This window comes from Triticum aestivum, chromosome 5A (genome assembly GCF_018294505.1).
Source record: "Triticum aestivum cultivar Chinese Spring chromosome 5A, IWGSC CS RefSeq v2.1, whole genome shotgun sequence".
Taxonomy (NCBI): Eukaryota; Viridiplantae; Streptophyta; class Magnoliopsida; order Poales; family Poaceae; genus Triticum; species Triticum aestivum.
The window spans coordinates 598932823-599004911 of record NC_057806.1 but is presented as its reverse complement, the minus strand read 5'-3'; positions in this window follow the sequence as shown (position 1 = coordinate 599004911).

The window sequence follows — 72089 nt, the reverse complement described above, 5'->3', positions numbered from 1 at the left end:
AAATTTTATTTCTAATTTCTCAACAAGCATAACAATGGCATATGCATAACAATTTGTATCAAGAAGAATAGATTTTTTTACTAATAGGCATAGATCTCGTGCAATCAAAGAATTCACGAATAACACTTTTTCCAATAATATTACCTCCCCCCACATGGAAAGTTTTTCTTTTGTAATTAGGAGGAGTTTTAGTTTCATGATCCAAAGACCAAGATCCAAGTTTTTCCTCAAGATTCTCAATGATAACCTCCCCAGATTCAGACATGGTGGCAACAAACCAATCTAGCGAACGAAAAGCAAGCGAAAAGACGAACGGAAGAAGGGCGAAGAAAAGGGCAAATCTTTTCGAAAATCATTTTAGAAGTGGGGGAGAGGAAAACGAGAGGCAAATGGCGAAGAATGTAATGCAAGGGAAGAGAGTTTATGATGGGTACTTGGTGTGTTTGACTTGGCGTAGATCTCCCCGGCAACGGCGCCAGAAATTCTTCCTACTACTTCTTGAGCTTGCGTTGGTTTTTCCCTTGAAGAGGAAAGGGTGATGCAACAAAGTAGAGATAGGTATTTCCCTCGATTAGAGAACCAAGGTATCAATCCAGTAGGAGAAGAACGCACAAATAACCTAATACCTGCCCAAACAATTAAACACTTGCACCCAACGCAATAAAGGGGTTGTCAATCCCTTCACGGTCACTTGCAAAGATGAGATCTGATAGAGATAGATAAATAAAACCAAACAAAAGATCAATTTTTTTTGTTGTTATATAGATCTGAAAGTAAAGACTGCAAAATAGTAGATCGGAAACTAATATGATGGAAAATAGAAGATCAGAAACTAGTATGATGGAAAATTGACTCGGGGCCATAGGTTTCACTCGAGGCTTCTCTCTTGAAGGCAAATAATATGGTGGGTGAACAAATTACTGTCTAGCAATTGATAGAAAAGCGCAAAGTTATGACGATATCCAAGGCAATGATTATGCAATATAGGCATCACGTCCGTGTCAAGTAGACTGACTCTTGCCTGCATCTACTACTATTACTCCACACATTGACCAACTCATGCCTGCATCTAGAGTATTAATTTCATGAAGAACATAGTAACGCATTAAGTAAGAAGACATGATGTAGATGAATAAACTCAAGCAATATGATGTAAACCCCATATTTTTATGCTCGATGGCAACAATACAATACGTTCCTTGCTACCCCTACTTTGTCACTGGGTGAGGACACCGCAAGATTGAACCCAAAGCTAAGCACTTCTCCCATTGCAAGAAAAACCAATCTAGTTGGCCAAACTAAACCGATAGTTCGAAGAGAATTACATAGATATCAAATCATTCATATAAGAATTCAGAGAAGATTCAAATATTATTCACAGATAATCTGATCATAAATCCACAATTCATCGGATCTCGACAAACACACCGCAAAAGAAGATTACATCGGATAGATCTCCAAGAACATCGAGGAGAACATGGTATTGAGAATCAAAGAGAGAGAACAAGCCATCTAGCTACTACCTATGGACCCGTAGGTCTGAGGTAAACTACCCAGGCTTCATCGGAAGGGCAATAGAGTTGATGTAGATGACCTCCGTGATCGAATCCCCCACCGGCAGGATGCCGGAAAAGGCCCCAAGATGGGATCTCATGGTAACAGAAGGTTGCGGCCGTGGAAAAGTGTTCTCGTGGATGCCTCTAGAGGTTTGAGAATATATGTGAATATATAGGAGGAGGAACTAGGTCAGGGGAGTCACGGGGGGACCACAAGATAGGGGGCACGCCCTACCCCCCTGGGTGCGCCCTCCACCCGTGTGGCCGCTTCGTGGCTCTTCTGACTTGATCTCCAAATCTCCTGGGTGTCTTCTGGTCCAAGAAAAATCATCGCGAAGATTTTAATCCGTTTGGAATCCTTTTGGCATTCCTTTTCTGCAAAGCTACAAAACAAGGGAAAAAAAGAAACTAGCATTGGGCTCTAGGTTAATAAATTAGTCCCAAAAATAATATAAAATAGCATATTAATGCATATAAAACATCCAAACAGAATATAATACCATGGAACAATGAAAAATTATAGATACGTTGGAGAGGTATCAATGACATGGCATTTTGTCAATGGCATCAACTTTAGCTTCATCCACCGCAATGCCTTGTTCCGAAATTTTATACCCCAAGACAATGCCTTCATTCACCATAAAGTGGCACTTCTCCCAATTCAATACAAGATTAGTTTGTTCACATCTCTGCAAAACCTGATCAAGGTTGCTTAAGCAATCATCAAAAGAAGTTCTGTAAATGGAAAAATCATACATGAAAACCTCAACAATCTTTTCACAAAAATCAGAGAATATAATAGTCATACATCTTTGAAAGGTAGCAGGTGCATTACATAAACAAAAAGGCATACTTCTATAAGCATAAGTTCCAAAAGGGCAAGTAAAAGTGGTTTTCTCTTGATCAGGTTGTGGTATAGGTATTTGAGAGAAACCAGAATATCCATCAAGAAAACAAAAGTGTGTGTGCTTAGACAATCTTTCTACCATTTGATCAATGAAAGGCAGAGGGTAATGATATTTTCTAGTAGCTTTATTTAATTTTCTAAAATCAATTACCATTATATAGCCAGTCACTATTCTTTGTGGAATAAGTTAATTTTAATCATTGGGTACAACAGTAATAACTCCTTTCTTAGGGACACAATGAACAAGACTTACCCATCTACTGTCAGCTATGGGATAGATTATACCTGCTTCCAGAAGCTTTAGTATTTCAGTTCTTATAACTTCTTTCATCTTAGGATTCAATCATCATTGGTGATCAATAATGGGTTTAGCATCAGGTTCCATATTAATCTTGTGCTGACAGAGAGTGGTACTAGTGCCCTTAAGACCATCAATAGTATATCCAATAGCAGCATGGTGCTTCTTCAGAATTTTTAATAATCTCTCTTCTTCATGTTCTGAAAGGTTAGCACTAATAATAACATGATATATCTTTTTCTCACCAAGATAAGCATACTTCAAAGTGCTGGGCAATTGTTTCAATTCAAACACAGGATCACCTTTAGGTGGAGGAGGACCTTCTAGAGTTTTAACAGGCAAATTGTGTTTGTGGATAGGTTGTTGTTCAAAGAATATTTTATCTATTTCATTTCTTTCACGCAAGTGCATATCATTTTCATGGTCTAGCAAATATTGCTCTAAAGGATCGGTAGGAGGTACGGCAATAGAAGCGAGACCAATTATTTCATCTTTACTAGGTGGTTCTTTATCATGAGGTTGTCTACGAAACTTAGAGAAATTAAACTCATGAGACATGTCGGTGTCAAAACCGGCGGATCTCGGGTAGGGGGTCCCGAACTGTGCGTCTAGGCCGGATGGTAACAGGAGGCAAGGGACACGAAGTTTTACCCAGGTTCGGGCCCTCTTGATGGAGGTAAAACCCTACGTCCGGCTTGATTAATATTGATGATATGGGTAGTACAAGAGTAGATCTACCACGAGATCGGAGAGGCTAAACCCTAGAAGCTAGCCTATGGTATGATTGTTGTTCTGTATGTTGTCCTACGGACTAAAACCCTCCGGTTTATATAGACACCGGAGAGGGTTAGGGTTACACAAAGTCGGTTACAATGGTAGGAGATCTACATATCCGTATCGCCAAGCTTGCCTTCCACACCAAGGAAAGTCCCTTCCGGACACGGGACGAAGTCTTCAATCTTGTATCTTCATAGTCCAGGAGTCCGGCTGAAGGTATAGTCCGGCCATCCGGACACCCCCTAATCTAGGACTCCCTCAGTAGTCCCCGAACCAGGCTTCAATGATGATGAGTCCGGCGCGCAGATTGTCTTCGGCATTGCAAGGCGGGCTCTCCTCCAAATTCCATGTACCTGTTGAATAAAGTCCGACTTCTTGTAAATGTTGCGCTCCTTGGCTTCTACGCCCAATAATGGCCGTCTCCCACGTGTCAAATGAATATGAAAAGTCTGAGTGTTTTTACATCCACACCCCTAGCCGGGTAAATGAGCCGCCCATTTAAGGGGACGAGGATTTAGATCCAAACCACACCTTCCCCCCCTAGCGAGTGTTCATCAGAGCGCATCCGACAAAGGTCCATACCACCATGGCCAGCCGTCGCAACTCTTCCTTTCGCCCTTCCAGCCCTTAGCCTGGATATTGGGAGAGATGCTCCATCCCGCATAGCGAGCTAGTGACGCTCCAGACCAAGGGATTTCTCCCCCAGGCCTATATGGTCCCGGTTCGAGCCGGTCTTGCCATCTATAATGGCGGAGAGCAAGCGGAGAGTGCCCCTAATCCCTCCAAAGGAGAGCGGGTATGCCCCGTCCCTTATTTAATAAGAGGGCTCGGATTTCCAATCCATCCGTTTCTCCGAGGGCTCCTGGAGTTCTATGGCCTCCAACTACACAATCTTATGCCTGCCTCCGTATTGCATATCACGGGCTTCGTAGCCCTCTGCGAGCTGTTTTTGGGTCTTGAGGCTCATTTCGGGCTGTGGAAAGAGCTATTCTGCCTTGTGCCCCGTTCTCAGAAGGGGTCAATATATCAAGTGGGCGGAGCCGAAGTGTGGCGCATCGCCAGGACCGAATATCTATCCGGAACCCCAAAGAAGGCGTCCGAGGACTAGCCTTCGGAATGGTTTTACATAGAGGGTGTCCCGCTGCCGGATCCTGTCCGGATCGGCCTCCCTGATTTCGACAGTGCTCCACTAAAGAAGCGCCTAAGTTGGCGTCCACGGAGCCCTCAGAGGGAAAGTGACAAGGACGTCCTTTACCTGATGGGCCAGATAAGATTGTTAGCTCATTCCGGAATGACCATGATCGGGGTCATGGCCGCATGCATCATGCGAGGGGTGCAGCCGCTACAGTATAGAGGCCACCCCATGTGGGATTTCAACGGGGAGGACGATGCCACTCGCTACGGCCGTAAGGGACCGGATTCGGCTGCGGCCCTAACAAAGACCTTGTCCGCTTTGTACAAGGGAGAAGAGGAGGAATTTCTCCACGTCAACCCACAGGGTGGATTTTCTATGTACAATCCCCCAAGCTGGGTAAGTGGTCACATTTACTTGCCCATCCATTTTATATTCCCATTGTTAAATATTTAGTCTAACGACTTCAACGCAGGAACTGCGCCAGGCTGTTAAAGAAATAAACAGCCCTCCTCCACAACCCGAGGACCCAGGACGGTCCCTCGACCCGGCCTCTCAAGAGGATCCGAACTTATCTGTGGAGCTGATTGATGGAGTGTTCCATCAACTGAGCAAGGACAACGCCTTGGTGGCCATTATGGCCGATTACCCAGGGCTAATCCCGGCCTCCCAGGTAACCGAGATCGAAGTCCCAGTACCCCGAATAGGGGTCCGCCCTCTCGTGTTTTCAGTTTCCTGATTACAACCGAGCTTTGCAGGGGAGGTTTTTGAGACGGGAGGCCGAACCTGCGGCGACAAGCCAACGAGGGGTCGCAGAGCCCCGTGGGCAGAAAAGAGGTGCAGTCCGGACTGAGGCGTCCGTGCAAAGGTATGGCGCGCCCCCTTATCCTAGGTGTTATACCTTCAAGGCATATTAACACTCATGCTCTCTTCAGGACAAAGAGACCTCGCCGGACTATATCTGGAGAGGCTGCCAATCGCGCCTCCACCAGCCAGGCTCCAAAGCCTGGTCCGGAGGCGGAGGCGAACACAAGGCGCGCACCAGACGCTCCTCCGATGGAGGATGTGGATAGGTTGTCTGGCACCAACTCTGAGGTGGAGAGTGCCATGAACCACAGGCGTCGCCGGACAATTCTTCGTGACGCTTGTTTCTCCCGAGAGGCATTAGATGTCTTCAATTCGGGAGATGCATACCTCCGTGCTGCTCAAAATGGTCTAGCCAGAGCCACGGAGCAATATGTAAAAGACATACAGGTAAGAAAATTTTGGTAATTATATATATATACTAGTAGCCCCCGAGACTTGAAACAGTTAGAATAACTGATTTAAGGATCATTTGTTATACAGGTTCTTACAGAAAAGAATTCCCTACTGTCCCAGGAGCTGGAAGAGTGCAAAGCCCAACTTAAGGCCGCACTAGCCGCGGCAGGGGAGCCCAAGGAGACCCCCTCTGGTAATATACACTTCGAAAGATAAGTATTTTGCGAAGCATGGCATGGGTGCGAATCTGACAAATGAAATTGCAGATGGCGCCAGATTGAGTCCGGAAAGGCAACAACTCCTACGCCAGCTGAAGGCTGGTGAGAAGGTGCGGACAAAGGTGAGGCGGGAGAAGAACGATCTCCAAGATGCCAACACCAAGCTTGGCGTCGACCTGAAAGATGTTCGTGCCCAGCTGTCAGACTCCGTTAAGGAGAATCAACGGCTTTTGCGCGGCATATTTAGTAAGTGCTTGAACGAACCTTTGAAAAAAAGGTTCGGCAGGGAAGTCAACTAATAGAGTAATGTCTGTAGGTGTGCTAACAGGTCGTCCTGCAGAGGAGATGCCCGGTTCTACGGGTGACCTTCTTCCCGAGCTCTCGCAACTGCTCAAGCGAGTTCGGTAGGCGATGCAAGGCGTCGCCCAGGCCTTGTGGCCATCCATCTCCATGCCCGAAGGTCTTGGAGAGCTTGCGGAGAAGCTAAAGGGAGCACGGCGGCGCTTCTGATTGTGGAAGATATCGGCCTGCCGTCAAGGCGGTAGGGAGGCCTGGGCCATGGTGAAGACGCGGTACACAAAGGCTGACCCCAACCACATGGCCAAGGTCGGTCCTGTGGGGCCCGATGGGAAGGAGATCCCTGTAAGCTTAGTATACGGCCAAGTAGAATTGGCCGCAAAGTATTCCCAGCAGGACTGTAAATTAGACAGCCTGTTAGATGGTATTGAAGAGGAATACAATCAGTCAGAATGACTATGTATTTTAATTGACATTTATAATGCCTTCTAGCCGGATTGTAGATCGTTTGTCATGGCCGACCTTTTCGCTTCAGCCTCGGGACATGACGGTCCGTAGTGTGTCCGAATTCCCATGCGGTTATGTAAGAACCGGGGAGTGCATGGAGACCAGGCGTCGGGGTCATTAGTGCGTGAACAGACAAGTGCCCGACTAGTTATGTTATATTACATGGTTAGTAAGAAACATCTTCCAGGAGAATAGTTTTGTTAGGGGTTCCTTTCCCTGGGAGGCATGCCCTAAAGCGCATGCCCATTCTGCGAAAAAGACGCGGGAAAAAGCATCTGGGGGCGCATAAATAAATAAGTGAAAAGATCATCTTTTAGGTCACCGACCGAATATTCCCTTAAGAACGCTAGCTTTCGGCTTCACCCAGTCTGAGGTACACATCCGGCTGATCCGGTAGTAACAATCGCAGAGGTGCTCCCTTTACCGCCTAGCCGAATAATCGGGAACATAGGGGTAAGCACAGGAGCCAGGCAACCCAGCTTGGCCAAAACTTAAGTCATATCGATGCATATAATGGTGAAATAAAAGGTACATGCGAAAGTGTAACACATGTGTTGGGCATGAAGCCCGTATAAAAGCCCGTATAAATAAGCTTCTGTGAAAAGAAGCCCCCAGGTTTAATGAGTGCGAATAGCACGTCATTTGATGAGCCTTTAAAGGCTATAAGATAAAGGAAGGGGAGAAAGAGAGAAATGTAAAACAAACAGTATATAAAAAATGGACAGAGGAAGGAGACGAACATAGAGTCCAGCGCTAGGCATAGAATCTTCAGAGACGGCCTGCGTTCCATGGGTTCGGCTCGAGTCGGTTATCCGATGCATCTCGCAGGCGGTACGCTCCACCAGTCAGGACTTGGTCAATTATGAAGGGACCTTCCCACTTGGGCTTGAGTTTGTCCTTTTTCTTGTCCGGCAGGCGTAGAACTAATTCGCCAACGTTGTAATTTTTGGCCCATACTTCTCTGCTTTGGTATCTTCGAGCCTGCTGTTGATAGAATGCGGAACGGGATTTTGCCACGTCACGCTCCTCCTCCAATGCATCCAAACTGTCCTACCGATCGAGCTCGGCTTCTCTTTCTTTGTACATGCACACTCGAGGTGAGTCATGAATTATGTTGCAAGGCAAAACTGCCTCTGCGCCATACACCATAAAGAATGGTGTGTATCCGGTGGTGCGATTCGGCGTGGTCCGCAGCCCCCAGAGTACGGAGTCGAGCTCCTCTACCTAGTGCGTGTTAGATTCCTTGAGGGATCACACTAATCTGGGTTTGATGCCGCTCATGATAAGACCATTTTCACGTTCGACCTGGCCTTTAGTTTGTGGGTGATAGACGGGAGCATAATCGAGCTTGATGCCCATGTTTTTGCACTAGAGTTTTACCTCGTTGGCCGTAAAGTTCGTGCCGTTATCAGTGATGATGCTGTGGGGGACGCAGTAATGGTGTACAACCCCGGATATAAAGTCTATCACCGGTCCTGATTCGGCCGTCTTAACAGGCTTGGCTTCTATCCATTTGGTGAACTTATCCACCATGACCAGTAAGTATTTTTGCTTGTGGGTTCCGCCTTTAAGGGGTCCAACCATGTCAAGCCCCCAGAACGCGAAGGGCCAAGTGATGGGGATAGTTTGGATGGCGGTGGGTGGCATATGGCTTTGGTTTGCAAAGAGCTGGCAACTGACGCATCGTTGGACTAAGTCCTAGGCGTCTGCCCGGGCCGTCGGCCAATAAAAGCCTGTACGGAAGGCCTTGCTTACAAGGGACCGAGCTGCAGCGTGATGACCGCCGAGTCTGGCATGAATTTCAGCCAGGAGGTTCCGCCCTTCCTCTTCGGAGATGCACCTTTGAAGGACTCCGGTAGTGCTTTTCTTATAAAGCTCTGCCTCGTGGACTTTGTAGGCTTTGGATCGCCGCACTATGCAGCGTGCCTCATTTTGGTCCTCGGGGAGTTCCTGCCTAGTAAGGTAGGTGAGGAATGGTTTCGTCCACAGGGCGATGACGGCCTTTATAACGTGGGCTGAGGGTGTTATTTCATTGGCAGAACCTCCGATTGTGTTAGGATGTTCGGTGTCGGGCAGTGCAGTTGGGTCCGGGCTATTATTTCTCGGCTCCCCTTCCCATACTACGGATGGCTTGAACAACCTTTCCAAGAAGATGTTGGGGGGGACTACATCGGGTTTTGCCCGATGCGTGCCAGGACATCTGCCGCCTGATTATTTTCCCAGGCTATATGGTGAAATTCAAGCCCTTCGAACCGAGCTGACATTTTTAGGACGGCGTTGCGGTAAGCTGCCATTTTTGGATCCTTGGCATCGAAGTCTCCATTTATTTGGGATATTGCGAGGTTCAAGTCCCCGCGCACCTCTAGGCATTGAATGCCCATGCATACTGCCATCCGGAGACCATGTAAAAGGGCCTCATATTCGGCTGCATTGTTGGAGTCTGTGTACATAATCTGGAGTACGTATTGAACTGTGTCTCCTGTGGGGGACGTCAAAACGATGCCAGCCTCTAGTCCGGCCAACATCTTGGAGCCGTCAAAATGCATGACCCAATTTGAATATGTGCCGTACTCTTTAGGGAGTTCGGCCTCCGTCCATTCTGCGATGAAGTCGGCCAAAACTTGCGACTTGATGGCTCGCCGTGGCTTATAAGTTATGTTGAACGGGAGGAGCTCAATGGCCCATTTTGCAATCCGGCCCGTTGCGTCACGGTTGTTTATAATATCGTTAAGTGGTACTTCCGAGGCTACTGTTATTGAACACTCTTGAAAGTAGTGTCGTAGCTTTCAAGATGCCATGAATACCGCGTAAGCAATCTTTTGATAATGCGGGTACCGTGATTTGCATGGAGTGAGGATAGTTGACACATAATACACCAGCTTTTTAAGGGGGAATTTGTGTCCGTCCGTTTCTCGTTCGACGACGAGCACTGCGGTTACAACCTGATGTGTTGCTGCAATGTACAATAGCATTGGTTCGCCAATGTTTGGCGCAGCCAGGACTGGGTTTGTTGCCAATATGGCTTTTATTTCGTCGAGTCTGGTCGTGGCTGCATCCGTCCATTCGAAGTGTTCGGTGCACCAAAGGAGGCGGTAAAGGGGTAGGGCCTTTTCTCCCAAGCGGGAGATAAAGCGGCTTAGAGCCGCCACGCATCCAGTTAACTTTTGTATTTGTTTGAGGTCCTTTGGGATATCCAATTGTGACAGAGCTCGGATCTTGGCTGGATTTGCTTCAATTCCTCTATCGGATACAATGAAGCCCAAGAGCTTTCTGGCTGGGACGCCAAAAACGCATTTTTCCGGGTTGAGCTTGATGTCGTATGTTCGGAGGTTATCAAATGTGAGCCTCAAGTCGTCTACTAGAGATTCGACATGTCTTGTTTTGACGAGCACATCATCTACATATGCCTCCACTGTTTTGCCGATCTGGTTTGCCAGACATGAATGAATCATGCGCTGATATGTTGCGCCGGCGTTTTTGAGCCCGAAGGGCATTGTGTTGAAGCAGAATGGGCCGTATGGTTTGATAAATGCCGTTGAGGCTTGGTCTGATTCTGCCATCTTGATTTGATGGTAGCCGGAATATGCATCGAGGAAACACAACGAATCATGTCCTGCGGTAGCGTCAATAATTTGATCGGTGCGGGGGAGGGGGAAGGGATCCTTTGGGCAAGCCTTGTTAAGGTCTTTAAAATCAACGCACAGGCGCCATGATTTGTCCTTCTTTGGTACCATCACCAGGTTTGCTAGCCAGTCCGGATGTTTTATATCTCTGATGAATCCGACCTCCAATAGCTTTGCTAGCTCCTCTCCTATGGCCTGTCTCTTAGGTTCGGAAAAACGCCGAAGAGCTTGTTTGACAGGTTTGAATCCTTTTAGGATATTTAAGCTGTGCTCGGCCAGCCTGCGTGGGATTCCTGGCATGTCTGAAGGGTGCCAGGCAAAAATGTCCCAGTTCTCTCGTAGGAACTCTCGCAGTGCGGCGTCTACATCAGGGTTTAATTGTGCCCCGATGGAAGCTGTTTTATTGGGGTTTGTTGGATGGACCTATAATTTGACTATTTCGTCCGCCGGTTTAAAGGAGGTGGACTTGGATCTTTTGTCGAGTGCCACATCATCCCTATTCACCGTGGAGCCCAGCGCAGTCAGTTCCTCAGCCGCTAGGGCTTCGGATAGTGCCTCAAGGGCCAGTGCGGCTATCTTGTTTTCGGCGCGGAGTGCTATGTCCGGATCACTAGCGAGAGTGATGATCCCGTTAGGCCCGGGTATCTTGAGCTTCATGTACCCGTAATGGGGTATTTCTTGGAAGATTGTGAATGCTTCCCGCCCTAGCAGAGCGTGATAACCGCTACTGAACGGAGCCACATGGAACGTGACCTCTTCAGACCTGTAATTATCCGGCGTGCCGAACACCACATCTAGTGTGTTTTTTCCTGTACAACGCGCTTCCCGACTGAGGATTATTCCTCTAAAGGTTGTGCTGCTTCGCTCAATGTGGTTCCAGTCTATTTCCATTTTTTGAAGGGTTTCCTCATAAATGAGGTTCAATCCGTTGCCGCCATCCATGAGTACCTTGGTAAGACGAAAGCCATCCACTATTGGACTGAGGACCAATGCGGCTGGTGCTCGGGTTGTTCGGAATTTAGGTTCATCACTGGCGTTAAAGGTAATAGCCGTGTCACTCCATGGGTTTATTGTTGCTACTTGGTAGACTTCGGCAAGGCTGCGGAGTGTCCTTTTTCACATATTATTTGATGCGAAAGTCTCAAAGACTGTTAATACCGTATTGGTGTCTCTGGGGTGGCTTTCTGTGGCCTCCGGAATTAGGAGATCTTCGCCAATTTTGGCCACCTGCCGGAGTATCCAACATGCTCTAAGGCTGTGAGTTGGTGTGGTGTCCTCTGTACTGTGAATTTTACAGGGTCCATTAAGCCATCCTTCCAGTACGGTTCCATGCCCTGTAGAGGGTTTTTGCTTTTTGGTGTTTGACCCGTGTGTTTGGCGATGATGCACCCTTTTATTTCGTACTGGGTTTGTATTCAGGGCCGGATCATCCCAAAATTTTATTTCGGTTTTCCAGGTGCTTTCCATCGCACAGTACTTTCGTACAATGGACGCTAAGTCAGCGAAGCGTGTAATATCACGGCGACTTATGGCGTTGAGGATTCCCTTGTCTGTGCAATTATTGCAGAAGATTGAGATTGCGTCTTCCTCGCGGCAGTCCCTTATCCTGTTCCTAACCAGGAGGAATCTGGCCCAGTAATGATGTACTGTTTCATCGGGCTCTTGCCTGATTTGGGATAGATCGCTTATGTTCGGGTGGGTGGGTGGAATTAAATCCGAAGCCTCGCCCAATCTGAGGCTCAGAGACCGAGGAATTTGCGAACTCGAAAATATGGATTCCTGGATGTTGTCCAATGAATCCAGCCTGTCGCCTGACTCTAAGTTCAGGTCTTGAGTGATATCCTCCCCTCCGCAGGTATCCGGCTTGGAGGGATCGGGAATCCGGACGTAGCTAGTACTTAAGATAGATGAAGGGTCGCCGCACTGTCCCTCTACCACGGCAATGTGATGGGTGACTTGGGGAGAGTTAATCTCTCTCAGATCGGGTTTAGGCCCAATCTGGTCGTAATCCGTAGCGACTCCTAGGGCGGCGATGCGATCCAAGAGCTCGTTTATGGAGAAGAGCTCCATTGGATCTAACTGCTCGGCGAGTTCCGAGCTGACATGAAGATTGTTTTCGATGGCTCGAGAGGTCATCGTCGGCGCAGAAGCCGAACAGGCGGTCATAAGAAAACCACCTAGCCGGAGGGTTTGGCCGATAGCCAAAGCTCCCGTAGCAACGATGCCATCTTTAAAGACGGGGTGAGGCGTCCTTCCTGATGGCGACGACACGGAGGAACTCTCAATGAAAGCACCAATGTCGGTGTCAAAACCGGCAGATCTCGGGTAGGGGGTCCCGAACTGTGCGTCTAGGCCGGATGGTAACAGGAGGCAAGGGACACGAAGTTTTACCCAGGTTCGGGCCCTCTTGATGGAGGTAAAACCCTATGTCCTGCTTGATTAATATTGATGATATGGGTAGTACAAGAGTAGATCTACCACGAGATCGGAGAGGCTAAACCCTAGAAGCTAGCCTATGGTATGATTGTTGTTCTGTATGTTGTCCTATGGACTAAAACCCTCCGGTTTATATAGACACCGGAGAGGGTTAGGGTTACACAAAGTCGGTTACAATGGTAGGAGATCTACATATCCGTATCGCCAAGCTTGCCTTCCACGCCAAGGAAAGTCCCTTCCGGACACGGGATGAAGTCTTCAATCTTGTATCTTCATAGTCCAGGAGTCCGGCTGAAGGTATAGTCCGGCCATCCGGACACCCCCTAATCCAGGACTCCCTCAAGACACATCACCAAAGTTGACACTTATTGTTTCTTTATGGCAATCTATCTTAGCATTGACAGTGCTGAAGAAAGGTCTACCAAAAATTGTGGGACAAAAGTCATTTGTGGGGAACCAAGAACTATAAAATTAGTAGGATATTTTATTTTCCCACACAAGACTTCAACATCTCTAACAATCCCAGTGGTGTGATGGTATCTCTATTAGCAAGTTTATTAGTGACATCTATGTCTTCTATTTCTGCGGGTGCTATATCGTTCATAATTTCTTGGTATAAAGTAAAAGGGATAGCACTCACACTAGCACCTAAATCAGATGGGACACGATAGCAATGATCTCCTGTTTTAACTGAGACAAAAGGCTTGCCAACAACAGGTCTTTGTTTTATCTTTTTCATCGAGTTTGGCAATTCTATCAGCTTCATCATAGAAGTAAATAACAGGCCCATCAATATTATCGACCAAGATATATTTAACCATAGTAATAGTAGGTTCTACTTTAAATTGCTCAGACGGTTTAGGTGCTTTAGTATTACTTTTGCGAACCACTCTTGATACCATAGCATGTTCCTTTATCCTAACAGGGAAAGGTGGTTTTTCAATATAAGCAGTAGGCACAACTGGATCAACATTGTAAATGATAGTTTCATCTTTAGTTATAACTGGTTCTTTAATTTGTTCTTTAATAGGTGGATGGTATTTAAACCAGTTCTCCTTGGGGAGACCAACATGAGTAGAAAATGATTCGTAGAAAGAGGCTACTATCTCACAGTCAAGCCCATATTTAGTGCTAAACTTGTGAAAAGCATTGATATTAATAAAAGATTTAACACAATCATACTCAAGCTTAATACCTGACTCTTTACCTTCGCCGAGTTCCTAATCTTCAGAGTTGTGTTTAACTCTTTCTAAAAGATCTGACCTAAATTCAATAGTCTTCTTCATAAAAGAACCAGAACAAGAAGTATCGAGCATGGATTGATTATTATGAGAAAGCCGAGCAAAAAAAATCTGAATGATAATTTATCTTGAGAGCTCATGATTGGGGCATGAATATAACACTGAATTAAGCCTCCCCCAAGCTAGAGTGATACTTTCTCCTTCACGAGACCAACAATTATATATATAATTCCGATCACGGTGAACTAGATGCATATAATTCCAATTTCCATCGATTCCAGTTCCAAGATCCAATATCATCGCATAACCTATACCATGTCAATGCTTTTACCCCCAAAGATAAAGTGAAAACCTTCTTCTTGACTTCATCTCCGGACAAACCTGCAAGCTTAAACAATCCAAAATTTTCATCCGCATGTATTAAATGCATATTGGGATGCGTTGTTTCATATCCTGCATAAGGATTAGCTAGCAGTTGTTGTATCATACCCAAAGGAATTTCATAACTAATATTTTCAGTAGGTCTAGTAGGTGGAGGGGCAAATATTTGTGCTTCTATTCGAGGTGAATATACCCCGAACAAACCCCTCAAAGATGGTTTTGCATAGTAACAAGTAACAATAAATTTCAGCACGTAATATAAATTTATCCTCATCGATTTCCAGTTACCAAGAGCGGTTCACTCCCCGGTAGTTAGCAGCAGTTGTGCATGCCTTAAAATTTTGGAGGCATTATCTCATCGGCAAGAGGTGCCAAATCTTCACCGACCACAAGAGTCTCATGTACATATTCACCTAACCAAACTTGAACCTCCAACAAAGGAGTGGCTTGAATTGGTCAAAGACTATGACCTCGATATCAATTACCATCCTGGGAAAGCTAATGTGGTTGCCGATGCTCTCAGCTGCAAACCACCCACATTAAACACATTAATGGAATCCTTGCCTCCCGAGCTACAAGAAGAGATGGCTCAGCTCAACTTGATTATTGTTGAGGCCATCTACACCGCTACTCTAGAAGTTACCCCTACTTTGGAAGAAGAGGTCCGCAAGTCCCAAGTAGAGGATTCATTACTACAAAGCCATGTCGCTCGAGTACAAGCCGACAAGACTCAAGACTTCCATGTGGATGATCAAGGTACTCTGAGATTTCAAGGGCAAATTTATATATGGAATCTGGAGATCTGAGGCAAAAGATATTAAAGGAAACCCATGAGTTACCATACTCGATCCATCCTAGTGATACAAAAATGTATGAATACCTAAGGTAGATATATTGGTGGGACGGAATGAAGAAGAACATTGCATATTTTATTCCCTGTTGCAGCATCTGCAATAAGGTAAAGGCGGAGCACCAGAAACCCTCGGATAACTTCAACCCTTACCTGTTCCACAATGGAAATGGGATGCTGTCTACATGGATTTCATCATGGGACTACCCTAAATGTCTCAAGGAAACAATGTTGTATGGGTCGTAGTGGACATGCTGACCAAAGTAGCCCACTTCATTCATATAAGAACCATATATCGGGAAGATCAACGAGCACAACTATATGTATCACGGATCGTCAGTTTGCATGGAGTGCCTAAAACCATCACCTCCGACTGAGGAGCACTATTTACCTCAGCATTCTGGTCACGTCTTCACCAAGCTTTGGGATCTGCTTTGAAATATAGCATCGCTTATCATCCCTAGACAGACGGGTAGACCGACCGAGTAAAACAGATTCTCGAAGACATGCTTCGGGCATGTGCAATCGCTCAAGGACCTAAATGGGAAGACAGTTTGCCCTATGCGGAGTTTTGTACAACAACGGCTATCAGGCCAGCCTCAAGATGTCACTGTTTGAGGCTCTGTATGGAGGCAAGTGTTGTACCCCTTTAAACTAGTCTCAGACTGGAGATAGCTGCATCTTCGGCACTGATTTGATGATGGAAGCTGAAAAACAAGTAAAGGGAATCCGGGACAGACTTCAAGTATCCAAGTCTCGACAAAAGAGCTATTACGATTCAAAACACTGGAAGATCAGTTTTGAACCAGGGGAGTATGCCAATCTTCGAGTCACACCCATGAAAGGAGTCAAAAGATTTCAAACTTGAGGAAAGCTTGCATAAAGGTACATTGGCCCATTCCCCGTCCTGTCCAAAGTTGGTGCAGTGGCATACCAACTGGAACTTCCACCCGAGTTATCCAAAGTGCACGATGTCTTTCAGTTGTCACAATTACGAAAATGTATCCCACCGCCAGAGAAACGAACTAATATGACAGAAATAGAGCCTGCTCGGGATTTGACTTATGAAGAGAAACCTTTTCGAATATTGGATGAGATGGAAAGAGTCACTCGCAGCAAGTCAGTTAAGTTTTACAAAGTACGGTGGGAACATCATACTGAGGATGAAGCTACTTGGGAAAGATAGGATTTCTTAAGGACTGCAAACCCTGAATTCTTTCCCGAGCAACCGAATCTCGAGGACGAGTTTCATCCTAAGGGGGGGGGGGAGTTTTGTGACACCCTAGATTTAGAAAACTTTCTCTTTCTAATGTTTATTTAATATCTAGTTTGAGTTTGAATTTTCAATCAACTCTTTTGGACTTGCCACTTGAGAATTATTTTTTGATTTTCTTCCAAGTGGATCCTAGTACTCTCAAATCATCTCCACACTCCATACCTCTCAAGATCATGTCATGGAATAATTTTCTTAAGTGACATAATATTCATTTCCCTCCCTGAAAATGGATATTTTCTCTTTCTGTTATGAAGCAACCCTCATTTTTATTGCTCCCAAAATCGTAAATAAATCCCTAATATTCTTTGGGTCATGTATCACCTTCCTAGGCAAAAACATCCCATGGTCATGTGGACAATTTTGGCTCAAGAAAATATTTTCATTTCTGGACAGCAAGGTTACTTTGTGTAGGAAGTGTATTTTTGCTTGGTCCATTTGAGCTGGAATTTTTATAGCATGACTAACTTCCAACCTGAATATTATCCCCCAAGTTTAAGACCTTATCTCTTTATAGATTTTTCACAACCTTCTTCAACAGTTTTTGCCCAGAAACTTGTCCCTAAGCTCTAGTCATGTCTGGTCGACCTAGAAACAAACCAAGGGCATCCAGAGGCTCAGTGTTGAACGGACTTGAGCCTAGACACGATCTGGCAGCCCTGGCGCACCGAGTCAAATAGCCATGATTCGAAGCACTTCTTTTTCCATTACACTATTTAGGAAACCTAAGGACTCGGTCGTATGGATATGGAAAATACAGGATTTCCGATCCTAGCAGGAAAAGGAGGGAAATAGATACTAAATTTAAGGGCCATTTGCATTTGTGTCCTTAACTCGAACCACTTAATCGGATATACCCCTAATTCGAAAGCCTGCTCAAATTTGCCCCTCTGCCGTTAGGTGCCCTTATAGAAATGCCCTTCTGCGCCATTACCGTCCAGTCAAACAGCTTTGACCGTCCTGAGAAAAAATAGCAAAAAAATCTAAAATTTTCTGAGATCGAAGATACTCATGTGCCCAAGGTGTGTGCAAATTTTCGTGCTATTTGGACATTCCGGGAGCTCATGGCGAGGAAAAACAGTTAATCTGCACGCTTGTGAACAATAAATTTGAAATAAAATAGCAAGAAAATTTAAATAAATATGAAATTTTTTGGCATCAAAGTGGCTTGGGTGCACAAGGTGCTTGCAAGTTTTTGTGATCAAATGACATGCGAGGAGCTCTAGCTAGAAAAAGCAAAATAGTCATTTTTCCCCAAGTTTTTTCCCGAGCCAATTTTTTTCCACAAGCCCCTCCAATGTCCAAACACAACAAAAATCTGCACGCATCTTGCAGACTCGCTCCTCTTTGATGCCAAAATATTTTATATTTTTTTGAATTTTCTTGCTATTTTTTTTGAATTTACTGTTCACATGCTTACATATTTATTGTTTTTCCTCTAACACGAGCTCCTGGAACGTACAAACAGCATGGAACTTTTCACACACCTTGCAAACCTGAGTATCTTTGATCCCACAAATTTTCAGATTTTTTAGAATTTTTTGCTATTTTTTCAGGACGGTCAAAGCCCTTTGACCGGCTTTGACCTGCTTTGACCGTACGGTAACGGCACAAAAGGGTATTTCTGTAAGTGCACCTAACGGCGGAGGGGCAAATTTGAGCAGGCTTTGAAATTAGGGGTAAATCTGAGAGTGGGCGCAAATTAGGGGCGTAGACGTAAATGTCCCATAAAAAGTGAGTAAGCAGAATTCCATACTCTATGTCATAGATCCCTATTGCACCAGTGCAGGCGGTGACCGTGCGGATACAAGGTGTTCGACTGGTAGTCAGCGCGCTCAGCGCGTCACGACCCCTCTGACCTCGCATGTGCGCTCGCCCCGTGCCACCCTCGCTTGTCCTAGCGCTTCTGCAGCCTCGGCCTCTTTCTCCTAGCTATCCTCTACCACTCCCCGACGAAGGCAGCCTGTGTGGCGGACGCGGACACAGCGGAGCAGAGAACATAGTGCCCTCCCGTGACCGAGCCATCCCTATCCGCGCCGTGTTGCTTGCCTCTTCTCCTCCAATGTGCTTGGATGATTCTCAATGATCTATCCCGTCGAGGTAGAGCCCTCTCGTCACCTCTCACTGCTCCATAATCATCTGGGGCTATATACAAAGATTTTTTTATCTTGGGAAACAAGTATATGGGAGGAAATCGGAGTCGGGAAGGTGCCCATCGGACCCACTACCCACCAGGGCGCGCTAGGTGGGGCAGGCGCGCCCTAGTGCTTTGTGGGCACTTGGGTTGCCTTCCTGGTTGTTTCTTATTATTTTTTATTTTTCTAATATTCCAAAACTGATAGAAAATATTTTCTGTGGAATTTGTGGAGTCCGTTTACTTACTGTATCACGTACTCTTCATTTTTAGGGTTCTGGAGTGTTCTGGAAGGTCTCTTTTATGTATTCCTTAGGTGTCATGGGTTGGATAATGTTAGTTTCAACATTAATAGGCGTACCTCAAATATAGTATTTAATTCTTTGTCCATTGACCACCTTCGGATTGGTACCTTTGGCATTATTAATCTTGATAGTCCAGAGCGATAAACTTCTTCGATGATGTATGGTCCTTCCCACTTGGAGATAAGTTTTCCTGCAAAAAAAATAAAACGAGATTTGTACAATAGAACATATTCATCAACTTTGAATTCCCGGTTTTGGATTCTTTTGTAATGCCATCTTTTGACTTTTTCTTTAAATAGTTTGGCATTTTCATAAGCTTGGGTTCTCCATTCATCTAGTGAGCTAATATCAAATAACCTATTTTCATCGGCAAGTTTGAATTCATAACTAAGTTATTTAATTTCCCAATATGCTTTATGTTCTAACTCAAGATGAAAATGACAAACTTTTCCATAAACCATTTTATATGGAGACATACCCATAGGATTTTCATAAGCTGTTCTATAGGCCCAAAGTGCATCATCAAGTTTCTTAGACCAATTCTTTCGTGACCTATTGACAGTTTTTCGTAATATTAGTTTTATTTCTCTATTGCTAAGTTCAATTTAGCAAGCAATTTACGGAAAGCACCATGAATAAAATATGAACCACCATCAATCATTAAATATCTAGGGACTCCAAGCCTTGTGAAGATAACTTCTTTAAGCATTTTAATGGAGGTGTTATGATCAGCACTACTAGTTGGAATAGCTTCTACCCACTTAGTGACATAATCAACAACAACCAAATATTTGTATACCCATTAGAGGAAGGAAAAGGTCCCATATAATCAAAGTCCCAAACATCAAATTGTACAATAACAAGTAAATAATTCATAGGCATTTCCTGACGCTTACCAATATAACCAATTCTTTGACATTCATCACAAGTTAAGACAAACTTACAGGCATATTTGAAAAGAGTAGGCCAATAAAAATCAAATTGTAATACCTTGTGCATAGTTCTATCTCCCGCATGATGTCCTCCATAAGCTTCGGAGTGACATTTCATAGGTTCTATTTCTGTTCATGCTCAGGTATACAATGTCTAAGAATACCATCTACTCCTTCTTTATAAAGATGTGGGTCATCCCAGAAGTAATGACTTAAATCATGCAATATATTTTTATTTTGTTGGTATGTGAAACTAGGTGATATAAATTTAGCAATGAAATAATTATCATAGTCAGCATACCAAGGAGTATTATGAGAAACATTTATGATAGCTTGGTGTTCATCGGGGAAGCTATCATCAATAGGTAGTGGGTCATCAAGAATATTTTCTAACCTAGATAGTTATCAGCTACGGGGTTCTCAGCTCCTTTCCTATCAGTAATATGCAAATCAAATTCTCGTAGCAAGATAAACCACCTAATAAGTCTAGCTCTAGCATCTTTCTTTTCCATAAGATATTTTATAACAGCATGATCGATGTGAACAATTACTTTGGAATCAACAATGTAAGATCTGAATTTATCATAAGCAAACACAACTGCTAAAAACTCTTTCTCAGTAGTAGCATAATTTCTTTGGGCACTGTCTAGAGTTTTTCCAGCATAATAGATAACATTCAATTTGTTATCAACTCTTTGTCCTAGAACTTCACCAACGGCATAATCACTAGCATCACACATAATTTCAAAAGGCTAGTTCCAATTAGGTGGTTGAACAATAGGTGCATAAGTTAAGGCTTTCTTAAGTGTTTCAAAGGCTTCTACACAATCATCATCAAAAACAGATTGAACATCATTTTGTAAAAGATTAGTAAGAGGTCTTGAAATCTTAGAGAAATCTTTAATAAACCTCCTATAGAACCCAGCATGACCAAGGAAACTACGAATACCTTTAATGTCTTTAGGACATGGAATTTTCTCAATGCATCAACTTTAGCTTTATTCACCTCAATACCTCGCTCCAAAATTTTATGCCCCAAGACAATGCCTTCATTCACCATAAAGTGGCACTTCGCCCAATTCAAGACAAGATTAGTTTGTTTGTTGGAATTCCACCCTCAGGATCAATTACATCAAATACGGGGAACACACGTGCACAAAAAAATGATAACCAAGGGCCCTTGCCGTGCCCTCTTTTCTCTTTATTTTCTTGTTTCTCAACTCACGGTTACAAATCTCACGCACACACCATGTATATATAGGTGCAGGACCTAGCTTAGACCACCGACGCAGACTCCTTTTGCCTAACCTATACAGACTAGTACTACTACCATACTAGGACACGACCAAGCTAACACCAATTCCAATCGGTCTCAACTTCCCTATAATCTACTAACACACGTAGACTACTAGTACAAAGACATCATACACTTTCCTAACTAATCATCGGCAAGCCTGATTACGCTTCCAATTCCTTCAAAACTCAACTAGTAAAGCTCACGCACGTTTAATTGTTTGGATTATCCAACATTCACCCCCTAATCCAAATATCTCTTTATCTAACTCTTTATTTGACGAGACACGCAGACGATCACCTCTTTATCTTGTCCCGCTGATTGCCTCCGGTGATGCGACTTACCAGATCACAACTTTGCTCTTCTTGCAATGATGATCACCACTGCAACATCATCTTTTCTGTTCATGCCGACTTGTAGATTGGACCAACGATTACCTAGACTACCAGCCACGCTGCCACATCTTAGCGTGCTACATGCAGACTGAACACATAGCCTCATGTAGGAACTCAACTTAACTGGTGTGCGTCCATCTTCACATTGATCTTCGTCTTCTCATTGGTTGCTCGCACACGGGGGGACACAACTCTTCACCCGCCACATCTTTACATCTTTCCTTTATCGTTGGTGACACAACTTACCAAACGACGCTTCACGTCCGACGGCATCACAACTCGCCATATATGCACAACTCAACTTCATCGTATATGAACTCGCCGGAACTCCTTGATCACGAATGGAAACACAAGGCACGAATTCCTTTTTCCGCCCGCTCTCGCTCGCAATTCTCCTCCGCCAGTGAGGCATCTCAACTGCAGCAGAAGACTCACACACCTGAGCTCTTGGACGCACCTTACAAGAACTCATGTGCACAGCTAGACGACAGCTCGCAACTTTGTCGCCTCTTCCTCGCTCCTCCGAACGATGATCTCGATGATTTTCTAGGTGTCGTAACTTCTGCACCTCCATAACCATCAACGATCACCAACGCCTTGCTGAAGACAACCCTATCGCCCTCCTCCAGGTTGTTCTGCAGAACGACCATCACCTGTCGCCTCGCTTACGACCGAGTCCTCGCCACCTTATCATCGTCGCTCCGCCGAACGACTACCGCCTGATCCTGCATGTCGCTGCACCACCCAGTGACTATATCGCCCACTCCTCGTCGTCGCTACACCAGCAACTGTATCGCCCGCTCCGAGGCGCTAGTCGGGTCGCCACCCCGGGGCAAGCGCAGCTTCACTCAAACCTTGCTCTGATACCAATTGTTGGAATTCCACCCTCAGGATCAATTACATCAAATACGGGGAACACACACGCATAAAAAATGATAACCAAGGGCCCTTGTCATGCCCTCTTTTCTCTTTATTTTCTTGTTTCTCAACTCACGGTTACAAATCTCACGCACACACCATGTATATATAGGTGCAGGACCTAGCTCAGGCCACCGACGCAGACTCCTTTTGCCTAACCTATACGGACTAGTACTACTACCATACTAGGACACGACCAAGCTAACACCAATTCCAATCGGTCTCAACTTCCCTATAATCTACTAACACACGTAGACTACTAGTACAAAGACATCGTACACTTTCCTAACTAATCATCGGCAAGCCTGATTATGCTTCCAATTCCTTCAAAACTCAACTAGTAAAGCTCACGCACGTTTAATTGTTTGGATTATCCAACATTGTTTACATCTCTACAAAACTCGATCAGGGTTGCTTAAGCAATCATGAAAAGAAGTTCCGTAAATGGAAAAAGCATCCACGGAAACCTCGACAATCGTTTCACAAAAATCGGAGAATATAGCTGTCATACATCTTTGAAAAGTAAAGGTGCATTACATAAACCAAAAGCATCTGTCTATAAGCATAAGTTCCAAAAGGGCAAGTAAAGGTGGTTTTCTCTTGATTAGGTTGTGAAATAGGTATTTCAAGCCGGAGCCCAAAAGGGAGTTGCTAGTGGTTCCCTGGACCTCCATCTTCCTTGTAGAGTGGAGGTATATATGGCCATGCAAGTGGCCACATTACACCTTCATGAGAGAAGCTGGATACTGATACGTTGATGACCCACAAGTATAGGGGATCTATCGTAGTCCTTTCGATAAGTAAGAGTGTTGAACCCAACGAGGAGCAGAAGGAAATGATAAGCGGTTTTCAGCAAGGTATTCTCTGCAAGTACTGAAATAAGTGGTAACAGATAGTTTTGTGATAAGATAGGTTGTAACGAGCAACAAGTAACAAAAGTAAATAAAGTGCAGCAAGGCGGCCCAATCCTTTTGTAGCAAAGGACAAGCCAGAACAAACTCTTATAATAGGAAAAGCGCTCCCGAGGACACATGGGAATATCGTCAAGCTAGTTTTCATCACGTTCATATGATTCGCGTTCGATACTTTGATAATTTGATATGTGGGTAGACCGGTGCTTGGGTGCTATTCTTACTTGAACAAGCATCCCACTTATGATTAACCTCTATTGCAAGCATCCGCAACTACAACAAAAGTATTAAGGTAAACCTAACCATAGCATGGATCCAAATCAGCCCCTTACGAAGCAACGCATAAACTAGGGTTTAAGCTTCTGTCACTCTAGCAACCCATCATCTACTTATTACTTCCCAATGCCTTCCTCTAGGCCCAAATAATGGTGAAGTGTTATGTAGTCGACGTTCACATAACACCACTAGAGGCTAGACAATATATATCTTATCAAAATATCAAACGAATACCAAATTCACATGACTACTCATAGCAAGACTTCTCCCTTGTCCTCAGGAACAAACGTAATTACTCACAAAGCATATTCATGTTCATAATCAGAGGGGTAATAATATGCATATAGGATCTGAACATATGATCTTCCACCAAATAAACCAACTAGCATCAACTACAAGGAGTAATCAACACTACTAGCAACCTACTACCACCAATCTCGGACTTTGAGACAAGAATTGGATACAAGAGATGAACTAGAGTTTGGAGATGAGATGGTGCTGGTGAAGATGTTGATGGAGATTGCCCTCTCCCGATGAGAGGAGCGTTGGTGATGACGATGGTGACAATTTCCCCCTCCCGGAGGGAAGTATCCCCGGCAGAGCAGCTCTGCCGGAGCTCTAGATTGGATCCGCCAAGGTTCCGCCTCATGACGGTGGAGTCTTGTCCCAAAAAGTTCCTTTCTATTTTTTTCTCATCAAAAGACCTCATATAGGAGAAGATGGGCGTCGGAGAGCCACCAGGGGGCCCACGAGGTTGGGGGCGCGCCCTAGGGGGGTGCCCCCCACCCTCGTGAGCAGGGTGTGGGCCCCCTGGCCTTCATCTTTGGCATGGATTTTTCTTTATTTCTTTTAAGACGTTTCGTGGAGTTTAAGACTTTTGGAGTTGCGCAGAATAGGTCTCTAATATTTGCTCCTTTTCCAGACCAGAATTCCAGCTGCCAGCGTTCTCCCTCTTTATGTAAACCTTGTAAAATAAGAGAGAATAGCCGTAAGTATTGTGATATAAAGTGCAATAACAGTCCATAATGCGATAAATATCGATATAAAAGCATGATGGAAAATGGACGTATCAACTCCCCCAAGCTTAGACCTCGCTTGTCCTCAAGCGAAAAGCCGATAACAATAAATATGTCCTCATGTATAGAGGTAGAGGCGACGATAAAAATAAAATACAGACATGAAGGCATCATGATTATTTTCATAACATCAACATATATAGATTTTGTCATATGATTACTTATGTTCAAGTGATGATCTATTCACAATGCAAAAGTATAAATCATAAACCTTATTGGGCTCCGACAAACTATAATCTCAGTCATTGAAGCAATTGCAATTTATCATAACATCGGAAAGAGTCTATGTCAGAGCTAAAAAGCAAGTCCACATACTCAACTATCATTTAGTCCTCCATAATTGCCAACACTCACGCGATACTTGTGGTTACGGAGTTTTAATCGGACATAGAGAAAGATAGGGGATTATAGTTTTGCCCCACAACCTTTTACCTCAAGGGTAATGTCAACAATAATGGTTCATGCTCCCCTACATCCAATTAGGTATATATATATATATATATATATATATATATATATATATATATATATATATCATGTTCTTTCCAACATGCTGAGCTTGCTAAAGGATAAAATGAAAAAGAAAAGGTGAAGATCACCATGACTCTTGCATAAGGTAGAAGATAATAATAAAGGATAGGACCTTCGCAGAGGGAAGCAGAGGTTGCCATGCGCTTTTATGGTTGGATATATATAAAATCTCAATGCGAAAGAACGTCACTTTATATGCCCCATGTGATATGAACCTTTATTATGCAGTTCGTCGCTTTTATTACTTCCACATCACAAGATCATATAAAGCTTATTTCTCCCACACCAATCAATCATACATATTTAGAGCAATTTTTATTGCTTTGCACTGATCACAACTTACTTGAAGGATCTTACTCAATCCATAGGTAGATATGGTGGACTCTCATGGCAAAACTGGTTTAAGGGTATTTGGAAGCACAAGTAGTATTTCTTCTTAGTGCTGAGAATTTGGCTAGCATGAGGGGGAAAGGCAAGCTCAACAAGTTAGAGGATCCATGACAACATACTTTATCTCAGATATAAGAAATACATAACTCATTACGTTGTCTTCCTTGTCCAACATCAACTCTTTAGCATGTCATATTTTAATGAGTGCTCCCAATCATAAAAGATGTCAATGATAATATATCTATATGTGAAAACCTCTCTTTCCTTATTACTTCATATTAATTGCAACAATGACCAAAGCTATGTCCGCCAACTCCCAACAACTTTTAATCATCATACTCTTTCTATGTGAAGTCATTACTCTCAATAAGATCAATATGAACCTTTTGTTTCTTTTTATTCTTTTTCTCTTTTCTTTTATTCACCCAAGATCATAGCAAAATAATCAAGCCCTTGACTCAACACTAATCTTTATTATATATAGCTCACGAACTCGATTACATAGAGAGATCATAAAGCAAAACTCAAAACTAGATCATGCCATAAACTTTATTCTACTAGATCAAGATACTACTAATAGGATCGAACTAAGAAAAATGGTAAAGATAGGAGTTGTGATTGTGATATGATACCGGGGCACCTCCCCCAAGCTTGGAAGTTGCCAAGGGGAGTGCCCATACCCATGTGATTATATCTCCTTTGTCGGTGAAGCAGGTGGAGGTGACGGATAATTGCACATCGAGCGTAAGAGGTCCTCCAGCTTGTGAATAATGCCCTTGAGTGCGACAATATGCTCCTTCAACAAAATATTTTCTTGTGTGAGATACTTGCTTTGTATACGAGCTAACTCAATCATCTTGAAAGCTTCAATCTCAGTTCGGGTAAGAAGGTTATGATCAAGTTGTAGGATGTCTTTTGCTGCCGGAGCTTGATCCTCCGTGGCCTTCTTGATCCTTTCATCCTTGTTGACCCTCGTGGGTTCTTCCCTCTTCAGATCTATCTTCATTAGCCAAGCATCATTGTCACCATTGTTGGAGGAGGGAGACGACATGATGCCTAGCCTGGAAAACCCTGACAGAAAACAACTCGAAACAAAGACAGGAGATTTTTGCGTGATACAGGAGTCAAAAACTTCGGGAGAATATATAATGAACTTTTACCGACCAAAATACATAATGTGCAAGAAAACGGAGTTCGGAAAGCACACGAGGCGCTCATGAGGTAGGGGGCGCGCCTAGGGGGGTACGGCGCGCCCACCACCCTCGTGGTGCCCTCGTGTCCTTCCTGGACTGCTACTTATTTTTCTATTTTTCTAAATATTCCAAAACGAAGAAATATTGCCTTAAAAATTGTTTTGGAGTCGGTTTACTTACCGTACCACATACCTATTCCTTTTCGGAGTCTGAAACGTTCCGGAAAGTGTCCCTTATGTATTCCTCCGGGGTTACGGTTTCAATAATATTGGTTTCAACATTTATGGGATTACCTGAGATATAATGTTTAATTCTTTGACCGTTTACCACCTTCGGATTTGTGCCCTCGAAGTTGTTGATCTTTATGGCACCGGAACGATAGACCTCTTCGATAACATAGGGGCCTTCCCATTTAGAGAGATGTTTTCCTGCAAAAAATCTTAAACGAGAGTTGTATAGCAATACATAATCACCTACATTAAACTCACGCTTTTGTATCCTTTTGTCATGCCATCTTTTAACTTTTTCTTTAAACAACTTGGCCTTTTCATAAGCTTGGGTTCTCCATTCATCAAGTGAGCTAATATCAAATAACCTCTTTTCACCGGCAAGTTTAAAATCATAGTTAAGCTCTTTAATAGCCCAATATGCCTTATGTTCAAGTTCGAGAGGTAAGTGACATGCTTTTCCATAGACCATTTTACGGAGACAAACCCATAGGATTTTTGTATGCAATTCTATAAGCCCATAATGCATCATCAAGTTTCTTAGACCAATTCTTTCTAGACCTATTAACAGTCTTTTGCAAAATTAATTTGAGCTCTCTATTGCTCAACTCTACTTGACCACTAGACTGTGGGTGATAAGGAGATGCAATTCTATGATTAACATCATATTTAGCAAGCATTTCACGAAAAGCACCATGAATAAAGTGTGAACCACCATCAGTCATTAAATATCTAGGGACTCCAAACCTTGGGAAAATAACTTCTTTAAGCATTTTAATAGAAGTGTTATGATCAGCACTACTAGTTGGAATAGCTTCTACCCACTTAGTAACGTAATCAACAGCAACTAGAATATGTGTGTATCCATTAGAGGCAGGAAAAGGTCCCATATAATCAAAGCCCCAAACATCAAACGGTTCAATAACAAGTGAATAATTCATAGGCATTTCTTGGCGTCTACTAATATTACCAATTCTTTGACATTCATCACAAGATAAGACAAACTTACGGGCATCCTTGAAGAGAGTAGGCCAATAAAAACCAGATTGCAATACCTTATGTGCAGTTCTTGTTGGAAATATGCCCTAGAGGCAATAATAAATTGGTTATTATTATATTTCCTTGTTCATGATAATCGTTTATTATCCATGCTAGAATTGTATTGATAGGAAACACAGATACATGTGTGGATACATAGACAACACCATGTCCCTAGTAAGCCTCTAGTTGACTAGCTCGTTGATCAATAGATGGTTGCGGTTTCCTGACCATGGACATTGGATGTCGTTGATAACGGGATAAAATCATTAGGAGAATGATGTGATGGACAAGACCCAATCCTAAGCCTAGCACAAAGATCGTGTAGTTCGTATGCTAAAGCTTTTCTAAATGTCAAGTATCATTTCCTTAGACCATGAGATTGTGCAACTCCCGGATATCGTAGGAATACTTTGGGTGTGCCAAACGTCACAACGTAACTGGGTGGCTATAAAGGTACACTACAGGTATCTCCGAAAGTGTCTGTTGGGTTGGCATGAATCGAGACTGAGATTTGTCACTCCGTGTAAACAGAGAGGTATCTCTAGGCCCACTCGGTAGGACATCATCATAATGTGCACAATGTGACCAAGGAGTTGATCACGGGATGATGTGTTACGGAACGAGTAAAGACTTGCCGGTAACGAGATTGAACAAGGTATCGGGATACCGATGATCGAATCTCGGGCAAGTATCGTACCACTAGACAAAAGGAATTGTATACGGGATTGATCGAATCCTCGACATCGTGGTTCATCCGATGAGATCATCGTGGAACATGTGGGAACCAACATGGGTATCCAGATCCCGCTGTTGGTTATTAACCGGAGAACGTCTCGGTCATGTCTGCATGGTTCCCGAACCCGTAGGGTCTACACACTTAAGGTTCGATGACGCTAGGGTTATAAGGAATATATATACATGGTTACCGAATGTTGTTCGGAGTCCCGGATGAGATCCCGGACGTCACGAGGAGTTCCGGAATGGTCCGGAGGTAAAGATTTATATATGGGAAGTCCTGTTTTGGTCATCGGAAAAGTTTCGGGTTTTACCGGTAGTGTACCGGGACCACCGGAGGGGTCCGGGGATCCACCAAGTGGGGGCGCAGCCCCTCCCCTTCCCCTATATATACTTGAGGTTTGGGCTGCCCAAGACACACGAGTTCCCCTCCTTCTTGGCGCAGCCCTACCCCTCTCCCTCCTCGTCTCTTGCGGTGCTTGGCGAAGCCCTGCTGGAGTACCACGCTCCTCCACCACCACCACGCCGTTCTGCTGCTGCTGGATGGAGTCTTCCTCAACCTCTCCCTCTCTCCTTGCTGGATCAAGGCATGGGAGATGTCACCGGGCTGTACGTGTGCTGAACACGGAGGTGCCGTCCGTTCGGCACTAGGATCTCCGGTGATTTGGATCACGACGAGTACGACTCCTTCAACCCGGTTCTCTTGAACACTTCCGCTTAGAGATCTACAAGGGTATGTAGATGCACTCTCCTTCCCCTCGTTGCTGGTTTCTCCATAGATAGATCTTGGTGACACGTAGGAAAATTTTGAATTTCTGCTACGTTCCCCAACAGTGGCATCATGAGCTAGGTCTATTGCGTAGATTCTATGCACGAGTAGAACACAAAGTAGTTGTGGGCATTGATTTTGTTCAATATGCTTACCGTTACTAGTCCAATCTTGTTTTGACGGTATTGTGGGATGAAGCGGCCCGGACCGACCTTACACGTACTCTTACGTGAGACAGGTTCCACCGACTAACATGCACTAGTTGCATAAGGTGGCTAGCGGGTGCCAGTCTCTCCCACTTTAGTCGGAACGGATTCGATGAAAAGGGTCCTTATGAAGGGTAAATAGCAATTGGCATATCACGTTGTGGTTTTGCGTAGGTAAGAAACGTTCTTGCTAGAAACCCATAGCAGCCATGTAAAACAAGCAAACAACAATTAGAGGACGTCTAACTTGTTTTTGCAGGGTATGCCATGCGATGTGATATGGCCAAAAGGATGTGCTGAATGATATATGTGATGTATGAGATTGATCATGCTCTTGTAATAGGAATCACGACTTGCATGTCGATGAGTATGACAACCGGCAGGAGCCATAGGAGTTGTCTTAATTTATTTATGACCTGCGTGTCAACATAAACGTCATGTAATTACTTTACTTTATTGCTAACCGTTAGTTGTAGTAGTAGAAGTGACAGTTGGCGAGACAACATCATGAAGACACGATGATAGAGATCATAATGGTGGTGATCATGGTGTCATGCCGGTGACGATGATGATCATGGAGCCCCGAAGATGGAGATCAAGAGGAGCAAAGTGATGATGGCCATATCATGTCACTATTTGATTGCATGTGATGTTTATCATGTTTATGCATCTTATTTGCTTAGAACAATGATAGTAAATAAGATGATCCCTCATTAAAATTTCAAGAAAGTGTTCCCCCTAACTGTGCACCGTTGTGAAAGTTCGTTGTTTCGAAGCACCACGTGATGATCGGGTGTGATAGATTCTTATGTTCGAATACAACGGGTGTTGACGAGCCTAGCATGTACAGACATGGCCTCGGAACACATGCAAAACACTTAGGTTGACTTGACGAGCCTAGCATGTACAGACATGGCCTCGGAACACAAGAGACCGAAAGGTCGAGCATGAGTCGTATGGTAGATACGATCAACATGAAGATGTTCACCGATGTTGACTAGTCCGGCTCACGTGATGATCAGACACGGCCTAGTTGACTCGGATCATGTAATCACTTAGATGGCTAGAGGGATGTCTATCTGAGTGGGAGTTCATAAGATGAACTTAATTATCCTGAACATAGTCAAAAGGTCTTCGCAAATTATGTCATGGCTCGCGCTTTAGTTCTACTGTTTAGATATGTTCCTAGAGAAAATTTAGTTGAAGGTTGATAGTAGCAATTATGCGGACTAGGTCCGTAAACTGAGGATTGTCCTCATTGCTTCATAGAAGGCTTATGTCCTTAATGCACCGCTCAGTGTGCTGAACCTCGAACGTCATATGTGGATGTTGCGAACATCTGACATACACATTTTGATAATTACGTGATAGTTCAGTTAAACGGTTTAGAGTTGAGGCACCGAAGACATTTTGAAATGTCGCGAAACATATGAGATGTTTCGAGGGCTGAAATTGGGATTTCAGGCTCGTGCCCACGTCAGGAAGTATGAGACCTCCGACGATTTTCTTTGCCTGCAAACTAAGGGAGAAAAGCTCAATCGTTGAGCTTGTGCTCAGATTGTCTGAGTGCCACAATCACTCGAATCGAGTGGGAGTTGATCTTCCAGAGATAGTGATGTTTCTCCAAAGTCATTGCCACCAAGCTGCTAGAGCTTCGTGATGAACTATAACATATCAGGGATAGATATGATGATCCTTGAAATATTCGCGATGTTTGACACTGCGAAAGTAGAAATCAAGAAGGAGCATCAATTGATGATGGTTAGTGAAACCACTAGTTTCAAGAAGGGCAAGGGCAAGAAGGGATACTTCATGAAACGGCAAATCAGCTGCTGCTCTAGTGGAGAAACCCAAGGTTGAACCCAAACCCGAGACTGAGTGCTTCTGTAATAAGGGAAAGAGCCACTGGAGCAGAATTACCCTAGATACTTGGTAGATGAGAAGGCTGTCGATAGAAGTATATTGGATATACATTATGTTAATGTGTACTTTACTAGTACTCCTAGTAGCACCAGGGTATTAGATACCGGTTTGGTTGCTAAGTGTTAGTAACTCGAAATAAAAGCTACGGAATAAACGGAGACTAGCTAAAGGTGAGATGACGATATGTGTTGGAAGTATTTCCAAGATTGATCAAATATCGTACGCTCCCTCTACCATCAAGATTGGTGTTTGTGTTGAGCATAGACATGATTGGATTATGTCTATTGCAATACGATTATTCATTTAAGGAGAATAATGGTTACTCTGTTTATTTGAATAATACCTTCAATGGTCTTGCACCTAAAATGAATGGTTTATTGAATCTCGATCGTAGTGATACACATGTTCATGCCAAAAGATATAAGATAGTAATGATAGTACCACCTACTTGTGGCAATGCCATGTAAGTCATATCGGTATAAAACGCATGAAGAAGCTCCATGTTGATGGATCTTTGGGCTCACTCGTTTTTGAAAAGTTTGAGACATGCGAACCATGTCTATTGGTGTATATGCATGAAGAAACTCCATGCAAATGGACCGTTTGGACTCACTTGATTTTGAATCACTTGAGACATGCAAATCATGCCACATGGGCAAGATGACTGAAAGCCTCGTTTTCAGTAAAATGGAACTAGAAAGCAACTTGTTGGAAGTAATACATTTTGATGTGTGCAGTCCAATGAGTGCTGAGGCGTGTAGTGGATATCGTTATGTTCTTACTTCACAAATGATTTGAGTATATGTTGAGTATATTTACTTGATGAATCACGAGTCTGAATTATTGAAAGGTTCAAGTAATTTCAGGATGAAGTTGAAAGATCGTCGTGACAAGAGGATAAAATATCTATGATATGATCATAGAGATGAATATCTGAATTACGAGTTTGGCACAGAATTAAGACATTGTGGAAATTGTTTCACAACTAATACAGCCTGGAACACCATAGTGTGATGGTGTGTCCGAACATCATAACTGCACCCTATTGGATATGATGCATACCGTGATGTCTCTTATCGAATTACCACGGTAGTTTATGGGTTAGGCATTAGAGACAACCACATTCACTTTAAATAGGGCACCACGTAATTCCGATGAGATGACATCATATGAACTATGGTTTAGAGAAACCTAAGCTGTCATTTCTTAAAAGTTTGGGGTTGCGATGCTTCTGTGAAAAAGTTTCAGGCTGATAAGCTCGAACCCAAAGCGGATAAATGCATCTTCATAGGACACCCAAAACAGTTGGGTATACTTCCTGTCTCAGATCCGAAAGCAATAAGGGATTGTTTCTAGAATCGGGTCCTTTCTCGAGGAAAAGTTTCTCTCGAAAGAATTGAGTGGGAGGATGGTGGAGACTTGATGAGGTTATTGAACCGTCTCTTCAACTAGTGTGTGGCAGGGCACAGGAAGTTGTTCCTGTGGCACCTACACCAATTAAAGTGGAAGCTTATGATAGTGATCATGAAACTTCAGATCAAGTCACTACCAAACCTCGTGGGATGACAAGGATGCATACTACTTCAGAGTGGTACGTAATCCTGTCTTGGAAGTCATGTTGCTAGACAACAATGAACCTACGAGCTATGGAGAAGCGATGGTGGGCCCGGATTCCGATAAATGGCTCGAGGCCATAAAATCCGAGAGAGGATCCATGTGTGAAAACAAAGTGTAGACTTTGGCAGAACGGCTCGATGGTCATAAGGCTGTTGAGTACAGATGGATTTTAAAAGGAAGACGGACAATAATGGTAAGTATCACCATTAAGAAAGCTCGACTTGTCGTTAAGATTTTTTCTGACAAGTTCAAGGAGTTGACTATGATGAGACTTTCTCACTCGTAGCGATGCTAAGAGTCTGTTGGAATTATATTAGCGATTCTGCATTATTTATGAAATCTTGCAGATAGGATGTCAAAACATTGTTTCGTCGACGATTTTCTTGAGAAAAGGTTGTATGTGATACAACCGGAAGGTTTTGTCAATCCTGAAAGATGCTAATAAGTATGCAAAGCTCCAGCAATCCTTCTAAGGACTGGAGTAAGCATCTCGGAGTTGGAATGTATGCTTTGATGAGATGATCAAAGATTTTGGGTGTATACAAAGTTTATGAGAAACTTGTATTTCCAAAGAAGTGAGTGGGAGCACTATAGAATTTCTGATGAGTATATGTTGTTGACATATTGTTGATCAGAAATGACGTAGAATTTCTGGAAAGCATATAGGGTTATCTGGAAAGTGTTTTTCAATGGAAAGCCTGGATTAAGCTACTTGAACATTGAGCATCAAGATCTATAAGGATAGATCAAAACGCTTAATGGTACTTTCAAATGAGCACATACCTTGACATGATCTTGAAGGTGTTCAAGATGGATCAGTCAAAGAAGGAGTTCTTGCCTGAGTTGTAAGGTATGAAGTTAAGACTTAAAGCTCGACCACGGCAGAAGAAAGAGAAAGGACGAATGTCGTCCCCTATGCTTTTGTCATATGCTCTATACGGTATGCCATGCTGAGTACCGCACCTGATGTGTGCCTTGCCACATGTCTGGCAATAGGGTACAAAGGTGATCCAGGAGTGGATCACTAGATAGCGGTCAAAATTATCCTTGGAGTAATGAGGACATGTTTCTCGATTATGGAGGTGATAAAGAGTTCGGCGTAAAGGGTTACATCGATGCAAGCTTTAACACCTATCCGAATGACTCTGAGTAGCAAACCGGATACATATAGTGGAGCAACCATTTAGAATAGCTCCAAGTGGAGCGTGGAAGCAGCATTTATAATATGACCTAGAGATTTGCAAAGTACATACGGATTTGATTGTTGCAGACCCGTTGACTAAAACCTCTCTCACAAGCAAAACATGATCAAACCCCAGAACTCATTGAGTCTTAATCACATGATGATGTGAACTAGTTTAGTGACACTAGTAAACTCTTTGGATCTTGGTCACATGGCGATGTGACCTGTGAGTGTTAATCACATGGCGATGTGAACTAGATTATTGACTCTAGTGCAAGTGGGAGACTGTTGGAAATATGCCCTAGAGGCAATAATAAATTGGTTATTATTATATTTCCTTGTTCATGATAATTGTTTATTATCTATGCTAGAATTGTATTGATAGGAAACTCAGATACATGTGTGGATACATAGACAACACCATGTCCCTAGTAAGCCTGTAGTTGACTAGCTCGTTGATCAATAGATGGTTGCGGTTTCCTGACCATGGACATTGGTGGTCGTTGATAACGGGATCACATCATTAGGAGAATGATGTGATGGACAAGACCCAATCCTAAGCCTAGCACAAAGATCGTGTAGTTCGTATGCTAAAGCTTTTCTAAATGTCAAGTATCATTTCCTTAGACCATGAGATTGTGCAACTCCCGGATACCGTAGGAATACTTTGGGTGTGCCAAACGTCACAACGTAACTGGGTGGCTATAAAGGTACACTACAGGTATCTCTGAAAGTGTCTGTTGGGTTGGCACGAATCGAGACTGGGATTTGTCACTCCGTGTAAACGGAGAGGTATCTCTGGGCCCACTCGGTAGGACATCATCATAATGTGCACAATGTGACCAAGGAGTTGATCACGGGATGATGTGTTATGGAACGAGTAAAGAGACTTGCCGGTAACGAGATTGAACAAGGTATCGGGATACCGATGATCGAATCTCGGGCAAGTATCGTACCACTAGACAAAGGGAATTGTATATGGGATTGATCGAACCCTCGACATCGTGGTTCATACGATGAGATCATCATGGAACATGTGGGAACCAACATGGGTATCCAGATCCTGCTGTTTGTTATTAACCGGAGAACGTCTCGGTCATGTCTGCATGGTTCCCGAACCCGTAGGGTCTACACACTTAAGGTTCGATGACGCTAGGGTTATAAGGAATAGATATACGTGGTTACCGAATGTTGTTCCGAGTCCCGGATGAGATCCCGGACGTCACGAGGAGTTCCGGAATGGTCTGGAGGTAAAGATTTATATATGGGAAGTCCTGTTTTGGTCACCGGAAAAGTTTCGGGTTTTACCGGTAGTGTACCGGGACCACCGGAGGGGTCCGGGGGTCCACCAAGTGGGGGCGCAGCCCCTCCCCTTCCCCTATATATACTTGAGGTTTGGGTTGCCCACAACACACGAGTTCCTCTCCTTCTTGGCACAGCCCTACCCCTCTCCCTCCTCGTCTCTTGCGGTGCTTGGCGAAGCCCTGCTAGAGTACCACGCTCCTCCACCACCACCACGCCGTTGTGCTGCTGCTGGATGGAGTCTTCCTCAACCTCTCCCTCTCTCCTTGCTGGATCAAGGCATGGGAGACGTCACCGGGTTGTACGTGTGTTGAACGCGGAGGTGCCGTCCGTTCGGCACTAGGATCTCCGGTGATTTGGATCACGACGAGTACGACTCCTTCAACCCCGTTCTCTTGAACGCTTCCGCTTAGCGATCTACAAGGGTATGTAGATGCACTCTCCTTCCCCTTGTTGCTGGTTTCTCCATAGATAGATCTTGGTGACACGTAGGAAAATTTTGAATTTTTGCTACGTTCCCCAATAGTTCTATCTCCAGCGTGGTGTCCTCCATAAGATTCGGAATGACACTTGCGTAGGATCTGTTCCTGTTCATGCTCAGGTACACAACGTCTAATAACACCATCTACTCCTTCCTTATAAAGATGTGGGTCATCCCAAAAGTAATGTCTTAAATCATAGAAGAACTTTTTCTTTTGCTGGTATGTGAAGCTAGGTGGTATAAATTTAGCAACAATATAATTAGCATAATCATCATACCATGGAGTACTACGAGAAGTACTTATAATATTTAATTTTTCATTAGGAAAGCTATCATTAATAGGTAGTGGGTCCTCAAGAATATTTTCTAACCTAGACAGGTTGTCTGCAACGGGGTTCTCAGCTCCCTTTCTATCAACAATATGCAAATCAAATTCTTATAGCAAGAGAACCCATCTAATAAGTCTAGGTTTAGCATCTTTCTTTTCCATAAGATATTTAATAGCAACATGATCTGTTTGAATAGTTACTTTAGAATCAACAATATAAGATCTGAACTTATCACAAGCAAATACAACTGCTAAAAGCTCTTTTTCAGTAGTAGCATAATTTCTTTGAGCATTTTCTAGAGTCTTACTAGAATAATGAATAACATTTAATTTCTTATCAACTCTTTGCCCTAGAACAACACCTACAACATAATCACTAGCATCACACATAATTTCAAAGGGTAAATTCCAATCAGGTGGCTGAACAACAGGTGCAGAGACTAATGCTTTCTTAAGTATTTCAAATGCTTCTACACAATCATCATCAAAGACAAATGATATATCTTTTTGCAATAAATTAGCCAGAGGCCGAGAAATTTTTGAGAAGTCCTTAATGAACCTCCTGTAAAATTCGGCGTGACCAAGGAAACTTCTTATACCTTTGATGTCCTTGGGGCATGGCATCTTTTCAATAGCATCAACCTTGGCTTTATCAACTTCAATACCTCTTTCAGAAACTTTGTGCCCCAAGACAATACCTTCATTAACCATAAAGTGGCACTTTTCCCAATTCAATACAAGATTAGTTTCTTCACATCTGTGCAAAACTCGATTGGGGCATGAATATAACATTGATTTAAGCATCCCCCAAGCTTGAGCGATGCTTTCTCCTTCGCGAGGCCCGAAGTTATATATATAATTGCGATCACGACGAACAATATGCATAGGGTAATACTTTTGATGAAATTCCAGCTTCAATCTTTTATAGTCCCATGATCTCATATCATCACATAGCCTATATCATATCAATGCTTCTCCCTTCAAAGATAAGGGGAAGACCTTCTTCTTAGCAACATCATCGGGTATACCTGCAAGCTTAAATAATCCACAAACTTCAACTACATATATTAAGTGCTCATCATGATGCTTTGTTCCATCTCATGTAAAAGGATTAGCTAGCAGTTTTTCTATCATACCCGAAGGATACTCATAAGGAATTTCATTTTCAATAGGTTCAGTAGGTTGAGGAGCAACTCTTTGCTCTACTGGTCGGGGTGAAGATACCCCGAACAAGCCCCTCAGAGAATCACTTTCCATAGTAACAAGTGATAGTAAATTTCAGCACACTATATAAATTTTTCCTTACCAAATTCCACCTACCAAAGGCGCTACACTCCTAGGCAACGGCGCCAGAAAAGAGTCTTGATGACCCACAAGTATAGGGGATCTATCGTAGTCCTTTCGATAAGTAAGAGTGTCGAACCCAACGAGGAGCAGAAGGAAATGATAAGCGGTTTTCAGCAAGGTATTCTCTGCAAGTACTGAAATAAGTGGTAACAAATAGTTTTGTGATAAGATAGCTTGTAACGAGCAACAAGTAACAAAAGTAAATAAAGTGCAGCAAGGTGGCCCAATCCTTTTGTAGAAAAGGACAAGCCAGAACAAACTCTTATAATAGGAAAAGCGCTCCCGAGGACACATGGGAATATCGTCAAGCTAGTTTTCATCACGTTCATATGATTCACGTTCGATACTTTGATAATTTGATATGTGGGTGGACTGGTGCTTGGGTGCTGTTCTTACTTGAACAAGCATCCCACTTATGATTAACCTCTATTGCAAGCATCCACAACTACAACAAAAGTATTAATGTAAAGCTAACCCTAGCATGAAACATGTGGATCCAAATCAGCCCCTTACGAAGCAACGCATAAACTAGGGTTTAAGCTTCTATCACTCTAGCAACCCATCATCTACTTATTACTTCCCAATGCCTTCCTCTAGGCCCAAATAATGGTGAGGTGTTATGTAGTCGACGTTCACATAACACCACTAGAGGCTAGACAACATACATCTTATCAAAATATCAAACAAATACCAAATTCACATGAGTATTCATAGCAAGACTTCTCCAGACCAGAATTCCAGCTGCCAGCGTTCTCCCTCTTTATGTAAACCTTGTAAAATAAGAGAGAATAGCCATAAGTATTGTGATATAAAGTGAAATAACGGTCCATAATGCGATAAATATCGATATAAAAGCATGATGCAAAATGGACGTATCATACGTCTCCAATGTATCTACAATTTTTGATTGTTCCATGATGTTATATTATCAATCTTGAATGTTTTATAATCATTTTATAGTCATTTTATATCATTTTTTGGTACTAACCTATTGACATAGTGCCAAGTGAAAGTTGCTATTTTTTGCATGTTCTTTTACATCGCAGATAATCAATACCAAACGGAGTCCAAACACAGCAAAACGTTTTGTGGATTTGTTTTTTGGACCAGAAGGCAACCAATGGGCTGAAGAAGCACCCGGGGGATGCGCCGAGGGGAGCACAACCCACCAGGGCGCGCCTAGGGGCCCAAGTGTGCCCTGGTGAGTTGTGCCCACCTCGGGTGCCCCCGGACCGCCTCTTTACTCTATAAATACCCCAATATTCCAGAAACCCTAGGGGAGTCAACGAAAATCAATTCCAGCCGCCGCAGAGTCCAGAACCACCAGATCCAATCTAGACACCATCACGAAGGTCACGAACTTCCATTGGTGCCTCTCCGATGATGCGTGAGTAGTTCTTTGTAGACCTTCGGGTCCGTAGTTAGTAGCTATATGGCTTCCTCCCTCTGGTTTGATTCTCAATACAATTGTCTCCTGGAGATCCATATGATGTAACTCTTTTGCGGTGTGCTTGTTGGGATCGGATGAACTTTGAGTTTATGATCAGATATATCTCTTTTTATCCATGAAAGTTATTTGGGTTTTTTGATATCTTATATGCATGATTGCTTATAGTCTCGTATATGTTCTCCGATATTTGGGTTTTGTTTGGCCAACTTGATCTATTTATCTTGCAATGAGAAGATGTGCTTTGTAGTGGGTTTGATCTTACGGTGCTTGATCCCAATGACAGAAGGGGAACCAACACATATGTATCGTTGCTACTAAGGATAAAACGGCGGGGTCTATTTCTACATAAATAGATCTTGTCTACATAATGTCATCATTCTTATTGTATTACTCCGTTTCTCCATGAACTTAATACACTAGATGCATGCTGGATAGCGGTCGATGTGTGGAGTAATAATAGTAGATGCAGGCTGGAGTCGGTCTACTAATCTTGGACGTGATGCCTATATAATGATCATTTCCTGCATATCGTCATGAGTACTTGAAGTTCTATCAATTGCCCAACAGTAATTCGTTTACCCACCATTTGCTATCTATTATATAATTAAAACAGTAGGCAAACAAGCCATCACGTCCGTCCACATATGATAATATTTTGTACACCATTTGATTAGGATAATAACGGTTGAGATTTAAAGATTCTTACGTAACATCGTATATATATGTACATGCAGTATTGAACTGTCATGTTGTCACGTTATACGTCTGAGCATATGTCACGTTAACATAGGAGAGGAAGTGCACGTGCATGTTGCCTGGCAAAAGAAAAAACAACAGATGTGTTAGTATTGTACTAGGACTTTGTAATGTTAACATAGGAGAAGTACACGTGCATGTTGCCTAGCCAAAGAAAAAAACAGCGTATTGGTTAGTATTATAATCGGACACAGCTGATTGGTGTTAGTATCCTGGCCAGACAACCTAATTGATGGACGTTGAATTTCCTAAAAAAGGTACAGTTCCTGGACCTATACTTAGGTCTTTTTTAGAATCAACATATATCTAGGTTATTATGCATTCTATAGGTGTCGAACCTTTGATTTCTGAAAAATATTAGCTAGAGATCTCCTTGAAGACATATTCCTCAAAGAAAAAGAGTCAAAGATTCCTCAAAAAAAAAAGAGTCATAGGGAACACCCATTATAAAATCCTCATGTCATGAGTTGAGCACAGGAATCATAATGCGCGAGCGTGTGCTGCGACAATCTTACAGCACGATTGTATTTAGGACCACACGATCAGCCACACATGTTGCGTGAGTGTATGCGGATGAATATAGATGGGGCGTCACGTAGACATGGCAGCCGGTGCACGGCCGTTGCATCCGTATACGGTCGTGTTGTAGTGAGTCTCTTCAAATACATATGCATTCTTTTAGAACTTCAAATACATATAGTGTGTCAAAAAAACATGTTTTACCTCAAGCAAACGAAGTGTGGCTTAAATTGATTATTTAAAAAATCAAGGTAGCCAACACATTCATGGCGAGACAAGCATGTGTGCAATTCGAGAATAATTCATATTTCATCCGTGAGCAAAATATGGACACATATATTGAATAATTTACAGACTCTCCAGTGCCAGATCTAATCAATTGAAAACGTAAACGGAGACCACGGTCTACGAGCGTTCTTCCACGTTTTTTCCATCTCAAAAGCTTTGGCTATTTTTGCAAAATCTTTTTGTTTGGCTCTTTGCTTCTAAAAACAAGCTACAAAATTACTAAAAACATTTTATACAATGAGCTAATGATTATGTATTAACCTTTTCAAGGTAGGGAAAAGTCTCCGATTAAAATTAAAAAGAGCATACAAAAAATATGAATATTCTAAATCACATGCAACAATTTTGTTAGTAGTCATCCAATAGTTAAGAGCATGCAAATCTAATATTCCCTTGCACAGTAGACACCATACGACCTTTTATGTTTGAACGACATATCGGTGGTAATATAGCAAGATGATTTGAGCCTGCTATTGGACACAACGAACATGGTTTGGGCTGAGAACTAAATACAATTAGTAATATGCAATCAACAATGAGCATTTTGAATAATAAATAATTGAAATTAACAAACCAGTTGGACGAAGTGCGCCTGAAATCCTTAATTACATACTAAATTCAAAAAATAATTTCTACCGAAAAGCCATATTAGGTAGATATAACATAAAAGGACATTTTCTTAATATAAAAGTTTAAGTAAGTAAGAAAATAAAAAAAATACAAAAAACTTTAAAAGGCCTCTAAGCGACGTACATATATGTGCTAATGTATTGACAATTAAGTATGAAAATACTTTGTTTTAAGATAAATAACTTAGAAAAATAATAATATGAGCGATTGCCATCCTAAACTAATTGTGACTCTAGAAAAATTATCAGAAAGAGGAAGCCAAATGAGCAATAATAATGGTTGAAGTAACAGACTATATATCAACTAAGCTACAAAGAATAGACTATATATCAACGGTCTCAACATATTTTATTAGTGTAAAATATTACCGGCAAGGTAAAATGCATGTTATAACAGTGGGCGAAAATAACTTTTAGAAGTTTTGATAGATATACAATGGAATAACATTGACCTGGATGTTTTAATAAATACAACAATGTTTATATAGACAAAACTAAGGTATTTAATAACAGTTAATTATAGATGACAACGATGTTTGAAAGAAGTTATTCAACAACATTAATATAGATGGCAACAATGTTTCACTGATGTATAATAATTCTTCCGGAGGGTTGAATCGGCCAAGAAAGAATGAGAAGAATCACGACATAGTGTTTTCTTGGAGGAATGTTACATAATCTTCTTAAATATTTACAAGTGAGCTACCAATATAATAACAAACCGAAAAATACAAATATCACAACTTATTAAATCTAGCCGCGCAAATGCGCGGGTCACCCTACTAGTTTTTCTCAAGAGAAGCCACTAGTGAAACCTACGGCCCCGGGTCTCTGCTTCATATTGTTTGCCTTTGCGATCTATTTTCCTATGCTTTTATTTTTAGATCTATTAAACTAAAAATACAAAAATACATTGCTGCAATTTATTCTTATTTATTTTATTTGGCGGTCGATCTATCAATGTACTACAATTTATTCACGTCTGTTTGCCAATTTCTGGCGCCGTTACCCGAAAGGGATTGACAATCCCTACGTCGGGTTGCGAGTATTTGTTATTTGTGTATAGGTGCCGTCTACGTGTTGTTGCTTGGTCCTCCTACTGGTTCTATAAGCTTGGTTTCATCACTGAGGGAAGTACCTACCGTCGTTGTGCTGCATCATCCCTTCCTCTTTGGGGAAAACCGACGTAGCTTCAAGCCGCTAGCAAAAGGAATTTTTGGCGTCGTTGCCGGGGAGGATCATCTACATATACCAGGTTCCTAATCACAGATCTCATCTCCTCACAATTTACATTATTTGCCATTTGCCTCTCATTTTCCTCTCCCCCACTTCACAAAAATTTGTCGTTTTATTCGCCCTCTTTTTCGTTCGCCGTTTTCTTGCCGGATCTGTTTTTGTGTGCAATCTTATTTGCCATTATTATCATTATGGATAGTTCTTCCTCAATTGCGTGTACCCCCGAGAACGAGGTTCTCAACTTTAAACAAAGGGAAGGAGAAAATTTAAAAGATGCCTGGTATAGAATTTGCAATGCTCATAATAGATCTATCCGTAAGCAATCTACCGTTATTCTTCTTCGTTGCTTTTATGTGGGCACCATCACTTGGTATAGATTCGTCCTTGATACGATTACCGGTGGAAATTTCTTGACGTGTCCCTCTCTTGATGCTTTCAATGCTATGGGATATTTAGTGGGTTCACCACCTCTTATGGTTAATGAAACAACTTTGACTCTTGAACATGTTATGGGAAGATTAGATGCTATTGAAAAGAAAATGCTTACTGAAGAACATATTGAAAACTTGGATAAAAAGATGCATAATTTTGCTACTAAGATTGGGTCAAAAGCGGGAGAAGTTTGTAAGTTGTTAAAGGAAAAGGAAACCGTAATTCATGAAAGAATTGAAGAAAGTCTGTCTCAGATTGATAAACTAGAAGAAATCTTTAGTAATTTGAGCATGGATTTTGCTTCCGCTAAAACTATTGAAAAACTCCCATAAATATTGGCAAGACTACTCAAGTTACTAAGAACAAGGGTGCAACTTCTAGTAATAGTAAAGAGAATCTTAAGATGATTAGCATCCACCCAGATTTTGTTGAAGTTATAAGAGATCGCTTTGGCAAGAATGAATTATTTAAAATTGTCCCTAGGAGTATTGTCATTGAAAATATTTATGCTAAATCTTTGAAGAATTCTAAATGTTTGATTGAAGAGTTGAACAAAGATGACAAAACTTAGATCCTTGCTTTATGCCTAGCTAAGGGCGTAAAACTATAGCGCTTGTTGGGAGGCAATCCAATGAATAAAATTTATTTTTGCTTTTTGCTTTCTATTCTTGAGTGTCAGCACAATTATGCTACTGTTATAATTGTGTTTTTGTGTTTTAATTAGTGTTTGTGCCAAGTAAAGCCTTTAGGATCTTCTTGGGTGATAGTTGTTTGATCTTGCTGAAAAAATAGAAATTTTTGCACTCGCGAAAATAATTTTCATTTTTAACCAGAGAGAGATAAAATACCAATTCATTTTGAGTAGATTAATATACAAATTTCCCAGGTCGTCCTCATTTTTCGGATTTTTTAGAGTTACAGAAGTATTCGAAATATCCAGATTGCTAGAGACTGTTCTGTTTTTGACATATTCTGTTTTCTTTGCGTTGTGTGCTTGTTTTGATGATTCTATGGTTTTCTTTGATGAGTTTTTGCCATAGGAAAGTTGGAATACAGTAGATATAATGCAAGAACAAAATATGAATTGGTTTTCTATAGCACTTATAGTAGTGATTTGTTTTCTTATACTAACGGATCTCACGGAGGCTTTTGTTGAGTTTTGTGTGATTGAAGTTTTCAAGTTTTGGGTTATCTTACGATGGATGAAGGAATAAGGACTAAGAAGATCCTAAGCTTGGGGATGCCCCGGAATCCCAAGATATTATCCAAAGAGAGCAAGCAACTAAGCTTGGGGGTGCCCCGAGTGGCATCCCCTCTTTCTTCTAACGATCATCGGTATTTTACTCGAAGATATATTTTTATTCGTCACATACTATGTGTTTTGCTTGGAGCATCTTGTATGATATGAGTCTTTTCTTGTTTTATTTTGTATTTTTAATCTTGATCCCTTGCTGGACACACCTATTTGAGAGAGCCAAAATTATGGCATGACTTGTTAGAATTGCTCTGTATGCTTCACTTAAATTTTTCTAAGCTATGGATTTGCTCTAGTGCTTCACTTATATCTTTTTGAGCACGGTGTGCTTTAGTATTTTTGAAGAAATGCTCTCTTGATTCACTTAGATTTATTTGAGAGTTAGTAAAATTTCCAAGAAATTCTCTCTTGCTTCACTTCAATTAATTTGAGAGAAAGAAATTTTATGCTCATGATCTTCACTTATATTTGTTTGAGCTTATCAAAAGCAACACATGAAAATTAGTCCCAAAGTGATAGATATCCAAGAAGGATATAATAAAAAATTTCATGAAGATCATTGGAAAAAATAAACTTGATTCTTAGTAATAGTTATGAGATATGATGATGTGATATGTGAGTCATGTTGATGAGTAATTATGCTTTAGTAAGAATATTGGTGTTAAGGTTTATGATTCCCTATGCAAGCATGAAAGTCAATAGTCATGCAATGAAATTATATCCTACTTGTGGTGCATTATTCGGTGTTAATTATGCTTAATGCTCGCTTATGAGATTATTAGTTTTATGGTTGGTCGCTTCTCAATCTTTTGCTAGCCTTCATTTTGCACTAAGTATGATCACTACTTGTGCATCCAAAATCCTTTAAACTGGTTTTGCCACATGAGTCCACTATACCTACCTATATGTGGTATTCTTTTGCCGTTCTAAGCAAATTTGTATGTGACATCTCTAATATTCAAAATAGACTTCACTTTTGTGTGCTCGTACCGCTCGCGAGGAAGTGAGGGGTGGCTAATATTTTCCATGCTAGATGTGTTATTCTCACGATGAGTGTTTATTCACTTTTCATTGCATGAGAGTAAGGCAAAGGTTTAGGGATTCCCAGTCCCGAAATAAAAAATGAACTTACTTTATGTTGTCAAATAAAAAATTCCTTGGAAAGTGTTGGTATGGAAGGCACCCGTGGATACGGTTAGCCATGGAAAGTGGAAGTATGGTGGAAAAAGGAATAAACTTTAATTTCTATTTGGGAACCGCCTATGGTATATCTAGCATGGAAAGTGTTGGGAACTCTAAGTCGTTTTTGTTGGTGGGAAAACTATGCCTCTCAAAATGCTTTTATCTCTCAATTTTCGCTTTGATCTCTGACACTCTACAAATCCCTACTTCCCTCTGTGAAGGGCATTTCTTTTACTTTATGCAATTTTTATATTTGAATTTGAGTCTCCATCTTCTCTTATAAAAGCGCCAACTAGGAGGCATTATGATCGTACTTGAGCATTGGGTGTAGTTAATATGCGAGTGTGTTTCATGAATGGATCAATGATTGAGCATGACGGGCTAGGGATAGCTTATTTTAGCGTTGATATTTTGAAAGACATGGTTGCTTGTAGATATGCTTGAGTAGTTATCATGTCAAAACTAGACTATTGCTTTGAACAATATAAAAGTCCAAATTTCCATGCTATAAAGAAAAAATATGATATGACATGTTAGGCAGCATTCCACATCGAAAATTCTATTTTTATCATTTACCTACTCGATGACGAGCAGGAATTAAGCTTGGGGATGCTGATACGTCTCCAACGTATCTATAATTTTTTATTGTTCCATGCTGTTATATTTTCAATCTTGGATGTTTTATAATCATTTTATAGTCATTTTATATCATTTTTTGGTACTAACCTATTGACATAGTGCCAAGTGCCAGTTGTTGTTTTTGCATTTTTTTACATCGCAGATAATCTATAGCAAACAGAGTCCAAATGCAGTGAAACTTTTTGTGGATTTTTTTTGAACCAGAAGACAACCGATGGGCCGAAGAAGCACCTGGGGGCTGCTCCGAGGGGAGCACAACACACCAGGGCGCGCTTGGGGCCCAGGCGCGCCCTCGTGGGTTGTGCCCACCTCGGGTGCCCCCCGGACCGCCTCATTACTCTATAAATACCCCAATATTCCAGAAACCCTAGGGGAGTCGACGAAAATCATTTCCAACCGCCATAGAGTCCAGAACCACCAGATCCAATCTAGACTCCATCACGGAGGGGTTCACCACTTCCATTGGTGCCTCTCCAATGATGCGTGAGTAGTTCTTTGTAGACCTTCGGGTCCATAGTCTGTAGCTAGATGGCTTCCTCTCTCTCGTTTGATTCTAAATACAATGGTCTCTTGGAGATCCATATGATGTAACCGAGGGAGTCCTGGATTAGGGGGTGTCCGGATAGCCGGACTATACCTTCGGCCGGACTCCTGGACTATGAAGATACAAGATTGAAGACTTCGTCCCATGTCCGGAAGGGACTTTCCTTGGCGTGGAAGGCAAGCTTGGCGATACGGATATGTAGATCTCCTACCATTGTAACCGACTCTGTATAACCCTAGCCCTCTCCGGTGTCTATATAAACCGGAGAGTTTTAGTCCGTAGGACGAAGAACAACAATCATACCATAGGCTAGCTTCTAGGGTTTAGCCTCTCTGATCTTGTGGTAGATCTACTCTTGTACTACCCATATCATCAATAGTAATCAAGCAGGACGTAGGGTTTTACCTCCATCAAGAGGGCCCGAACCTGGGTCAAACATCATGTCCCCTACCTCCTGTTACCATCCGGCATAGACGCATAGTTCGGGACCCCTACCCGAGATCCGTCGGTTTTCACACCGACATTGGTGCTTTCATTGAGAGTTCCTCTGTGTCGTCACTTTTAGGCCCAATGGCTTCTCCGATCATCAACAGCGATGCGATCTAGGGTTAGACTTTTCTCCCGGGACAGATCTTCGTATTCGGTGGCTTTGCACTGCGGGCCAATTCGCTTGGTCATCTGGAGCAGATCGAAAGCTACGCCCCTGGCCATCAGGTCAGATTTGGAAGTTTGAACTACACGGCCGACATCCGCGGAGACTTGATCTTTGACGGATTCGAGCCACAGCCAAGCGCGCTGCACTGTCACGATGGGCATGATCTAGCTCTGTCGCCGAACAGTGCCTTGGAAGCGGCACCTGTGTCCGCTCCGACCCCTAGCTCGGAGCCGATCACACCAACCGAGGATGGGTGGTTAGACACCACCTCTGGGACTGCAATCTCTATGGCGATCGAGCCGAACACCAGCCCTATTCTCTGTGAAGCCCGTGACTCCAAGGAGCCGGACTCCTCTCCATACTCCGAGCCCTCCGCGCCCCAACCGATCGAACCCGATTGGGCGCCGATCATGGAGTTCACCGCCGCGGACATCTTTCAGCACTCGCCCTTCGGCGATATTCTGAATTCATTAAAGTCTCTCTCTTTGTCAGGAGAGCCCTGGCCGGACTATGGTCGGCAAGGTTGGGATGCGGATGATGAAGAAATTCAAAGCCCACCCACCACCCACTTCGTAGCCACTATCGATGATTTAACCGACATGCTCGACTTCGACTCCGAAGACATCGACGGTATGGACGCCGATGCAGGAGACAATCAAGAACCAGCACCTATAGGGAACTGGAAAGCCACCTCGTCGTATGATATATACATGGTGGACACCCCAAAAGAAGGCAATGACGATGGAACAGCGGAGGATGACCCCTCCAAGAAGCAGCCTAAGTGGCGGCGTCAGCGGCGCCGCTCTAAATCCCGCCAAAACAAAAACAGTGATTCCGGCACGGGGGATAATAACACCCCGGACAGTGCCGAAGACAACCACCTCCAGCAAGATTCAGCACAGGAGGATAGAGAAGCCAACCCTCATGAGAGAGCGGCAGACAGAGAGGTCGAGGACGATAATTATATGCCTCCCTCCGAAGACGAGGCAAGCCTCGATGACGACGAATTTGTCATGCCGGAGAATCCCGTCGAACAAGAGCGTTTCAAACGCAGGCTTATGGCCACGGTGAGCAGCCTCAAGAAAAAACAGCAATAGCTTAGAGCTGATCAAGATTTGCTAGCCGACAGATGGACTGAAGTCCTTGCGGCCGAAGAGTATGAACTCGAACGCCCCTCCAAGAGCTACCCAAAGCGCAGGTTGCTACCCCAATTAGAGGAGGAAGCACCTAAACCTACATCACCAACGCATGATACGGCCGACCGGCCACCCCGTGGCCGCGACAGAGAGGCCTCTCGGCCCTCCACTCAAGCCACACCCCGGCGCCGCTCAAAAACTACCAAGGCATGGGAAAATGCGCCAGACCTGCAAGATATATTGGAGGACAAGGCAAGGCAAACAGGATCGATCTACGGATCACGTGGGTGCCCCATGGCATGATACGGTACTCGTCACGCCGGATACAGTAAATTTGGTTGGGCCGAACACAATAGACAAAGCTCGTTTGAGCTGCGTCGTGATGTAGCCCAATACAGAGGCGCCGCACACCCACTATGCTTCATAGATGAAATAATGGATCATCAAATCCCCGAGGGTTTCAAACCTGTGAACATCGAATCATACGATGGCACAACAGATCTTGCGGTATGGATCGAGGACTATCTCCTTCATATCCACATGGCCCGTGGTGATGACCTACACGCCATCAAATACCTCCCACTCAAGCTTAAAGGACCAACCCGGCATTGGCTTAACAGCTTGCCAGCAGAATCAATTGGTTGTTGGGAGGACCTGGAAGCCACATTCCTTGACAATTTCCAGGGCACTTATGTGCGACCACTAGACGCTGATGACCTAAGCCACATAATTCAGCAGCCAGAGGAATCGACCAGACAATTCTGGACACGGTTCCTAACCAAGAAAAATCAAATCGTCGACTATCCGGACGCAGAGGCCCTAGCAGCCTTCAATCATAACATCCATGATGAGTGGCTTGGACGGCACCTAGGACAGGAAAAGCCAAAATCTATGGCAGCCCTCACGACACTTATGACCCACTTTTGTGCGGGAGAAGACAGCTGGCTAGCTCACAGCAATAACATGACCAAGAGCCCTGGTAATTCGGATACCAAGGACAGCAGTGGTAGGTCGCGTCCCAACAAGCAAAAGCACCGCATTAACGGCGACAATGTTGAGGATACGGCAGTTAATGCCGGATTCAGAGGCTCTAAACACGGTCAGCGGAAAAAGCCATTCAAAAGAAATACTTCGGGCCCATCCAGTTTGGACCGAATACTCGACCGCTCATGCCAGATACATGGCACCCCCGAAAAACCAGCCAATCACACCAACAGGGATTGTTGGGTGTTCAAGCAGGGAGGCAAGTTAAATGCCGAAAGCAGAGACAAGAGGCTGCATAGCGATCACGAGGAGGAGCCCCGGCCACCGAACAACAATGGACAGAAAGGTTTTCCCCCACAAGTGCGGACGGTGAACATGATATACGCAACCCATGTCCCCAAGAGGGAGCGGAAGCGTGCGCTAAGGGACGTATACGCGATGGAGCTAGTCGCCCCAAAGTTCAACCCATGGTCTTCCTGCCCGATCACTTTTGATCGAAGGGACCACCCTACTAGCATCCGTCATGGCGGATTCGCCGCATTGGTTCTAGAGCCAATTATTGACGGATTTCACCTCACTAGAGTCCTTATGGACGGCTGCAGTAGCCTGAACCTGCTTTACCAGGATACAGTGCGGAAAATGGGCATCGATCCCTCTAGGATTAAACCTACTAGAACGACCTTTAAAGGCGTCATACCACGTGTAGAGGCCAACTGTACAGGCTCAGTTACACTTGAAGTGGTCTCCGGATCTCCGGATAATTTCCGAAGCGAGGAGTTAATCTTCGACATAGTCCCGTTCCACAGTGGCTATCACGCACTGCTCGGGCGAACCGCATTTGCCAAGTTCAATGCGGTGCCGCGCTACACATACCTCAAGCTCAAGATGCCAGGCCCTCGAGGAGTTATCACGGTCAATGGAAACACCGAACGCTCTCTCCGGACGGAGGAGCATACGGCGGCTATCGCAGCGGAAGTACAAAGCAGCCTCTCGAGGCAATTCTCCAGTCCGGCCATTAAACGTCCGGACACCGTCAAGCGCGCCCAGAGTAACCTACAACAAGACCGCCTGGCATGTTCCGAGCAAGCGTAGCAATGCCGCCCCAACCCCAGCCCTCGCGAACTTGCGAAACCAGTGTTGCGCATACATAACTACGCTCTGGAAATACCATGGGCACAGGGGGAGGGGCACCATCACGGCACGCCCGAAACGCGGCTTAAACCGCAGTAGGGGTTGCCGATTTCTTAATTTTTCTCTTATTTTCAGGACTCCATTCTTCGAAAGGCTTGTCCGACAGTACAATTGCCACACAAACGATACAAGTAGGGAAGCAGCAAGCTACGCCGCACTACGGAACTCTAAGGTGGTCTCTATAACAAGCAGTATACCTGTTTCGCATAACATTCCGCAGCTCGCCCCTGGAAAGGACATATTTGATAGTCCCGTCTTTTGCTTATTGCACTATTTGTATTGTTCTGCTTTGATCGTAGCTTTTTTAAAATAAACAATGCATAGCTTCCGTCTATTATTGCATCACCTCTTTTTTACGAATATATGTTCATTAATGACATGTTGCACCCGTACACTTTGGTATGGCCAATACACCAGGGGCTTAAGTACCCCACAACATGGTGTGAGAAGTCCAAACACTTTCACAAGTGCGGCACCCCGAACTTATAGCATTATATGCATCGGCTCCGAATCATGTCTTGGGTCAATAGTTGGGTTTGCCCGGCTCCTATGTTTTGGTACCTTACATTCCGTTATATCGGCTAAGGTAGCACTAGGAGAACTACTGCGATTGTGCCCCAGTTGATCTGGGCTAAGCACCTCAGTAGAGAAAGCTAAAACTGACCATCATGATGAGGCGAGAGCTGGTCGCTATTCGAGAGGTTTTCGTGTCCCTAAAGACTTATGCCGCTTAGAGCGAGGAGTCGGCTTTGTCCGGTCTAGGCGTGGATAGCGCCTCGAACTCGGTCTTCCGAACACTAGGGGCTTCCCCGAAATTTAAAATTATAGAATTCTATGGCTAAGTGAGAGTGTTCAAGCATTATAGTCCGATTGCCTTGTTCGTTGTGTTGAGCGCCTCTCTCGAAGGACCCAAGAATGGGAAAAAGAGTGCTCATGTTTATCCCGAACACCCCAGCACTCGTGCCATGGGGGCCAGAAGCCGACGACTCGCCATCTCTCAAATTTGATAAACGGCCGCACAGAAGGTAATATTTCAAATTCAAAAAGCATTGCTTAGCACACATGAACAAGTTTTCAGCGCACAGGACAAAACGAGCGAGTTCACTGAAAAATTACACGCATGGAACATTCAGCCGCCACAAGGCGGGCACCCTTCAGAACGCCCTCATAATACATCTCGGGCTTGCGATGCTCCTTGCCCGGCGGTGGCCCGTCCTTCACAAGCTTCTTAGCATCCAGCTTGCCCCAGTGCACCTTCGCACGGGCAAGCGCCCTACGGGCACCCTCGATGCATTCGGAGCGCTTGATGACTTCGAGACTTGGACAGGCCTCCACCAGCTGCCTCACCAGCCCGAAGTAGCTCCCAGGCATGGCCTCTCCAGGCCACAGCCGGACTATGAGGCCCTTCATGGCCTGTTTGGCCACCTTATGGAGCTCGACCAGCTGTTTCATCTGGTCGCTTAAGGGCACCGGGTGTTCGGCCTTAGCATACCGAGACCAGAACACCTTCTCCGTCGAGCTTCCCTCCCCGGCTCGGTAGAAGGTGGCGGCATCCGACACGCTACGGGGCAAGTCTACGAATGCTCCTGAAGAGCTCTGGATTCGGGTAAGTGACAAGTAATTCACTTTTACGTGCTTGCTTTGCATAAAGAATGCCTTACCCGCCGCTATCTTTTTTATTGCCTCAACCTCCTGGAGGGCCTTCTGGGCTTCGGCCTTAGCAGACTTGGCATCTTCAATGGCCACCGCGAGCTCAGACTCTCGCGTCTTCGAGTCAAGCTCCAAACTCTCATGTTTTTTCATGAGAGCCTGGAGCTCTTGCCGCACCTCGCCAACCTGCGTCTCATGCTTGTCCTGCTCGGTGCGCTCCGTGGCCGCCCTCTTTTAGGCCTCGGGCATCACTTGCTTAAGGGTCGCCACCTCAGTTGTGGCCCCTACAATAGCCGCGTTAATCCTGTCACTTTTTGCAATTGCACCTTTCACATATTTCAATAAGGTATTTCTTACCTTCCTTCTCCTCGAGCTGCTGCTTGGCTAGGCCGAGCTCTTGCTCGGACCGATCGAGGTTCTGCTTCAGCGTATCCACCTCCGCAGTCAGTGCGGCGGAGGCCAGCAGCGAAGCCTGCATACGCATATTGACTTGATCATGTTAGACTCCTGCGAATGTTATTAGATCCTCTATTCGGCTTTTCTTTCCGAACGTCGAACAGAGCATCAGGGGCTACTATCTATGCGGTAATATTTTTACATATTCTTTACTTACCTTAAAGCCTGTTAGAAGGCTGGCACAGGCTTCAGTCAGTCCGCTCTTGGCAGACTGAACCTTCTGGATCACCGCACTCATAATAATGCGGTGCTCCTCGTCGAGGGAGGCGCCGTTAAGCGTCTCCGGCAAACTGTCCAGTGCCTCCGGTTGGATGGAGGTCACTGGCTCAGTAGGCTTGCTCCCTTGGAAGGAGGCCGCCTATCGGAGTCCGGAACCGTTGAAGGTTCCGGCGCATTGTCCGGCTCAAGGCCGGACTTGGAACCCTTGGGGTTCTATCCCCTTTACGCCTGGAGTCTGGGAGGTTGCCTTGCGGTGCCTCCAGGACCACCTCCTCCTAGCTTGGAACCTGTTGGGATGCCACCTCGGCCCCGTCCGTAGGGTGGGGGGAGGAAGCCGTCGGAGGCGAATTCACATCCGATGAATCCAGGGTGCCGCTCGACGACTCGTCGAGCCCGGCCTTGGGCGGGCTGCACAATCATGTTCGACGCAAGGAAAAACTGTGCAATGGGGGAATACTATGAATCACTCTAGTATCCGGATACTTACGATCTCGCCAGGGGCTCGGCCCTGTGCAGCCACTCCTCTTCGTCGTCGTCGGTGTTGCTGGGGTAGTACGGAGGAGGGGTCTTCCCCCTCTTGGACCCTTCGGCCTCCCCGGTTGGGGCGGCCTTCCTTTTCTTCCCTCCCCCTGCTGGAGGGGGAGAGGTCTCTTCTTCCTCCTTCTCGTCTTCATGGGAGGAGTGCGCCTTGGAGTCGTCGGATGATGAATCCGATACCTCCTGGCGCCGGGCACTCTTTTGAGTCCCCGTGGCCTTCTTCTTGGCCTTCTTCTCCGGCACCATGTAGGGTGCCGGAACTAGCAGCTTCACCAAGCGAGCATCCGCTGGGCCTTCGGGCAAAGGAGCCGGACAGTTAATCTGTCCGGACGTCTCCTGCCAATCCTGTCAAAGGTAAGGGACCTTAGATCCCGCATGGAGTCAAACTATGAAAAACTAATACCATGTAAAAGGTAAAAACAGCTTACCGCACGAGCGTGACGCTGCATGCTGAATCCGCGATCCTCGGCGCCCTTGAAAAGCACCTTACAAGCATCTTCGTACGTCGTGTCGAAGAGCCTGCTCAGAGTTCGGTGCCGCGCCGGGTTGAACTCCCACAGGTTGAATGCCCGTTGTTGACACGGGAGGATCCGACGGATGAGCATAACCTGGACTACATTGACAAGTTTGAGCTTCCTGTCCACCAGGGTTTGGACGCATGTTTGGAGTCCGGTTAGCTCTCCTTTTTTACCCCATGACAGGCCCGTCTCTTTCCAGGAGGCGAGCCACTTAGGAGGTCCGGATCGGAACTCGAGGGCTGCGACCCATTCAGGGTTGCGCAGCTCGATGATGTAAAACCACCCCGACTGCCACCCCTTTAGGGACTCCACGAAGGAGCCCTTAAACCATAGGACGTTGGGCATCTTGCCCACCATGGCGCCTCCGCACTCCACTTGGGTGCCGCGCACCACCTTCGGCTTGACATTGAAAGTCTTGATCCATAGGCTGAAATGGGGGCGGATGCGGAAGAAAGCCTCGCACATGATGATAAACGCCGAGATGTTGAGGACAAAGTTCAGGGCCAGATCATGGAAATCCAGGCCGTAGTAGAACATGAGCCCCCGGACAAATGGGTGGAGATGGAAGCCCAGTCCACGGAGGAAATGGGAGAGGAACACCACCCTCTCATGGGGCCTAGGGGTGGGGATGAGCTGCCCCTCTTCGGGAAGCCGGTGCGCAATATCGTTAGACAAGTATCCGGCCTTCCTCAGTCTTTCGATGTGTCCCTCCGTGGCGGAGGAGACCATCCACTTGCCTCCCGCTCCGGACATGGCTAGAGAAGGTGGAGGTGGGGTGTGCGGACTTGGGCGCTGGAGCTCGAGTGCGCGGAAATGGATAGGCAAAGGAGGAAGAAGGCGTGGATGAAAAGGTGGATCCTTATCCCCTTATATGGGCGGACGCGACTATGCGCCCCCACCAGCCTGGTAAAACTCGCTTATCTCCCAAGCGCCATAGTCAATGGCGCGGTTGGGTTACCCACGCCCGTATTGATGAGAATCCCGGGATAAGGGGACACGATCTCTGCTTTAACAAGACATGACAAGGAAACCGCCTCGCTAAACGCGCTGACGTGGGACAGTAAAACGATTCGAATAAAGACTTGGTCGTAGTGTGATGTCACGCTACGGAATACGTCAGCAGATTAGATTTGTGTAAATATTATTCTCTCTATGGCAATATGTGGAAGCTTATTTTGCAGAGCCGGACACTACCTTTCTGTTCAAAATCTTCTATGAAGTACTTGGAGGAGGAACCCGCCTTGCAATGCCGAAGACAATCCGCGCGCCGGACTCGTCGTCATTGAAGCCTGGTTCAGGGGCTACTGAGGGAGTCCTGGATTAGGGGGTGTCCGGATAGCCGGACTATACCTTCGGCCGGACTCCTGGACTATGAAGATACAAGATTGAAGACTTTGTCCCGTGTCCGGAAGGGACTTTCCTTGGCATGGAAGGCAAGCTTGGCGATACGGATATGTAGATCTCCTACCATTGTAACCGACTCTGTGTAACCCTTGTAGGGGAACGTAGCAGAAATTCAAAATTTTCTACGCATCACCAAGATCAATCTATGGAGTAATCTAGCAACGAGGGGAAGGAGAGTGCATCTACATACCCTTGTAGATCGCTAAGCAGAAGCGTTCAAGTGAACGGGGTTGATGGAGTCGTACTCGTCGTGATCCAAATCACCGATGATCCTAGTGCCGAACGGACGACACCTCCGTGTTCAACACACGTACATCCCGGTGACGTCTCCTACGCCTTGATCTAGCAAGGGGAGAAGGAGAGGTTGGGGAAGACTCCATCCAGCAGCAGCACGATGGCGTGGTGGTGGTGGAGGAGCGTGGTACTCCAGCAGGGCTTCGCCAAGCACCGCAAGAGACGAGGAGGGAGAGAGGTAGGGCCGCGCCAAGAAGGAGATGTTCTCGTGTCCATGGCAGCCCAAAACCTCAAGTATATATAGGGGGAGGGGAGGGGCTGCGCCCCCACCTACGTTTCCACCCTAGGGGTGGCGGCCAGCCCTAGATCCCATCTAGGGGGGCGGCCAAGGGGGGAGAGAGGGGGGCGCACCACTAGGTGGGCCTTAGGCCCATCTGAGCCTAGGGTTTGCCCCCTTCCACTCTCCCTTGCGCCTTGGGCCATGGTGGGGGGGGGGGGCGCACCAGCCCACCTGGGGCTGGTCCCCTCCCACACTTGGCCCATGCAGCCCTCCAGGGCTGGTGGCCCCACTTGGTGGACCACCGGGACCCTCCCGGTGGTCCCGGTATATTACCGATAAACCCGAAACTTTTCTGGCGACCAAAACAGGACTTCCCATATATAAATCTTTACCTCCGGACCATTCCGGAACTCCTCGTGACGTCCGGGATCTCATCCGGGACTCCGAACAACATTCGGTAACCACGCATATATGTTCCGTATAACCCTAGCGTCATCGAACCTTAAGTGTGTAGACCCTACGGGTTCGGGAGTCATGTAGACATGGCCGAGACAACTCTCCGGCCAATAACCAACAGCGGGATCTGGATACCCATGTTGGCTCCCACATGTTCCACAATGATCTCATCGGATGAACCACGATTTCGAGGATTCAATCAATCCCGTATACAATTCCCTTTGTCTATCGGTACGATACTTGCCCGAGATTCGATCGTCGGTATCCCAATACCTTGTTCAATCTCGTTATCGGCAAGTCTCTTTACTCGTTACGTAACACATCATCCCGTGATCAACTCCTTGGTCACGTTGTGCACATTATGATGATGTCCTACCGAGTGGGCCCAGAGATACCTCTCTGTTACACGGAGTGACAAATCCCAGTCTCGATTCGTGCCAACCCAACAGATACTTTCGAAGATACCTGTAGTGTACCTTTATAGCCACCCAGTTATGTTGTGACGTTTCGCACACCCAAAGCACTCCTACGGTATCCGGGAGTTGCACAATCTCATGGTCTAAGGAAATGACACTTGACATTAGAAAAGCTTTAGCATACGAACTACACGATCTTTGTGCTAGGCTTAGGATTGGGTCTTGTCCATCACATCATTCTCCTAATGATGTGATCCCGTTATCAATGGCATCCAATGCCCATGGTCAGGAAACCGTAACCATCTATTGATTAACGAGCTAGTCAACTAGAGGCTTACTAGGGACATGTTGTTGTCTATGTATCCACACATGTATCTGAGTTTCCTATCAATACAATTCTAGCATGGATAATAAAAGATTATCATGAACAAGGAAATATAATAATAACCAATTTATTATTGCCTCTAGGCCATATTTCCAACAGCCTCCCACTTACACTAGAGTCAATAATCTAGTTCACATCGCCATGTGATTAACACTCACAGGTCACATCACCATGTGACCAACATCCAAAAGTTTACTAGACTCAATGATCTAGTTCACATCACTATGTGATAAACACTCAAAGAGTTCTGGGTTTGATCATGTTATGCTTGTGAGGGAGGTTGTAGTCAACGGGTCTTGCCATATTCAGATCCCTATGTATTTTGCCAAACTTTATATCGTAGATGCTGCTGCCACGTTCCACTTGGAGCTATTCCAAATTGTTGCTCCATTATACGTATCCGGTATCTCTACTCAGTGCTATCCGGATAGGTGTTATGCTTGCATCGACGTAACTCTTTATGTCGAACTCTTTATCACCTCCATAACCGAGAAACATTTCCTTATTCCTCTAAGGATAATTTTGACCACTATCTGGTGATCTACTCCTAGATCACCTTTGTACCCTCTTGCCAGACATGTGGCAAGGCACACATCAGGTGCGGTACTTCAGCATGGCATACCGTATAGAGCCTATGAAAAAAGCATAGGGGACGACCTTCGTCCTTTCTCTTTCTTATGTCGTGGTCAAGCTTTGAGTCTTACTCAACTTCACACCTTACAACTCAGGTAAGAACCCCTTCTTTGACTGATCTATTTTGAACTCCTTCAAAAACATGTCAAGATGTGCGTTCTTTGAAAGTACCATCAGGCGTCTTGATCTATCTCTATAGATCTTGATGCCCAATGTGTAAGCAGCTTTATCCATGTCTTCCTTTGAAAATCACTCTTCAAACAACCGTTTATGCATTCCAGAAATTCTACATCATTTCGGATCAACAATATGTCATCCACATATACTTATCAGAAATGTTGTAGTGCTCCCACTCACTTTCTTGTAAATACAAGTTTCTAGCAAACATTGTATAAACCTAAAAGCTTTGATCACTCCATCAAAACATATATTCCGATTCCGAGATGCTTGCTCTAGTCCATAGAAGGATTGCTGGAGCCAGCATACCTTTTAGCATCCTTAGGATCGACAAAACCTTTTATTGTATCACATACAACTTTTCTTACGAAAACTTGGTAAGAAAACTTGTTTTGACATCCATCTGTAAGATTTCATAATCGAAAAATACAGCTAATGCTATCATGATTCCGACGGACTTAAGCATCTCTACGGGTGAGAAATTCTCATTGTAGTCAACTCCTTGAACTTGTGAAAAAATTCTTTCCCACAAGTCGAGCTTCATAGACGGCAACATTACCGCCCACGTCCGTCTTCTTCTTAAAGATCCATTTATCTCAATGGCTTGCCAATCATCGGGCAAGTCCACCAAAGTCCATACTTTGTTCTGATATATGGATCCTATCTCGGATTTCATGGCTTCTAACCATTTGTCGGAATACGGTCCCACCGTCGCTTCTCCATAGCTCGTAGGTTCATTGTTGTCTAACAACATGATATCCAAGACATGATTACCGTACCACTCAGGAGTAGTACATATCCTTGTTGACCTACGGGGTTTGATAGCAACTTGATCCGAAGCTTCATGATCACTATCATTAACTTCTTATTCAACAGATGTAAGCTCCACAGAAAACATCTTTTTATGTTGCATCACTCTCTGGTTGAAATAAAGGTTCGACAACCTCATCAAGTTCTATCTTCCTCCCACTCAATTCTTTCGAGAGAAACTCCTTCTCGAGAAAGGACCCGTTCTTAGCGACAAAAAATTTGCCCTCGGATCTGAGATAGAAGGTATACCCAAGTGTCACCTTTGGGTATCCTATGAAGATGTGTTTGTCCGCTTTGGGTTCGAGCTTCTCCGGCTGAAGCCTTAAGCATCGCAGCCCCAAACATTAAGAAATGACAACTTTGGTTTATTGCCAAACCAATGTTCATACGACGCCATCTCAACGGACTTAGATGGTGTTCTATCTAAAGTGAATGCACCTGTCTCTAACGCATAACCTCAAAATGAAAACGGTAGATTGATAAGAGACATCATAGATGGCACCATATCTCATAAGGTTCGATTACGACGTCCGGACACATCATAACTCAGTGGTGTTCCAGGTGGCTTCAACTGTGAAACAATTCCACAATGTCTTAAGTGATTGCCAAACTCATAACTCGGATATTCTCATTGATCAGATCGTAGGAATTTGATCTTCTTGTTATGATGATTCTTAACTCCACTCTGAAATCGCTTGAACTTTTCAAACGTTTCAGACTTGTGCTTTATTAAGTAAACATACATATATCTACTCAAATCATCAGTGAAGATGAGAAAACAGCGATATCCACCGCACGCTTCAATTCTCATTGGATCACACGTATCAGCATGTATGATTTCCAACAAGTCACTTGCCCGTTTCATTGTACCTGAAAACGGGGTCTTAGTCATCCTGCCCATGAGGCATGGCTCGCATGTGTCAAGCGAATCAAAATCAAGTGACTCCAAACATCCATCGATATGGAGTTTCTTCATGCATCTTACGCCAATATGACTTAAGCGGCAGTGCCACGAGAAAGTGGTACTATCATTATTAACTCTACATCTTTTGGCGTGAACATGTGTATTACCACGACCGAGATTCAATGAACCATTCACATAGGGTGCATGACCATGAAAGGTATCATTCATGTAAACAGAATAACCATTATTCTCTAACTTAAATGAATGACCGTATTGCAATGAACATGATCTAATCATATTCATGCTCAACGTAGACAGCTAATAACATTTATCTAGGTTCAATACTAATCCCGAAGGTAGATGGAGTGTGCGATGGTGATCTCATCAACTTTGGAAACACTTCCAACACACATCATCACCTCGCCCTTAGCCAGTCTCCGTTTAGTCCGTAGCTTTTGCTTCAAGTCACCAGTAATAGCAACTGAATCGGTATCCAATACCCAGGTGCTACCAGGAGTACTAGCGAGGTACACATTAATAACACGTATATACTTTGCTGAAGTTGCCAACCTTCTTATCTACCATGCATTTGGGGTAATTCCGCTATCAGTGACCATTCCCCTTACAATAGAAGCACTTAGTCTCGGGTTTGGGTTCAACCTTGGGTTCCTTCACTGGAGCGGCAACTGGTTTGCCATCCATGAAGTTTCCCTTCTAGCCCTTGCCCTTCTTGAAACCAGTGGTCTTGTTAAACCATCAACACTTGATGCTCCTTCATGATTTCTACCCTTTACGGTCTTAAGTACCGCGAACAGCTCCGGGATCAACTCCATCCCTTGCATGTCATAGTTCATCACGAAGATCTAGTAGCTTGGTGATAGTGGCTAGAGAACTCTATCAATCACTATCTTATCTGGAAGTTTAACTCCCACTTGATTTAAGTGATTGTAGCACCCAGACATTCTGAGCACATGCTCACTAGCTGAGCTATTCTCCTCCATCTTGTTGGCTAAAGAACTTGTCAGAGGTCTCATACCTCTCAACACGGGCATGAGCCTGAAATCCCAGTTTCAGCTCTTGGAACATCTCATATGTTCTATGGCGTTTAAAACGTCATTGGAATCCCGATTCTAAGCCGTAAAGTATGGTGCACTAAACTATCAAGTAGTCATCAGGACGTGTCTGTCAGGTGTTCACAACATCCACAGATGATGTTGTAGGGGTTTGCACATCGAGCGGTGCATCAAAGACGTAAGCCTTCTGTGTAGCAGTGAGGACACTCCTCGGACTACGGACCCAGTCCGCATCATTGCTTACAATATATTTCAACTTAATCTTTCTCTAGGAACATATTGAAACAGGGAGCTACAACGTGAGCTATTTACCTACAACATATTTGCAAAGACAATTTAGACTATGTTCATGAAAATTGAGTTCATCTAATGAACTCCCACTCAGATAGACATCCCTCTAGTCATCTAAGTGAAACATGATCCGAGTCAACTAGGTCGTGTCCGATCATCACGTGAGACGGACTAGTCAACATCGGTGAACATCTTCATGTTGATCGTATCTTCTATACGACTCATGCTCGACCTTTCGGTCTTTCGTGTTCCAAGGCCATGTCTGTACATGCTAGGCTCATCAAGTCAACCTAAGTGTTTTTGCTGTGTAAATCTGGCTTACACCCGTTGTATTCGAATGTTAGAATCTATCACACCCGATCATCACGTGGTGCTTCAAAACAACGAACCTTCGCAACGGTGCATAGTTAGGGGGAACACTTTTCTTGAAATTTTAGTGAGGGATCATCTTATTTAAGCTACCGCCGTTCTAAGAAAATAAGATGTAAAACATGATAAACATCACATGCAATCAAATAGTGACATGATATGGCCAATATCATTTTGCTCCTTTTGATCTCCATCTTCGGGGCTCCATGATTATCGTTGTCACCGGCATGACACCATGATCTCCATCATCGTGTCTTCTTGAAGTTGTCACGTCATCTATTACTTCTACTACTATGGCTAACGTTTTAGCAATAAAGTAAAGTAATTACATGACGTTTATGTTGACACGCAGGTCATAAATAAATAAAGGCAACTCCTATGGCTCCTGCCGGTTGTCATACTCATCAACATGCAAGTCGTGATTCCTATTACAAGAACATGGTCATCTCATACATCACATATATCATTCGTCACATCCTTTGGCCATATCACATCACAAAACACTTGCTGCAAAAACAAGTTAGACATCCTCTAATTGTTGTTGCAAGTTTTTTACGTGGCTGCTATAGGTTTCTAGCAAGAACGTTTCTTACCTACGCTAAAACCACAACGTGAATTGCCAATTTCTATTTACCCTTCATAAGGACCATGTTCATCGAATCTGATCCGACTAAAGTGGGAGAGATAGACACCCGCTAGCCACCTTATGCAACTAGTGTATGTCAGTCGGTGGAACCGGTCTCACGTAAGCGTACGTGTAAGGTTGGTCCGGGCCGCTTCATCCCACAATGCCGCCGAATCAAGATAAGACTAGTAACGGCAAGATAATTGACAATATCGACGCCCACAACTACTTTGTGTTCTACTCGTGCATAGTAACTACGCATAGACCTAGCTCATGATGCCACTGTAGGGGAACGTAGCAGAAATTCAAATTTTTCTACGCATCACCAAGATCAATCTATGGAGTGATCTAGCAACGAGTGGAAGGAGAGTGCATCTACATACCCTTGTAGATTGCTAAGCTGAAGCGTTCAAGTGAACGGGGTTGATGGAGTCGTACTCGTCATGATCCAAATCACCGATGATCCTAGTGCCGAACGGATGGCACCTCCGTGTTCAACACACGTACAGCCCGGTGACGTCTCCTACGCCTTGATCCAGCAAGGGGAGAAGGAGAGGTTGGGGAAGACTCCATCCAGCAGCAGCACGACGGCGTGGTGGTGGTGGTGGAGCGTGGTACTCCAGCAGGGCTTCGCCAAGCACCGCAAGAGATGAGAAGGGAGAGGGGTAGGGCTGCACCAAGAAGGAGATGTTCTTGTGTCCATGGCAGCCCAAAACCTCAAGTATATATAGGGGGAGGGGAGGGGCTACGCCCCCACCTAGGTTTCCACCCCTAGGGGTGGCGGCCAGCCCTAGATCCCATCTAGGGGGGCGGCCAAGGGGGGAGAGAGGGGGGCGCACCACTAGGTGGGCCTTAGGCCCATCTGAGCCTAGGGTTTGCCCCCCTTCCACTCTCCCTTGCGCCTTGGGCCTTGGTGGGGGGGTGCACCAGCCCACCTGGGGCTGGTCCCCTCCCACACTTGGCCCATGCAGCCCTCCGGGGCTGGTGGCCCCACTTGGTGGACCACCGGGACCCTCCCGGTGGTCCCAGTACATTACCGATAAACCCGAAACTTTTCCGGCGACCAAAACAGGACTTCCCATATATAAATCTTTACCTCCGGACCATTCCGGAACTCCTCGTGACTTCCGGGATCTCATCCGGGACTCCGAACAACATTCGGTAACCACGTATATCTATTCCCTATAACCCTAGCGTCATCGAACCTTAAGTGTGTAGACCCTACGGGTTCGGGAGTCATGCAGACATGGCCGAGACAACTCTCCGGCCAATAACCAACAGCGGGATCTGGATACCCATATTGGCTCCCACATGTTCCACGATGATCTCATCGGATGAACCACGATGTCGAGGATTCAATCAATCCCGTATACAATTCCCTTTGTCTATCGGTACGATACTTGCTCGAGATTCGATCGTCGGTATCCCGATACCTTGTTCAATCTCGTTATCGGCAAGTCTCTTTACTCATTATGTAACACATCATCCCGTGATCAACTCCTTGGTCACATTGTGCACATTATGATGATGTCCTACCGAGTGGGCCCAGAGATACCTCTCCGTTACACGGAGTGACAAATCCCAGTCTCGATTCGTGCCAACCCAACAAATACTTTCGGAGATACCTGTAGTGTACCTTTATAGCCACCCAGTTACGTTGTGACGTTTGGCACACCCAAAGCACTCCTACGGTATCCGGGAGTTGCACAATCTCATGGTCTAAGGAAATGACACTTGACATTAGAAAAGCTTTAGCATACGAACTACACAATCTTTGTGCTAGGCTTAGGATTGGGTCTTGTCCATCACATCATTCTCCTAATGATGTGATCCCGTTATCAATGACATCCAATGCCCATGGTCAGGAAACCGTAACCATCTATTGATTAACGAGCTAGTCAACTAGAGGCTTACTAGGGACATGTTGTTGTCTATGTATCCACACATGTATCTGAGTTTCCTATCAATACAATTCTAGCATGGATAATAAACGATTATCATGAACAAGGAAATATAATTATAACCAATTTATTATTGCCTCTAGGGCATATTTTTAATAACCCTAGCCCTCTCCGGTGTCTATATAAACCGGAGAGTTTTAGTCCGTAGGACGAAGAACAACAATCATACCATAGGCTAGCTTCTAGGGTTTAGCCTCTCTGATCTCGTGGTAGATCTACTCTTGTACTACCCATATCATCAATATTAATCAAGCAGGACATAGGGTTTTACCTCCATCAAGAGGGCCCGAACCTGGGTAAAACATCGTGTCCCCTGCCTCCTGTTACCATCCGGCCTAGACGCACAGTTCGGGACCCCCTACCCGAGATCTGCCAGTTTTGACACTGGCAGTAACTCTTATGCCGTGTGTTTGTTGGGATCAGATGAACTTTGAGTATATGATGAGATCTATCTCTTTTTATCCATGAAAGTTATTTGAGTTTCTTTGATCTCTTATATGCATGATTGCTTATAGCCTTGTATTTATTCTCTGATATTTGGGTTTTGTTTGGCCAACTTGATCTATTTATCTTGCAATGGGAAGAGGTGCTTCGTAGTGGGTTCGATCTTACGGTGCTTGATCCCAGTGACAGAAGGGGAACCGACACGTATGTATCGTTGCTACTAAGGATAAAACGATGGGGTCTATTTCTACATAAATAGATCTTGTCTACATCATGTCATCATTGTTATTGCATTACTCCATTTCTCCATGAACTTAATACACTAGATGCATGATGGATAGCGGTCGATGTGTGGAGTAATAGTAGTAGATGCAGGCATGAGTCGGTCTACTAATCTTGGACGTGATGCCTATATAATGATCATTGCCTGGATATCGTCATGAGTATTTGAAGTTCTATCAATTTCCCAACAGTAATTCGTTTACCCACCGTTTGCTATTTTTCTCGAGAGAAGCCACTAGTGAAACCTACAGCCCCCGGGTCTCTTCTTCATATTATTTGCATTTGCGATCTATTTTACTTTGCTTTTATTTTCAGATCGATTAAACTAAAAATACAAAAATACCTTGCTACAATTTATTCTTATTTATTTTATTTGGTGGTCGATCTATCAATCTACTACAATTTATTCACGTCCGTTTGGCAATTTCTGGGGCCGTTACCCGAAAGGGATTGACAACCCCTTTAATACGTCGGGTTGCGAGTATTTGTTATTTGTGTGCAGGTGCCGTCTACGTGTTGTTGCTTGGTCCTCATACTGGTTCGATAACCTTGGTTTCATCACTGAGGGAAATACTTACCTCGTTGTGCTGCATCATCCCTTCCTCTTTGGGGAAAAACCGATGTAGCTTCAAGCCGCTATCAGATACCAACACGAGTTTGCACAATTCATGGCAAATGCTGAGTTGACCAACTTCCTTGTAGGTGAGTGTGACCAATACAAACTTCTCACAAATTCCTTTTAAATTATATGCTCAACACTTTGAGATAACATTTGTTGAATTCTTTGAGATAATCTTGATTCCCCCTAAGGGGGAGTTGAGGGAACCTCGAACTGAGGAGTTCAAGGGTTTCATCCTTACTTCAACTATGGGAAAATATAGAGGTGTGTCAAAGGTGAGAGTCACTAGTTTGCATTTTTCCTGTTGTGCATTACTTTGGTTTAATCATAGGGAAATGTTTGACTGCTGATACGTCTCCAACGTATCTATAATTTTTGATTGTTCCATGTTGTTATATTATCATTCTTGGATGTCATCGTGCCCAATGCGAGTTGCTGTTTTTTGCTTATTTTTTACTTCGTAGAAAATCAATACCAAACGGAGTCCAAACGCAGCGAAACTTTTGTACATTTTTTCTGGACTAGAAGGCACCTATTGGGCTAAAGAAGTACTAGAGGGGAGCTCTGAGGGGAGCAGAACCCACCAGGGCGCGCCTGGGGGCCCAGGCGCGCCTAGGTGGGTTTTGCCCACCTTAGTGGCCTCCCACACCGCCTCTTTGCTCTATAAATACCCCAATATTCCAAAAACCCTAGGGGAGTCGACGAAAATCAATTCCAGCCGCCAAAAGTTCCAGAAACCACAAATCCAATCTAGACACCATCACAGAGGGGTTCATCATCCTCATTGGTGCCTCTTTGATGATGCGCGAGTAGTTCATTATAGACCTACGGGTTCGTAGTTAGTAGCTAGATGGCTTGCTCTCTCTCTCTCTCTCTCTCTCTCTCTCTCTCTCTCTCTCTCTCTCTTGGTTCTCAATACAATGGTCTCTTGGAGATCTATTTGATGTAACTCTTTTTGTGGTGTGTTTGTTGGTATCCGATGAACTTTGAGTTTATCATCAAATCTATGTTTTTATCCATGAAAGTTATTTGAGTCTTTTGATCCCTTATATGCATGATTTCTTATAGCCTCGTATTTCTTCTTCGAATCTTTGCTTCAGTTAGGCCAACTAGATCGATTTTTCTTGCCATGGGAAGAGGTGCTTTGTGATGGATTCAATCTTATGGTACTTGATCCCAGTGACAGAAGGGGAACCGACACGTATGTATTGTTGCTATTAAGGATAACAAGATGGGGTGTATTTCTACATAAATAGATCTTGTCTACATCATGTCATCGTTCTTGTTGCATTACTCCGTTTCTCCTTGAACTTAATACACTAGATGCATGCTGGATGGCGGTCAATGTGTGGAGTAATAGTAGCAGATGCATGCGAGAGTCGGTCTACTAATCTTGGACGTGATGCCTATATAATGATCATTTCCTGGATATCGTCATGATTATTTGAATTTCTATCAATTGCACAACAGTAATTTGTTTACCCACCGTATGCTATATTTCTCAAGAGAAGCCACTAGTGAAATCTACGGCCCTCGGGTCTCTTCTTAATTATATTTGCCTCCGCGGTCTATTTTATTTGCTTTTATTTTGAGATCTATTAATCCAAAAACCAAAAATACCTTGCTGCAATTTATCGTTATTTATTTTATCTCGCGATCCCACGAGATCTATTTATCCAATCTACTACAATTTTACCTATCTTTTTCCCCATGAGGGATTGACAACCCCTCTCTTACGTTGGGTTGCAAGTATTTGTTCTTTGTGTGCAGGAACTATTTACGTGGTATTGCGTGGTTCTGCTACTGTTCCGATAACCTTGGTCTCATCACCGAGGGAAATACCTAATGTCATTGTGTTGCATCATCCCTTCCTCTTTGGGGAAATACCGACATGGTTCAAGCCGCATCAACTGCTAGGCAGGAGGGTGGCACACTTAGTGCCCCTAACCTCTCCATTTTACATTGTGAACTTTTCGGTGATATAACTTTTAGCCTGGGAGGCATTATTGCATGCTTCTTGCACACTAATAGAACTAGCGATAGTATTCACAACGATATTTATGATAGTTGCCTCGATGACCAATTTAACATTGTTATTTGCCGTTATGATTGCTTGCTGCCTAAAATTTATTTAGATCATCAATCCATGATAGATCACCATTTAATTGATAATCCTAAACCTCCTCACTGTATTCGCTATAACTTGATATTTAGTGTAACACCCCAAATTTTCAATTTGGGATGTTATACATAGATCATTCTTGCTTATCATGTTCCATTGCATTTCGTCTTGCGATCCTCGAAATCCTAAGCAACTTAAGGACCCTCGGAGAGAGTTGGGGATTTCCCCGGGTTTTCAAATTTGATTTTATCAAATTTCGAAACGAGGATTTTGGTTTTAATTATTTTTCTCTCCAAAAATATTTCATATTAATATATGAGAGGAGATAATATGACTTCTCCAAAATAAATGAAATATTGGAGGAAAATATTAAAATCAAATTTTGCTTTTATTTGGATTTTATTGCAATTTTGTTTGCATTAGAAAAATTGCATGTTTTCAAAATTGCATTTTACGGCCAAGAAAATGTTCATCTCTTTCTAAATATTTTATTTAGACGGAGAAAATTTGTTTTGGCATTTTTAGAATTTTATTTTATTTTCTAGGATTTTTCTGCTTCGGCGGAATTATTGTAAAAAAACGCGCCAAGGCCTAGCTGGGCCGAAGCCCAGCACCAGCCCACCTCCCCGCGCCCTCGTCTCCTAGCGGGAGACTGCGCGCCGCCGCCGCCGAACAGGAGTCCGGCTCGGACTCTGTTGCCGTGCCATGCCCCCTCCCCCAAGGCACAACCCCCCCCCCCCCCGCCATAAAAGCCGACCCCGCCGCCCCTTGGAGCCGCCCCACCCCGTCGCAAGCCACCACCCCTCCGCAAGCCGCAAGCCGCCCGCCGCCTTTGCCGCTGCCGCCCCTCTCCGCGAGCCGCCGCCGCCTGTTGCCCACGCCGTCGCCCCGCGTAGCGCCGCCCCTCGCCGGAGCCGCCACCGTGCCAGACCTCGACGGAGGTTAGCGCCGTCCGTTTTTTTTTTGAAAATCGGTTCGGTTTTCGTTAAGAAACCCTAGTCGTTTTTTTCGGTTCGCCGGTTTTTTCCGGTTTTTCTTTTTAGCGGACGTTTGTTTTAACGAATGGTTTTCGTCCGTTAGTTACAAATAACGAACGCTCGTTCATTAACCTGTTCGTCAGTTTTCTTTTATCGGATTTTTCCGCGATTATTTCAGATCGCGATTTCTGATCCGATTTTCGTTCTAGTTTATCTTTTCGCTCGTTTGTCGGAATCAGGCGATTCAAACGCCTAGATCTTCGTCTCGAGACCCTCTTTCCGCTTAACCAACTTGCACAAGTTTTTGCTACTATAAAACTTGATCTAGGTCTAGATTAGTAAACGAATCTTGTTCCTTTCGCCGTTTGAGTTTTGTTGCTCCATTCGATTTGATTTTTTTTGCAAACCGGAGTTCTTAAGTTGAACTTTCTGGTTAGATCTTCTTCTTTGAGATTTACATGTGTTTCTTTGCTTGATTGCTTATGTATGCTATTGTTTGTTTGCGATAGAATTCCCGGAGTGCGAAGCGAGTTACTTGGAGTCTCTAGGTTACGCGGATCGTCAGCAAGGCAAGTAACACTTTGATCATACCCCTTTATCACCCATTTTTTATGCATTAGTTCCAATCCTCAAACATTGCATGGTTAGGATGTCATTAACATGTGGGTTGGGAAGTAGTTGATTAGTTAGAACGTATTACCCTGTTACATTCAAACCCTTGGGAGTTACTTCTACGCGTTGCTTATATTGCTATGCTATGCTCGTAGACGTGGTTTGGGTGAGTGAAATCCATGACAGATGTGAGATTGTTAATTAATGGTTCAACTTAAGGTGGCAACTTAAATACACATCTGGGTGGATTGAGGCACCTGGAGTACCAAGTGTTGCCTGTATTTTTGGAAATCCCGGAGTACCCGTGTGATCTTCCTATGGACCGCCACCCAAGCTGAAAGGGAACTGAGATTTTTCATGCTAGAAACTTACGTGTGCAGCCACAAGCTATTATGGTCTCTAGCATAGTTGAGTAAGTCACGTGAAGCTCTTGAAGAGGTGGATCAGCAGGTAGTGGGATTGTAGGTTTGGTTTGGTCTGCCCGGAGTACAGAGTTAATGTTTCTGAAAGACTGTGTCTCGGTCATTCGTTTCTCTAACACTCTGTAGAGCGAGAAAACCAACCGAGGAGATTGAGTCTTGTGGGGAAAAGTGCGCAAACCTCTGCAGAGTGTATAAACTAATCATGGTTAGTCGTGTCCCCGGTTATGGACAATCTTGAGTATCTAGTACTTGGAGTATCTTAAGTATCTCATCACTCTAAATTAATATTGTTGGGTTGATAATTACTTTAATTGGGATTGAGTTGGAGGAACCTTCTCAATGATGTTTCAACTACCATGTTAGTTAAATTAAAATCTATTCCTTTGTTGTAGGGAAAAATTGGCTTTTCGCAAAACTATAACCATACAGCTTTCCACTAGCCAAATATGCATGTAGTGATAGCATTATTCTGTTCTTGCTCTACTGTGTTATTTTGCCAGCATATACCATGTGCTGACCTGTTTCGGGCTGCAACGTATTATGTTGCAGACTTTTCAGACGAGGAGTAAGGTTCGTTAGGTCATTGCCGTACATCTCAGCTATGCCGTTGGAGTTGATGGACTCACTTTATCTTCCAAGCCTTCCGCTGTTATCGTATTAGATGGCCTTAAGCCATATTTATTGTAATAAGTTCTCTTTTGAGACATTCGATGTATACATGTGTGATTGCTACTCTGTTGTAAATCCTCGAGTACTGTGTGTGTCCTTCGATGCACCAACCTGGAGTTTTCCTTCGATGCACTAACCTGGAGTCTAGGAAAGAGTATGGCAGCTCACATCACCATGGGACGCATTGGAGAAGTTTATCAAAAGGAGCTTAAAGACACTATCTACCAGATTTGTGGGCACCAAGATGAGCAATAGGAGATGATCAACACCAGGAAGGATAGATCAATTGTAGCTTTCATCCAGGAACTAAACCAACACATTCGACGCCAGGAGAACCAGATGTGCGCATGCATGATATATCTGAAGAAGGCAATGACTAGGATCGCGGAACAGGAGGAAGAACTCAAGGCTACACATGAAGATTATGAGGAGGAAATCATCGTACTAGTGGAGAAGAATGACGACCTGATTAAGAAGATCGGAATATTCATGGGAGACCCCACACCAGTAGAAGAAGACTAAGAACCCAAGGATATTTGCCCGAAAGACTACATCATCATCGACGACACCGAATCTGACCTGAGCGATGATGACTTTGAAGACAAAGCTGGAGCAGATATCATGGAGTCTGCAACCGAGGAATATTTTTAGTGGACCACCATATCAGTAGTAGTATTCCACCATGTAAATAGAGTAGTCCGAGCACTTTTGCGATAGTTCTAGATCGATTGTATGACTTGATTGATTGATTGAGTGAAATGTTTGTGTTTGACTCATGTGCATATGGGTAGTGCTTTCTCATTAGACCTCATTCTATTCTAATCTCTACCCTCTAAACCCATCAGATGCCTCCGAGACGTGACCCCGGATTTGCATTCCCACCAGAGCTCACTCAGTTGATTCAGCAGCAGAATACCCTGATGCAGTTGTTAGTTCAGAACCAAGGCAACAACAACAACAACAATCCACCTCCACCACCACCAGTTGACAACTTAGCCTGTTTTCTGAGGTTGCAGCCGCCGGTGTTTTCCAGTAGCACCGAGCCTATAGTAGCAGATGATTGGCTCCACAGGATTGGAAGGGAGTTAACCACTACAGGATGTACTGATGCTGAGAAGGTGCATTTTGCCGCACATCAGTTGGATGGACTAGCATCATCATGGTGGGAGAATTACACTATCACCTACCCTATAGCCACAGTGACAAGGGACCAATTTCGGTAAGCCTTCCGTATAACCCATGTCTCAACTGGAGCCATGAATTTGAAGAAACGTGAGTTTCTCAACTTACGCCAGGGGAACCGTATTGTGGGTCAGTATGCGGATGAGTTTAGCAAGTTATCTCGCTATGCCCCTGATGATGTGGCCACAGATGCCGC